We start from the raw sequence: 72,089 nt of genomic DNA on the forward strand, positions 1-72,089 counted from the left end.
CCCCATATATTTAATTAGTCTCCTTTTGATCACTAAATTAAGTCCAAATTAATTCTTGATCAATACTAATTAAATAACATGATTTCATATTAATATATTAGAACTTATAATATATTAATATGTCACAAATGTCCTCTTCTCACAAACGGTCTATCCAAATGTTCCGATGCCATGCAACCCAAATGGACCATGCCGAGTCGGGTCAAGTACATACCAATAATAGTTTTAGAGTTATCCAAGTGGGAGACTGTGGGATTAGTGTCTAAGTCCATAACTATAATTGGTATGTACATGACCCGACTCGACATGGTCCATTTGGGTTGCATGGCATCGGAACATTTGGATAGACCGTTTGTGAGAAGAGGACATTTGTGACATATTAATATATTATAAGTTCTAATATATTAATATGAAATCATGTTATTTAATTAGTATTGATCAAGAATTAATTTGGACTTAATTTAGTGATCAAAAGTAGACTAGTTAAATATATGAGGATTGATTGTGTAAATCATTCATTCTTATATATGTGGGCTTATGATCCAAGATTCCTTATGTTGGGTTTAACCCATGTGGTGACCCATGGATACTCCATGGAGGTTAAAACCCATGGAGCATAAGGAATGGGTAAAGTCATGAGTTACATGGTGTAACCCTAATAGCCACACTATATAAAGACCGCATTGGTTGGTGAAATTGGCACTAGTATATACACAAGAGGGCAAGCCAATTTCTAGAGTTCATGTGTCTTCTTCTCATGGTTATTCCAAATGTTCATGGTATTGTGTGAACCATTTGAGGTGTCACACATGGGGCACTAGGCTCTCGAGCTACATGGAGTCAAGCTACATCAACAAGGTATGTATTTCTATCTAGTTTATTACCCAAGTATCAATGTTTTTGTATGCTAGTTAGGGTAATACCTTGGATATTCATATTTGCATGTTTAATAGAGAAAACATAGATCCAAGGTATTTAGGGTTGCATGTACACCATAGGAGTGTTAGAATGCTCAAAAACCCAACAATGTTCTGATGCCATGCAACCCAAATGGACCATGACGGGTTGGGTCAAGTATATACCAATTATAGTTATGGACTTAGACACTAATCCAGTAGGTCGGGCACCCAGATATGCCTGACAGTATGTATATTTTATGGTATGTGGTATGATGGGGGAACTCACTAAGATTTGTGCTTACGGTTTTCAGTTTTGGTTTCAGGTAGTTCTTCTTCGAAAGGAAAGGAGTTGGCATGATTGCAGCGCATCACACCAAGATTTCCCGCACATGGGATCTTTGAGAGTTGTACTCTGATGTTGTTTTATCATGATATGTTTTGACTATTTATACATTGGTTTTGATATGAGTTGACACTATGAATGTTTTCAGACAATTGGTTTTATAATTATTAAATCAAAAACGAAATTTTTGGTCTTAAATTTTGGGATGTTACATTATAATTAATACAAGAATTAGAAATATTTAACTATAAATAAAATTCAAAAATTTCGATATTATTATTAAATTCAATTCCATTCTCCACGTAAACAAGACTCAAAATATATCATTTTTGAGGTTAGCCAAGTAAAAAATAGCAACACTTTCATTGATTTTTTCTTACATCATTCTTCTTACTAAAGCATTGTACTTTGAAAGTACAATGCATTAGTAAAAAAAAATATTAATACAACTAGAATGACTGTAATAAGCAAATCAATAAAGCTATGCGATTTTGTATTTGACTAAACTCAAAAATGGTTTTCATTTTAAATGCAAGCTATAGCAACTTACTATTGTAAATTTCATATTTTTTTAATCAAGTTGAACCTAAGCCACTTACACACAACCGCTAACACAACACACACAAATAATGATGTTTCAGTTCCACTTCTGCCTCTATCTAAATTCTAGAATGCATCAGATTGTCATAAAAATATTCTTGCCCGTTTTAAAATTTTTAATATTTTTAACTGTGGAAACCATGGTTAACAAATTGAAAACCCTTTTCCAAAATAACACTTTAATAATAAAATAATATTAAAAATAAAAGAATATAAAAATACCCGGTTAAAATTATGATTTGTACGGTATGGTTTTCTTCAAAATAATGTTAAATTATTATTATCAGTTTTTTATTTGTTAAAAGTATCTACCATTCGTATTTATACATACTTGAAAACTAAAAGGTTAATCTAGAGATTGACGTAATAAAAATTTGATGTCATTTATAATATTCATTTTGATCTCAAATACTTCAAGGAATATGACTTGATTTACTATACATGTACATCAATCTAAATAATTTGTTTTCACTGTGTATTTCATCCAGTTTATTTTCAATTTTATTATTTGCTTAAACAATAATAACAAAGTTTTGAAATTATGTAGCTATGATTGGTAGATGGGGATAATTGCTTTTTCCAATAAAATTTGGTGGACACATAATGATTCCATTAGTGTTCCTTTTGGAGGTATGTTTGAAAATATTTGGTTTTAGAAGCTGTCATATGGCAATATAGATGTTACATTGTTGGTGTTTGATTTTTTTTAGATTTGTAATATATTGTGAAATAAACTCATCAAGTTATTCGTCATCAAATTGCGATCTATTTCATGCTATATAAGTTGTGAAAATTCCTCTCATTGGATACTAGGGCTACTAAATCACACGGTAACGGATGATGAAGCTCTTTTTTTGTTAGAACATGTTGGAATATGAAGGTAGACAACAGATAACAAAAGGTGACTTATCTTAATCCTTTTCTGTTATATGGAATTCATTTACATAGTTTCATATCCCTTATTTGGTTCTTAAAACAACTTAAAATGGCCAAGTTTTTGAAATTGTCGTTGATTAGAAAGCTAAGAGGGAGAACCTCCGGTACCTTTCAAGTGGTTACAGGAGTAATATTTTCACTACTCTTTTAATTTAATATTTTCTCAAAACGAGAATTGAAGTTTGTTGTGGCGTGTTCTTAGTTTGGTTATTTTCTTTATTTTGTCAAATTTTCATAAAAGTTTCAACTTACAAAAAAAAATAGTCCGTATAGCACGTTTTGTTGTAGTTTTAGTCCTTAAAATGAACACTACTAACCAAAATTTGTTAAGTCTACTCTAGGTTGGGGAAAAAGTCAGATACATAAACGATTGAGAGGTTACTTTGGTCTAGGTATTTTCAACACAACCGAGTCAAAGGGTTTAATGGTTTATTGAATGTTTTTGTCTGTTGAAGAACGAAGAATCCCTACATGCAATCAAACAAATTTATGATGTTTTTCAACTTTGGTTGGGGTTCAATTGGTATGTTGTGTAAAGATAATAGACGTGTTGATAAGGTTGTTCTAAATACAAGATAAACATTGTTGTATTATCAGATCCATATAATTAGGATCTTCAGTTGTAATTATGTTATATATAATGAAAGCCAACCCTCTGGGTTATATTACGCCAAATATAAGATTCTTTTTTCTTGGTATCAGAGTCACGATCCATCTGATCTCTCTGCACTGAAACCTTATTCCCGACTCTTCTGGTCTCCTTCCAAAGAGTATCTCTTCAATTCCCCATCATGTCTGCACTTGTAAAATCATCAACCATCGCTACTGTCATATCTTGCAAATTGACCCGTACCAACTTTCTGTTATGGAAGGCTCAGGTAATCCCTATTTTACGAGGCGTGCAATTGTTTGGCCATCTCGATGGCACTACACCGGCTCCCCCATAAAAAGTGGTCACCGAACCCATCACCACCGAAAAAGAGGCAACAGAACCCGCTAAAACAGCACCTAACCCTGACTACCAGACATGGGTCATCCAAGATCAGGCTGTGATCGGAGGTCTGTTATCCTCCATGACTGAGGAAGTCCTCCCTCAGCTTATTCGATGTACCATCACTGCCCAACAATTGTGGACATCACTCCACACAATGTTTTCTGCCCAGCATCGCGGTAATTCAATTCAACTCCGCACTTAGCTCTTAACAACAAGGAAGGGGGACATGACTGCTGCTGAGTACTATCAGAAAATGAGCGGATTTGCTGATACAATGGCAAATATTGGTTAGCCAATGAATGATGAAGAAGTGATTGGGTATATGCTGGCAGGACTAGGGCCCGAACATAGTGATTTGTTTACCGCAATTACCGTCCTGAGCAATGAGCGAAAGGTAACATTACCTGAATTTTATTCCTACTTAATAGCGCATGAAGCTCAAGCTGCTGCCATAGGAAACACCGTTGAATTCACATCCTCTGCTAACGCTGCTTCTCGACAAGTATCAACCAACAATAACAATGCACCTCGTCGCAGTTACAGTAACAATAATGGTAATAATAATAATTTCAATCAGCGGGGCAACTATAGAGGAGGAGGTGGCCGTGGAAGAGGCCGTGGTCGTGGTCGGAATGGTGGAGGACCACGCTGCCAGGTTTGTGGCATACCAGGTCATACGGCTCTCACTTGCAGAAACCGATTTAATCATGCTTATCAATCTGAAGACTATCATAGTGGGAACAGTGTGATGACAGGAAGACACAATCAAGATCCAAATTGGTTTTTAGATTGCGGATCAACTGATCATCTGACTAGTGACCTGGATCGGCTTACTGTTTAAGATCGTTATCAAGGGAAAGATCAAGTGCAAGTAGCAAATGGTGCAGGTTTGTCTATTTCACATATTGGTCATTCAATAATTCTCGGTTCAAGTAGACCTCTTGTTCTTAAAAATGTTCTACATGTTCCTCATATTAGTAAACATCTTTTGTCTGCTCAACGACTCGCTTCTGTTAATCGTGTTTTCATTGAACTTTATCCTAATGTTTTTTTTGTTAAGGACATAGCCACGAAGAAAATTCTTCTATTCGGTAGAAGAAAAGGAGGTCTCTATCCCATTCCTGTGAGTCGTTTCAGAAGTCTTCAGCAGCATCACAGTCTGTCAAGTGTCAAGGTCTCCACCCCTCAATGGCATAAGCGTCTGGGTCATCCCACTTCAACAATTGTCAAGACAATTTTGAATTCTAATAAGTTAGGTCGTTCTTTTCATAATGAGTCAGCTGTTTGTGATGCTTGTCAACGTGCTAAAAGTCATCAACTTCCTTATAATAATTTTGTTCGTGTTTCTACTTTTCCTCTTGAACTAGTGCATACTGATGTTTGGGGACCCGCTCAAGTGTCCAATGGAGGTTTTAAATATTATGTTAGTTTTGTGGATGATTATAGCCGATACACTTGGATTTATTTTATCAAACACAAATATGATGTTGAGCAAGTTTTTTACACTTTTCAGAATCATGTAGAACGTCTCTTAAACACAAAAATTCGTTGTGTTCAGTCTGATTGGGGCGGTGAATATCATAAATTACACCAATACTTTCAAAAAATAGGCATAGCTCATCGGGTTTCTTGTCCACATACATCCCCTCAAAACGGAGTGGCCGAATGAAAACACTGACACATAGTCGAAACAGGTCTTGCTCTTTTAGCACATTCATCTCTCCCCCTTCGTTTTTGGAATGAAGCCTTCTTGACGACGTGTTATTTAATAAATCGCATGCCCAGTCGTACTATTGGTAATACCACACCCATTACACGACTTTTAAAAATTCATCCTGATTATTCATTTCTTCGTGTTTTTGGTTGTGCATGTTGGCCCAGCTTAAGAAAATATAATACACGTAAGCTCAGTTTTCAATCAACTCTGTGTGTTTTCTTAGGGTATAGTTATATCCATAAAGGTTACAAGTGTCTGGACAGAACCACTGGTAGGATCTATATATCGCGTGATGTTGTCTTTGATGAGCATCGTTTCCCTTTTGCTTCCACTCCAAATTCCGTTATCTCACCCCCAGAAACTGATCCTGTATCCTTTCCTCAAACTGAACCGGCAATTGTAAATGATCATATGCGAAACTATGACTTGTCTCTTTTGTTATCTAATGATTGTGATGCAGTTACTGTGACACCACCTCAAGACAAGACATCACCAGTGCAGGAATCATCTTTATTGCCATGTATATCTCTGGAGCAGCCACATGTGTCGGTCTCTCCTGCTCAGCCAGCTCAGCCCATGCCGGTTCACTCACCAGCAACACCGTCGATATCAAACTCATCTCCTTCAGATCTGGATTCATCCCTGCTACAGCAGCCAGAAGCTCAGTCACCAGTTGCACCTATTTCTCCTATTCCTATGGCTGCTTTAGATGAGTCTCCTGTTGGTGTTCGCACTAAAGGACAAGCTGGTAAGATGTTTCCAAAGAAATTTATGGATGACACTATTCGATATGACCCCACCAAACGAGCTTTTGCGGCTATTACACCTACCTCTTACCGTGTGGCTATGAAAGACCCTGCCTGGATAACCGCCATGAATTCTGAATTCTCGGCATTACAGCAAAACAAAACATGGTCTCTCGTTCCCAGGCCCAAGGGTGTTAATATTGTTGGGTGTAAATGGGTGTTTAAATTAAAGCAAAATCCAGATGGCTCTATTGATAAGTATAAAGCTCGCTTGGTCGCAAGGGGTTTCACACAACAGTATGGGATTGATTATCAGGACACGTTTAGCCCGGTTTTCAAACCTGCAACAATACGACTAGTCCTTTCTCTGGCTGTCTCACGTGGTTGGCATCTAAGGCAAATAGATGTCAACAATGCTTTCCTTCATGGTTTCTTAGAAGAGGAGGTTTATATGCAACAGCCACCTGGTTTTGAGGATACTTTCACTCCTCATTATGTCTGTAAACTTCACAAGGCCCTTTACGGACTGAAGCAATCGCCACGGGCTTGGTTCTCTCGTCTTCGTGATAAGCTACATCATCTTGGTTTCCACTCTTCTAAAGCTGATATGTCTCTTTTTATACTTATAAATGATGTAGTTTCCATTTATATGCTTGTCTATGTTGATGATATTATCATTTTTGGCTCCTCCCAAGCAGCTATAGATAAGTTAATACGTGCTTTGGCTCTCTCGTTTCCTATCAAGGACCTTGGGCAATTGAAGTATTTCTTGGGAATTGAGGTCCTTCACAATTCAGGGGGAATAACTTTGCTACAACGCAAATATGCTTCTGATTTACTTCATCGAATGAATATGGAGAATTGTAAAGGCGTCTCAACTCCAATGTTACTCACAGATAAGCTAGATCGACACTCTGGAAAATTCTTGAATGAAGAAGATACTTTCAAGTATAGAAGTATGGTAGGTGGTTTACAGTATCTTACCCTAACAAGACCGGACCTTTCTTTTCCTGTTAATAAGGTGTGTCAATATCTTTCTAAGCCTACAGATGTTCATTGGGAAGCTGTAAAACGAATACTGCGATATGTTAAAGACACGATGTCTACAGGGCTTCATATAAAAAGGTCCTATTCCACATTGTTGAGTATTTTTACTGATGCAGATTGGGCTGGATGCCTGGATTCTAGAAGATCTACCGGAGGTTTTGCAGTGTTTTTAGGGCCTAATCTCATTTCATGGAGCTCACGAAAACAACCAACCGTGTCACGATCTAGTACAGAAGCAGAATACAAGGCATTGGCAAATGGAACTGCAGAAGCAACCTGGATACAACATTTACTTAAAGAGTTAAGACTTTGCCAGACACGAGCACCAGTTCTTTGGTGTGACAACTTGGGAGCTACCTATTTGACAGCAAATCCAGTGTTTCATGCTCGAACCAAGCATATAGAAGTTGATTTCCATTTTGTTAGAGAGAAGGTAGCGATGGGGCGTTGGATGTTCGTTTTATATCTTCAAATGATCAAGTTGCTGATGGACTCACAAAGCCTACAACACGGAGCACTCTGGAGAAATTGCGTTACAATCTTAACCTAGTAACAGTCAAGATTGAGGGGGAATGTAAAGATAATAGACGTGTTGATAAGGTTGTTCTAAATACAAGATAAACATTGTTGTATTATCAGATCCATATAATTAGGATCTTCAGTTGTAATTATGTTATATATAATGAAAGCCAACCCTCTGGGTTATATTACGCCAAATATAAGATTCTTTTTTCTGGAACGAAATCTTTGGTTTCAATTGGTCTGTGACGAGATACTTTTACTAATATTAGTATCTCCTTGAAGGCTTGAAGGGCGTTTTGGTCACTGAAAGGCATTATAAGGCTTTAGGTCTACAAGAACATTTGGTAACTCATCTTATTCAAGTTTAACTTTTTTTTTTAATATAAATGGTTTCTTTGTAAACACTTTCGTTGTAAGCATGGTGTTTAACAAAACTCTTGAATGAGTTTTTTCATGGATATGCTCGGGATTGACTTTTTTATTCTGCGTTCTTTCCATTATTATGTAAGTTTGATTATTTATATAGTCAATATGTACTTTTGTTGTTTGCAGATGTTGTTTGTGTGAACTGAAAAACCAAGAATACAATTCAGTAGTATCAGAATGGGATTTATTCTTCTCATTCCAAAAAAAGCCATTCTCACAATGCTAAAATTAGTTGTGTTTATATGCAAACGTTTTATATATTTGTTTTTTTTTCTTTTGATTAGATCCTGCCTACTTCATGGGAAAAATTATAGCCGGTATTTGTAAAGTTTTGTTGTTATTTCCTGTTTTATAATAAAAGACTATGGAATACGCTCCAACCCCACAACTCCAACACACGCAACGTAGGATTCTTTCGTAGTTTTTGTTTAGAGAATACAAAGACTTTCACTTTGACGATTAAATACATTTTGCTGAATTTATGCTGCCCTTTGCTTTTTGAATACTTCGCTCATTGTTGTTTTTTTTCGTTAATCGTTATTCATCAGGCAACCAATCAACTTAGTATATTAATTTTTTTTCCTATTATATTAATTACTTAATTACTTCATTATTGTTTTTTATTTTCATTATATATTAATTTCATCGTAGGCTTCTAATAATTTAGATTATTACTTCTTGTTATAAATTAATTATTTGCATGTTGTATTATATGTATTATTGTTGATAGTCTCGTTCTTCACATATGATATCGCTAAATTGAGTATGTTTTAGATTAGTTTAATGACGTAAGAGAACGTCGTGTGCAACTTAAATAAACAATTTACTTTAGAATGCGTATATTCAAGGTCGGTCCTGAGAAATTAAATATCCTCAAAGGCCCAGGACGAGCCAGAAAAAAGGGTCCTTATCGTTATTATAAGTCTTTTATTTTTAAATAAAAATATATAATAAAAAAATTGAGCCGTGTGCAACTGCCCATTACCCCCCCCCCCCCCCCCCCCCCCCTTTCCTCAACGCCCCTCATGCGTATATTGTCATATTTTTTTTTCTTTTAAAGTAAACTTTTATTCGTTAATATTTTTGTAAATTATTTGGTGTATTCTAAAACAAAATCATAGCTACGTCCACCGACTTCATCTATGTGTGTATGTTGCGTCATCTATGTGTGTATGTTGTTGGGGGCAATTAAATAATATGTATTATTATTATTATTATTATTATTATTATTATTATTATTATTATGTACATATATATTAAAACGTATAAACGTATTTATATATTGAATTTAATGCCAAACACGATCAGAGTATCTTACATTCATGATTTATATACGTATTTCATTAACATAAACGTATCTTAGGCCATCCGTTATACCCACCACTAACCATTATAGTGGTGGGTGCCACATAATCACCACTAGCTACCACTAAAAGATTGGGATATTGACCATTATATCCATCATATTTTTTGATTATTAAAATAAAATATATATATTTTTTAATTAATTAAATTGTAGAGAGAGATGGAAAAAGGTAGAGAGAGAGATAGAGAGGAATAGAGAGAGAATGAAGCTGATTGGGTGTGGTGATTCGTGCTCCTCACCACATATGACCACGAAAGTGTTCCACCACTAGCCACCATTAACACTATGAGATGGTATTCACATTTGTGGTTAGTGGCCACATAGACCACAGAAGCTCTCGTGATGACCATACCAGAAGGCATTAATGTGATGACAATACCAGAAGGAATTAGTATCTTACACTCGTGGTTTGACTTATTTGGTTCATTTCTCGAGTCATATATCACTTTTTTAAAGTCTATAATATCATGTGTCCCACGTCATGGAATTAAACGGTTCTATTCTTCTTGATGCTTACATATCCTATTTTGTATTTAGCCAAATATATAAAGTTTGACTATTTCATTATTTATATTAAAATGTTCTGTGGCCGGATAAAAGAAATTCATAATTAAATTCCACGAGGGTATCATAATCCAAATTTTTAATTATAAAAACTTGTCACTAACTGTTGCCTTTGTTTCAAGTACATAAAAATGATAAAAGATATTTGTTAAGTTTAACATGTGGACTACCCATTTGGTAAATTGAAAGCCTTCGGTTCTAATCTGACGAATTTTTCTAGTTAAGATGTTACACGTTCTTTTTTTTTTTTTTTTTTTTTTTTTTTTTTTTTTTTTTTTAGTATTTGGTTTCTAGAGAGCCATATGTCACATTCACAAATGTCTTAATGGATTTGGTAGTACAACTCCATCTAATTAATATTTAACTATTTATAATTAGGTCAGCAGAATATCCTTTTATCTTTATCACATCCTTTTTATTCCATACAAACACCACTTCATTAAGCTCTAACTTGATTTAATTCCCTACAAATTATATAACTGACCAAGTTAGTTATAATTATGTCCTCCTCGATTCCACAAACCAACAACACTACAGACTCTTCCGAACCTGGCCAAACCGGTTTTGATACAAACACTATTGTAGTTCTAGCAGCCTTGTTATGTGCACTTGTAGCTGCACTTGTACTGAACTCAGTTATACAATATGCTTTGCGAAATAGGCGTGAATCTTTAGAAGCAGCAACTACTACCGATAAACATTCCATAAAGAAGATTCCTGTGGAAGTTTTTAGGTCAGGATCAGAGATTCTAGCAACCGAGTGCTCTATCTGTCTAGGAGACTTTGTAGATGGAGAAAAGGTAAGAGTGTTGCCTGAATGTAACCATGAGTTTCATGTCAAGTGTGTTGATAAGTGGTTGGTTGATCATATGTCGTGCCCGAATTGTAGGCATTTAGTGGCTTTGCCACCCGGAGGCAATCGAGTAGGTGTTAATCAGGGTGAATATGATAGTGTGGTTATTGATTTCATGGTGTGAAAGAACTCCATTGACAATAATGGGTTATGGTAGATGCTTTAGCTTGTAGAGGTGACGTTTTTACATATTTCATTGTCAAAGCTGCTTTTGTAAATCATCGATCTTTAGCTTTTTATCGAACACCTTTTTAGTACATGTATATTGTTTTTATTAATATACTAATTTAGCTAACAAATTCATACTTCCCTTGAGTAAATGGTTTAGAAAAGAAAAAACCTTTCAAATCACAATGATAGTTCCCAATTGATTTTGAATTTCTTAAATCTTAAATAACTAAAACTAATATGTAATTAACGAATTTAATTATAAAAACTATTGCTTGTTCATAAAGATAACTTTGTATAGAATTGATTTCTATGTACGTAATAGTAAAATTACCGAAAATGTCTCCCATTAATGGTAGGAAATAAAAATTATAGAAATGATTCATATTTGATGGTAAACATACACAAATGTCGCTGTGAAATAGTGAAAAACAAAATTACAAAAATTGTCATATAGCGGCAAATCAGAGATGGGTAATAGAGATGGTCATCATGTAATGGTAAAATTACAGAAATTGTCATTGTATAATAGTAAGAAAAGAAAAATTTATATATATATATATATATATATATATATATATATATATATATATATATATATATATATATATATATATATATATATATATATATATATATATATATATATATATATATATATATATATATATATATATATATATATATATATATATATATATATATATATATATATATATATATATATATGGTCCATATGTAGTAGTAATATTACAAAAATAGTAACCGTGTCTTTTTATTTTTTTGTAGGAAATTTCGATAGATAATAACCTTTTAACTTTTTGTATTAATTTGTTCAATCAAAAATAAATTTTTTTACATATAAGATTAATAAACTATCCTTTTTTAAAACTCTCCTTTAAATAAACATGGATCTTTCAAATTATCATTTAGAATTTAACAAAATAAAACCAATAAGCACAATATTAATATCGAACATATTTGTTACACATATAGACCAACAATGCGAATGTTGGTGCCTTGCGGGTTATTGGAACCATTAAACAAAAGCTGAACAAAAGCTGAAGGTAGTAAGGGGTGTTTGAGATTGTTTTTTAGTCTAAAAAATCTTTTTCAACAAAATAACATGTTGATTTATAACTTTTGCTAAAAGGAAGATTTAAAATGTGTTTTGATAAACTTTTGAGGGAGAAAATGTTAAAAAGCCAAAAGTCACAAACCACTTATTTTTCTACTTGCAAAAGGTCATTTTAAAAGGACTTTTAGATTACACATTTTCAAACTTTTAACTTTTAAAAAAACAAAAAAGCAAAAAGTCCAAAAAATCTTTATGAAAAACAATTCCAAACACCCTCTAAGCCTATATAGCATGGGGTTTAGTTTTCATCTTATGGTTTTATTATAATAGATATAGTTAACTTTAATTACTTAGATTTCATTAATATAAAAATAGAAGAAAGTTTTACATAGATATAACGAATAAACGAGCAACAAGCTAAGCCGCAACCCAATATAGATACGGATAGAAAAGGAACTCTAGTTTTCTTTTTGGTCAAAATCACAAATATGAGAGAAAATATAGACGAAGATGTTAATCTTACACCTAGTTCCCGAGTTTTAGTAAATGAAAAAAAAAAAAAAAAAGAGCCGGGGGGGGGGGGGGGGGGGGGGGGGAGAGAGAGAGAGAGAGAGAGAAAATATGGAGAGAAAAAAGAAAGGGAGAAAAAAATTGTAATTTGATGTTCCCAGCTTAGAAAGAAATGAAATAGAAAAAGGTAAACCCTTATTCAAAATCCGTAAACAAACACACCCTTACGTCTACTTCCCCGCCCCCCCCCCCCCCCCCCCCCCCCCCCCCCCCAATCCATCACATTTAGGAGGGAGATTAGGAGAGAAAAGCATCCCTTATATTCTCTTCACTTCTTTACAATTCCTTCAAAAAAAAAAATATGAGGAATAAGATAATTTTTTTTCTTTTTAGTTTTGTTCATTTGCAGTATCTTCTCTCCTTAAGATGGTCTCGAGAACAAGGTGTCGGGATTTCATTAATAGAGTGTGATTGTTGGTGATGGTAAAGACCCATGCCTAGGGATTTTTATAATATAATGAAAATAGGATCGTATATGAGTCCATTAGTAAGATCAAAAACCTAAGAACCATAGTTTCGTGTTATTGATCATTTAAAGGCCATATGTATTGATTTTGTTATATATTGACTTAAAACATTGCTTGAGGACATCATAAATAGCCTCATATGTTGATAAATCATTGTTTCTATTCAAAGGTTGAGTTTGGGGTCGAAATTTGATTTTAATAGGATTCTCTTTGATATTCATCAATCATCCATTATGGTAGTAATCCTTGATTTTAATAGGAAAGTCCATCAGCCGAGAAGTTAGTCGAGATCTACATGAAGTAGGTGGTTTCCCGGCATCGAGTTCCGGTTTCTGTTGTTTCAGACTGTGATGTGCATTTTACTTCCACATTCTGGAGGAAGTCTCATGAGGAGTTGGGTAGTCAGCTACTCTTTGATACTTCTTACCACCCTTAGATCGATGGCCAAAGTGAGCGGACCATTCATACTCTTGAGGATATGTTTTAGGCGTGACTTTTGGATTTTAGTGGGGGCTAGGATACCTACCTTCTTTTAGTTGAATTGTCTTACAACAACAACTATCACGCCAACATTTGTATGCCTCCCGTTGACTTTCTCTATGGGAGGAAATGTCAGAACCTGATTTGCTGGAGTGAGGTTGGTGAGCAAGTGATGAGCACTAAGGTAGTGCTCAACACTACATAAATGATACAACTGGTGCATGATAGATTGTGGACTGCGTAGAGTAGACATAAGAGCTATGCTAATTGGCGTTATTCCATTCTCAAGTTCTAGGTTGGGGATTTCGTACTTCTGAAGGTGTTACCATGGAAGGGTGTCATCCTGTTTCGAAAGCGGGGCAATTTGGGTTCCAGATTCATTGGTCCTTTTAAGGTTATTGCCTAGGTTGGCAAGGTTGCATATCGATTGGATCTTCTTGTGGAGGTTAATTAGATCCACAACACTTTTCATGTTTCTCAGTTGCCGAAGTGTTTAGCTGATGATTCTGCAGTGGTACCCTTGGATGACATCTAGGTTGATGAACGTCTGAATTATATAAAGAGACTGATTGCTATTATCGACATGAAGACGAAAACCTTGCACAACAAGGTGATTGGTTTGGTCAAGGTGCAATGGAAACACCAGAAAGGTTCCGAATAAATGTGGGAAACTGAAGAGGGGATTAAGGAGCATTAAATCGAGTTATTTACAGTAGTGGATTTTGAGAACAAAATCTGATTCAAATGGGGGAGAGTTGTAACATGTCACACCCCCAAACCAGGATGGCGGAAACATCTGGCGGTGGATGACTTCACGAATAATATCAGAACATAATGTACAATAGTGATCAAAGCAAACACAACCATCATAAATATAATTAAAATTGTCACAATGTTACCATGTATTGTATGTTTCAAACCAATTCACTATAACGACAAAAATGAATAATATGACGTCGTAATGTCCCATCCCCAAAAGCCTTGTTGTTACCTATTTAACGGTTTCCTTAGAATACAAGTAGTTTTGAAAAGTGTCAACAATTAAGTTGGTGAGTTCATAAGAATTTTGTATTTGAAAAATCTCTAACTCTTTCCTTGTAAAATGATAGTGTTTACGTCTCGGGAGAACCCCCGGTTGTGCTTTAACGATTCTTCTATGTTGTGTTCATAGAAAAAACTCCAGGACAAACCCATCTACAAGCATCTAATTCCATGCTGAGCATGTCACAACATTTGGCGCCATCCGGATGTATCCTCAGAGTGATACAGCCAATAGACGACATTGGTTCTCTGCAAAAGGGGGATCTAAACCCAACATCATATAGGATGGCAGTAGAATATGTATTCAAAATACCGGTGATGGTAAACAATGACCACCACCGCGAGTATGGAACACATGCCCCAATACAGGTGCTAATGGCACAGGTCCTGCCGATTACAGTAGAAATTGTAGAGCCAGTACTCCAGAGTAGTTTCCGGAAACCGTTGATGGAAGGTTCGCTGCCTCAGATAGTGATACCGCATACCGATCTGCTGCAGGATCCTCCGTATGATGGCAACAAGGTACTCACTATCTCTAAGTCCCATAAGAGAAACACAACTCACCCAAGCAGAGGAAGAGATAGAGGTGCTCTTGAGAAATCTACTCAATATTAGTCCTTCGAGCAGCGATCCTAGGTCATTGAACTGGGATCCGCGAGATCCACTCCTTATATCTAGATTAATTCGTCATACGAAAATCCATCGAATATACACTGACAGGGGTAGTTGCTCCGACATACTCTATGAGAATTGTTTCAGGAAACTACCAGAGGCATGGAAGGAGGGGCTAAGGCACCCAATTGGAGGACCGCTGGTGGGGTTCACCGAACAACTTGTGGCCATTGGGCACTATCTGGCTACCCTTAATGTTGGTTAGTCATGACGAAAGGGACAGAATCACAAGAACAATCGAATTCTCTGTAATCCGGTTTCCAGCAGAACACAATATTCTACTTTGACGGTCACCAATCTCCCTACTATAGTTCGTGCGATCAACGATACACGACATAGTTAAATTTAGCACACGCCAGGGATCAGCAACAATCATCACCACAAACACCAGGACACAGCACTGCCATCAGATTATAGCTACTCCCAAGTTGGTGCGATCACCAAATAAGTCGAAGGAGGGATGTTCCACCTAACAACAACAAATAAACGTGAAATACCCAGAGCAGCTCATGTGAATTGGCACTCACCTATCAGGCAAGACTAAGGCACGACTGGTAGCCCTCCTGAAGCAATATTCCACTGTTTTCTCCTAGAATCCAACAGATTTGAAAGGTGTTGATCGACAGGTTATAGACCATAGTGTCAATATCACGCCGGGAAGCAATCCTATCATACAAAGAAAGAGGGTTCATGCGGAAGACCGGAACAAGGCTATAAATGCAGAAGTAGCCAACCTAGTAAGTGTTGCCATACTCAGGGAAGTAATGTTCCCGACATGGATAGCAAATCCTGTTATGGTAAAGAAAGCCAATGGATCATGGAGAATGTGCATTGATTACTCAGACCTTAATAATGCTTGTCCAAAGGATTGTTATCCCCTTCCGGAGATAGTTAAGAAAGTCCAATCGCTTGAAGGGTTTCAGATCAAATGTTTCCTTGACGCGTACAAAGGCTATCATCAGGTATAGATGAAACAAGAGGACGAGGCGAAAACAACCTTTCATACTGAGAAAAGGCACTTTCTGCTACCAGGAAATGTCGTTCGGACTCAAAAAATCGGGCACTACATATCATAGACTAATGGACAAGATATCCACTGATCAAATCGGCAGAAATATCGAGGTCTATGTTGATTACATAATCAAGAGTCGTAAGGAAGAAACTCTACTCCATGATGTGGAAGAAACTTTTAAAATGCTACCTAAAGCACTAATGAGGTTAAACCCGGCTAAATGTAAATTCAGTGTAGAGGAAGGTCAATTCCTTAGGTATCAAATATCCAAGGAAGGGATTCTGCCCAATCCTACCAAAATCCAAGAGTTCCTGGAGTCGAAAACTCCTTACAACCTCAAGGTTGCACAAGAGATCAATGGTAGGCAAACGACATTGGGAAGATTCATCACCAAATTAACAGAAAATGCACTTCCCCTGTACCAAACCCTCAAAGGGTGCTTAGATAAAAAGCAGTTCAAATGGACAGAAAAAGTAGACGAAGAGTTGCAACGACTGAAAGACGCCTTACACCAACTACCAGCGCTCGCTTGCCTACTACAAAGGGAGACACTATAGATGTATTTAGCCGCTTCGAAAGAAGTTATCTCCTCCGTGTTAGTGGCGGAAAGGGGAGGAAAATAGGTCCCCATCCACTTTGTGAGTAGGGCCTTGCAAGGGCCAGAGGTTAATTACCCGACCTTAGAGAAACGGGTCCTCACCCTGGTATATGCTGTCAGGCGGCTAAAACAATATTTTCAATCCCACAATGTGGATGTCCTAACCAGCTATCCAATAAAACAAGTTCTGCTAAGGCCGAAAAAGTTTGGACGCCTGGCCAAGTGGTCTATAGAATCAGGCGAACACGATATCAATTACCACCCCCTGACAAGCATCAAAGTCCAGGCCCTCACATACTTCCTAGTCGAAATCCCTGATACTATCAAGGGAGTACCGACGACAATCTCTATCGACCCATTGGAACCTGAAGCCGACAAAGAACTTTGGAAGTTATACACACACGGTGTGGCAAGTAAGGAAGGCGCAGACATGGTCCTTCAAAGTGATGGATTTTGAGCACTATAACAATCCTATGGTGCACATAAAACCCTAAATGCTTTGGACCTAAGTCTTCTCAATTTATACATGCATTTTCATTTTTATCCAAAGCATATACCCTAGCTAGCATGCAATTGTAGATATACAACACAACAACTTTTTTGATGAATACCTCTTTGTTGTAGCTTGTAATTCTTGGCCTTTCAAGAGCTTAGTACCTAAAATGATATACCTCTAATAAGTCACCAACACCATAAGAAAATGGAGGATAATAAGAGAGAGGCTAGGAGGCTCTAAAACGGCTAGGGTTTCACCTTGGAAAACAAGTGTCGATTTTAGGGTGCTTAGGGGTTAATTTTATAGTGTGGAATTTAATCTTGTAAACCCTAATTCACCATGGACTCTTCACATTTGATAGGCCCTTTGGACTAACTCTTCATGGATTCTCATGTAGTCTTTAGTCAATCCTAATCAACATGGATCATTAGTCCAAACTATAAGTATTACTGATTTACCTAATCAGTCACTGTAAATTTAATCAGTCTTTTTTTATCACAAAATTAATTCCAAATTAATTCTTGATCAATACTAATTAAATAATATGATTTCTCAATTAATATATTATTCATATAATATATTAATAAATCATACATAGCCTCTTTCTCAAAAATTCATCCTATCAAATTGCTCCGGTGAAGCCAACACAAAAGGACCATGCTACTATTGGGTCAAGTACATACCAATTATAAATATGGGCTTAGACACCTAATCCAATAGTCTCCCACTTGGATAAGTCTAATAACTATAACTCAAAATGCAACTTCAAAATCCTATTAGCAATCGTAGTTCTTAAAAGCCGCTGTCGAACTCTGATGTTATCAGTAACGCGTCCTTTAGATAAGGGATCAAATATTCCTCTGTTCTATAAGATATCCTATAGACATGAGACATGGATTATAATCATTCTCTCTGTCTAAGTTCTGTTTCCTGATTTTCGATTTACGATGACTGACTAACCGGGCAAATAAAATCAGTCAAAGCTTGGCCAAGCGCTTAGGGTGTCATCACTAAATCATCGAGGGGCCCACAGATATTGGTTTGATCCATCTTTGGGTAAAAGGAATGGAGAAACTTCGACTCATATGTCCTCAATTTACACATCAAATCACAAATAATAAATACGTTTTATAACACCAAGTTACTGGTGAGTTTACGTATCATCAATGTGCAACCGACTTGTAAACTACAACTCATATGTCTATGTTTCAAGAATATAAGATATTCTTGTCTCACAATCACTCGTGATAAAATCCATGAAGAGATTCATGTGAGCTTGGGTTTAATCCAATACTCAAATTCCTATTTTAGGAGTACTCGTGAATACTTACAACAAACATTTGCTATGTCTAAGCTTTTAGACAATCTACAGATGGATTCATGACAGTCTTTCCTCATTACTTACTTCCAAAGTATGATCGACTGTGTATGTTTGAATAACCTAGTTATTCGGTAAGTAAAACATGCGAAGTGAAACACAAGAATAATTTAATCCAATATGGTCTCAAAACTTTTGAATATAAATAAAAAAACTTATTATTTAATCACCATAGTGATTACACATGATTCATTGTATAATTGTTTCGACTAATCAACTTAATACTTGAATAAAACAATAGTTATCCCGTGCTCTAAACATTCACACTATGTAAACCTATGGCCCTCTCTTTGTGAAACAGATCAATTGGAAACATTCCCAATGATTCTCATTCCACAATTCCAAATCCATATCATAAGTGTAAGAATACCAAATTCTTCCACTATTAGAATGTATTAGATTCTAAGCTATTATGCAATGATCATTTTGTAATGACTAGGCACCAAAGTCACAGAGACTTTTCCAATTACAAACATTCCATTGTAGATTTTTACAAGACAATTCCATGGATACGAAGTCTCATATTCAAAGTACATTCCTTCGAACATCCTTCTTGCATAAAAGTTTCTACACATAGTTTCTTAACAACCAACTCGACTATGAAAACATTTCCATATTGCCATATGACTATCCATTCTTAATAGAATCCTATATATTCAGAACCATGTCAATATGGTCCATCCATTACTATACTTCCAACTGTCCATAAGCAAACTTCAGATTGTCCTTAATAGCTGCTTAAAATTTTCAGTCATATCTTGTTCTAGTCTTTTTCCCACTTAATACCCTAGGTATTTGGAAATTAGAACAATCGAATATTATAGCATATGTAATCGATCCTATATCCAAAGCACATGTGATATGATTCATAATGTCTTACATAAAGACATGATACTAGACTAGTCCTTTGCTATAACATTTCAATATATATAGAATTTCTAATGTAGAAAACATTTCAACATTACATTCATATATATATATATATATATATATATATATATATATATATATATATATATATATATATCCATGACTAATTCCCTTAATACTTCAATCTAAACTTTTAGATTCAAAATAAAGTATAAGTATCCTCTCCCTTACTATAGCAAAACAACTTTTTAAATTCTGCAACTTTGCAAATCAAAACTTTGTTTCCTATAAATAGTATTGCTAACTCGCAACACCTATCATAATGATTATGCTCCCACTTAGCATAATAATTACATTCTTACGAGCATAACAATTATGCTCCCACTAGCTTTGACATGTACCCAGAAATCAAATGGACTTCTAGAAATCAATACTTATTGACTTTCTTACCGAAGTTCAGATTCTGATACAAGATGCTTCGATAAGACTTTATCTAGGCTTCTCAAACTCATACACCTTTCCTTAGATAACTCATATATGTGTCTAAACTATTTCAGAACTTACATCAGTAAGTCCAGAATGTTCAGACTACTTGGCATTTCTCACAATTCGAACTATGTAGAGGGATGTCGTAATCATAATCGAATTTGAGTATGCAATTAACGTAACTGCTATCTCTTTAAATCTTCTTACTGAAAGCGTCTCCTCATAATCATTTTCGTGAAGGAGAGAAACCTTTTGCAACTTAGATTTCATAGTGTATGTGTTCCTATCCATGTGAATTTGTCATAACCATAATCATAAGACAAGGTTTGTGACAAATCAAAACTCATACGGACCGAACTTGTTCAACCTTAATTTCTTGCCATCAAGTAGCACAAGGGTCCTACCATTGCTTCCATGTTATTTTGCAGCTCACCCCTACATATCAATGTACTTTCCATTGACTAAGGTGCTTTTCCTTATGCATTCAAATGAGAACTCACAAAAATCACATGCATAGTCAACAGGATTGGGCATAGAAACAAGAATGTGTCAACACGACATGTTATAAACCGCAAGTTGTGTGCTAGTGCTGAACAATAGGTTTATTCTTGATTAGTTCTTGAAATCTTTCAAGAACTTTAAGACTCCTACTGACGTCTTGACATATAAGATTCTCTGTCAAGGAACATTTCTTGACAACCATATGTTCAAGAGTTAGTATGAGACCTTATCAAGACAATACTTCATCTAATTGGTCTAAGTTGATCTTTGTTTTATCCAAAACATCACAAATTCCAATTTCAAATGTACGTGAGTAAGAAAACTTTTCTACTCTACATTTCATGATGTGTTTATAAATCTTCTTTAGAACATGTCACTCAAGGTACAACTTGGAGTAACATAGAGTACGATTCTAAAACTTGAATTTGGAACGAAGTATTATTCATCTTATTGATTTAACCATTTCAACAATTCTCTATTCCTCTTCTTAGCCATACAAGTATACTGAGGTTTTCATAGAGGATCAATTGTGACATGGTTCCATAATCACCAGGATGATCATAAAGCACGATACTAAAGAACTCTCCTTTCCATACAGATTGGAAAAAACTTTTATCTTTCTTCCTAATTGATTCTTCTTATTCGTTCTACTATACATTGAAACCTTTAAAGGTATTAGAATTACACTTAACTAGTAAGCATAACCATATTTACTTAACCATTAGTAAATCAAGATAGATAGCCTTTATCATCCTTGGTGGTGGATCTGACCAATGCACATCAATGTGTACTAGATCTTTTCATCTTTCAGTTGACTTACATACATATGTAAACAATGAATTAGTCTCAATTTCCGAAGTACCAAGATTTTCATATATCACATGATTCAAATCATATGATTCGAAGTTTCTTTCCAATTGAAGCTTGGGTGATGAGAATCTTTCCTTACTTAGAAAATCACGACACTACCATAATCGATATAACTAATCATTGCTATTGATAGAAACATATGAATAACAATTTTCACAAATGCCATTTCAAGTAAACATAAAATAAAATAAAATCAAAATTTTCCTTTATTTATAAAATTGCGTAAAACCTTGTCCTTACAATTCAAATTATGCACTACTAGAAAAACAGCCTTTTACGACGCTCATTGCGCGTCGTAAAGGGCTTAGACGACGCGCAAATGCGCGTCAAGGAAGGCCCTGTTATAAAGAGAGACGACGTGCTTTTGTGCGTCGTCTATAGACGACGCGCATTTACGACGCATGTTTACGACACGCAATGCGTATCAAGAAAGGCCCTGTCATAAAGAAAGACGACACGCATTCACGTGTCGTAACCTTACGACGCGCGTGTTAATGACACGCAATGCGTATCAAGAAAGCCCCTGTCAAGAAAGGCCATGTCATAAATGAAGATGACATACATTTTTGCGTATCATAATTTTAAATGTTTAAAAAAATATTATTTATAGATTTACTAATTTTCAAATTAAATTTGTATTTAATGTCTCATAATAGAAAATAAAATATCATATACAAAAAATACATTCCATTGCCTAAAATTTAATGTCATACAAATAATCATTCCATGGAAAGATAAAACAAATCAATAGTTGTAACAAAAATTTACAAACTAATTAGATACAAGAAATATAGAAAAATATACCCTCAAATGCTTTTCAAAGTCTAATCTCCATGTCAGCTCTTCAACTCACTTCTCCAGTTTGTCCTTAGGTTCTCTAAGGGCTCCAACATCTCTTGCAGTTTCAAAGGCACAAAGAAGCTATGAACTTGCTCACAATATCTATTCAACATCTACAAAACAAAAGAAAAGAAGGTTAATTGGTTAAAGGTAAAACAAAGCAGAAGTTATTCAACATCTATAAATAATTAAACACAAATGAAAATTTTACTTGAATCATAAGTTAAAAATTATAAAATAGACTTGACCTCTAGGCTGTGATGAGGAAACATTAGCATTAATTTTTTATCATTTTTTATCTTAGTAAGCTTATTTACACTTTAATGAATAGATCGAAAATGAATTTGTTGCTTTCTTTCATATTGATCAAAAAATACCTCAATAGATCTAGAATTAAATTACCTTGCAATAGAGGAAGTTAACTAATGCCTTCTGTCATATTCATTAGCAAAAATAAACTTCCATCATGATAGAACTAGGGGATACCAACAATTTGAAAAAGAATATGATCATAAGATGTAAAAAAACATCAAAATAAATGGTCATCAAAATACCCGGATCATGATATTTAGCACCCAACAAACCTACATTGACAGAATAGGCAACTGGAAACAAACCAGGATGGACAAGGCTTAATTCGTGTATGAGCTTTCTTAGACCTGTCAGCAAAATAAGAAGACAAAAGATTCTTATTATCAACAAAGGATAGAATACCAATAATGTCGGCTAGAAAAGAAAATGATTCTAAAATTAATAGAAAAACCAGCACAATGATCACAAGGACTGGACCATGGTGTTTGGAACACAACAACAAACCTACATACACAAAACATAATTTTAGTATTTCTAGAACCTATTAAGGATACCATTCATTGTAAGAACTAGAAAAGGATGAAAAGTTTCTAGGAAATCATATGGACTTACAGAGCTGCAAGGGTCATCCATGTGTTGTTCTTTCTGCAAAATACACCACACATTTCTGAATTAAATAAACCTCATCTTTTCGGGAAGTTTCATGTGAAACTGGCATGAGGCTTTTACCTTTTACCATGAAATGATCACTGAATTAAGGATTTGCAAAAGAAGTCACATAGGGAAAAAGGTCCAATCCAGACCTAACAGCAAGAAAAGAAGACAAAAAAGTTTTCATCATGACTCAAACTGATCCAAGATGTCAAGATATAGACAAGAAAAAAAAGCAATTATGCAACTAAAAGCCTCATAGATAATCATTAAGCCTTGCAAACTAGCCTGGACATTGAGGCGATTATACACCAATGAAACACCATAGCTCTAATCTACAGGACTTCCATCACAAAATAACACATAAAGCTGAAACAGGGTTTGTAATTTTCACTTCACAAAAGCTTTACCGAGGGTATCCTCTTCACAATTTTTTTACAAAAGCAAGATTACACAAAGGGATTGACAGAAGAGACCTAGCTGGAAACAAACCATAATGAAGAAGGCCTATTCACATTGGAGCTTTTTTAGACCTATCAACAAGAGAACAAGACAAAGTTTCTTATTATCAACAAAGGATGGATTGCCAATAATCTTAACTTGAAGAGAAATGATCTTAAAAATTATAGCAAGACCAGAAAATGATCACAAGGCACTGGACCATGGTGTTTGGCACACAACAACAAACCTACATACACAAAACATGATTTTAGTATTTTGGAACCTATAAGGAAACTAGAATGTTTAGCATGTATGAATACAGGTGTAACAAACTGTGACCTGAACTACACGAAGCAATCGAATAGATCTTCTTGGTCAACTAGAGGAGCTCCATCATTTTCAACAGGCTTACTTCCACTTGACCTACAGGTAATGATCCCACCACTTCTATCCATGTTGGATCCAACTCCTTCCTCTCTTCTAGAAGACTCACCCCTCCTTCCCCTCATTTTTTATGTACTCAATTTGCATTTTGCAGGCTGCACTTGATGTGTTTCCTGTAGAGACACCACCAAAAGATAACAGGCTGATACAACATGAGAATGTGATTGTTGCTCCTCATTTTGGTGCTAGCACCATGGAAGCCCAGGCTTGTAAATCTTTAAAAACAATAACCCTCAATCCTCAAAGATACAAACTTTTTTGATTAATTTTTAAAGAAAATGATTCATTTTTTTGTATATAATCACTATGCAGGAAGGAGTTGCCATTGAAATTGTTGAAGCTGTTGTTGGAGCTTTAAGGGGTGAACTTGCAGCTACTGTAGTGAATGCTCCCTCTATCTCCATAAATAATGGTATGTACAACATCTAGTGCACGAGGTACAAGTATTGTAATTGTACTTACAGTCCAGTATGTGAATAGTCTATCTCCATAATGATCTGGACTTACCTGAAAATAATTAGAAATTTATTTATTAAAATGGACTTTGAATAATGGAAGAATATTTTCATTTTCATAATCAAGAATCATTAATATTATTTATATTTTTATACCTTCCATCCTACTTCAATGTTGTTAAGACCTTGATCAAAAGAGCCACCTGAAATCCAAATTTGTGACAAATTGAATTCATTTGATTGTTGTATTTTTGGTTCCCAAACATTCATTGTTGCTTTAGCTCCATAGTATTTGTCCCCTTCCACATAATCATTAATATTATTTATATTTGTCTCTTTGGATCGTATAACTCCAGAATATGGGGTCCAGTAAACCACCATGAATTATGCAAATTACTCTGAAAAGTTCTTCTCCCATTATTCCATTATCCCATTGTTCAACTCAACATACATGTTTGAAGTCTTTCATAATAATAATAATAATAATAATAATAATAATAATAATAATAATAATAATAATAATAATAATAATAATAATAATAATAATAATATGTAATTTAACACCTTTGGAATCTGTAAAGGGTATATATGTAATTTTAGTTGTAAGGTGATATCATACTAAATTACTAATTACTACAACATGTTACAACATGGTCAGAGACTCTTGGCGGTGATAACAGAATGTGTGATTGCAATTTAAGAGATGGATGATAACAGAAATTATGATAAAAGAAATTATGAGCTGCTTACCTTTGCTTTTTCTCTGATTTTTAATTCTTTTCTCTTTCTTGCATATAACCTATTTAAGAGACGGATATGTGGATCATTGGTGTTGCTCCTCAAAGGTTCCAACTTTTCTTCCTGCAATAAACAATTTGCTCAAGGAATGTGTGATTGACAATAATAAATAAATAAATAATTTATTGGTGTTACCTCTGTAAGATCATCAGGGAGATGAAAAGTGTGACATATTTCTTCAAGAGATGTTCCTTCTATCATGCGGGCAAGTGCACGGCTTGTGAGGTCAACCAGCGGTCTTCGACGGAGACTATCTGCACTAGATGTCAATTCGCATAACTTGTTTGTATCCAACCGAAATTATGATCTGCTTACCTCGATGTTGAAATGGCGTTCAATGAAATGGTAGAGGAGATGTTGATCCGAGCCCTAGAAATCGCACAAAAGGGGTGGGGGTTATTGATTAACAATGTTATACTGTAAAGGTGAAAGTGAACAAGATTGAGGAGAGGGGGAAAACGATTTTTAGTGTAATATGGAGAAGGTTCCTTCAAGCCCTAGAAGATGGCCAGGGACCCTTGGCGGTGAGAGATCGGAGGCTAGGTGGTGGTACCATAGAAAACGATTTTTAGTGTAATACGTAGCTTATAAGCACGCTTTGTGGTCGCCATGAGAGACTCTCTCAAGAATCTGATGAAAACGCAGAAAACCCTAGAACACAATCATTAACCGTTGCTTTCAAAATACCCAGATCTCCATATCCATACACATTTTCTGGGTATTCCGAACATCCCCTTTTTGAAAAGATAAAAGATCTCAAACCCTAGAATGAAATAATGCCAGTTGGCTCTCGTTTGAACAAAACCCCTACTGACAACTCAAAATTTTGTGGAAGAAGAACAAAAAGCTACAAGATTCCCCTTTCAGGAGAGAAGAAGCGAAGCCATTCCCATTTCCATTAAAATTTGTGAAGAAAGAAAAGAAAATAAGGAGGGAGGGAGCGAAGCCATTCCCATTCCCATTTCCGACCCCACTTGCTTCTTTTTCTTTGGAACCATCGCCGTTGCCTCATAACTTCGGAGATAGCGTGCCTACTGTTGCCTTGATCGACGTCGACGACCGGGAATGGTACCTAACGATGGTCGAAGTGTGAGGGAAGAAGAAGGTGGCAGTCAATGTCGGGAGGGGGAAGGAAGGAGCTGATAATTAGGGCAAAAAGGAAAGAAGAAAAAAGGAAGGCGGGGTTTTTAATTTTTTAGGATTTCATTTCCCCCCTAGTTATTAAAGGATGGAACGCGCCTTGTATTAAAATTTATAAAGCGACACTCTTAGACGACACGCGTTTTATTATAGGTGCCCTCCGTGTTTTTTTGGTTTTTATTTAGACACTAATATAAGGGCACTCAGTAATGCGCAACATAAATCCTTAAATTTTTTGAAGAGATGACACTTTTTTAATGTCACTCTCTTTTGCGTAACATAAATCAATGAGTGTCGTGGTTTGCGCGTCGTAAAAGGGTATTTTTCTTGTAGTGATGTTTCTAAATATTCCTAAGTAATCTATCATAACTCCTAAGTAGTAGCTTCAAGAATCTGATCATTGAACCATGCGATGAAATCCATCTCTTCACGATCAGACTCAGCTAACTTCTTCTAAGCTTCCTTCTTTCTTTTGGATTCTGCAAGACATCAAAATGCAATCTTATCACATCATGTATTAAGAATCTATGAGTAGGAACTTAATAGAGTTTGATAGTGAACTTACCTGAAGTAGAACCATACAATTTGATTCTACCATCTCTTAGATCTCTCAGGTAGTCAGGGCAACTTCAATTCCAATGTCCCTTCAAATAGCAGTTGAAGCAAGTGGACTCTTTGGGATTCGCACATGCAACTATCTCAGAACTAGCTTTTCCCTTATGGTCAAATCTTTTGACCATGAAGAAGTCCCTTCCCATAGGAGAAGGGATTATTTATGGACTATTTATGTCATTGACTATGTCCATGGTAGCTTGGGAAGTAGATCTTCCAATAAAATTTGCTTTACAAGTGCGCCAAATCATATTTGATTCAGCAGCAATTAGCAAATAGGCATGATCGATAAGGGTCACATCGTGATATGTCAGATAGTAATCTTCAACAAACTGACTATATAACTTGGGAAGTAACTAAAGAACCAAGTCAACAGCTAGCTTCCTTGGGAAAATGACACCTAACATTCCTAGTCTATCAATATGTAACCACATCTTCAAGATGTGAACACATACAGACCTTCCATCTTAGTGTTTGTGTGCCAATAGGGCTTGAGTGATCTTGAACTTTGCAAGTCGACAAACATGTGGTTCGGGGAGAATTACTGGAGGAGGTGGATGAAGAGAAGTATGATTTCCAGTTCCACCTTTGCATGAAGATGGGATTGAACTTTCACCTTGATCGATATGTGGAATATCATCTTCATATGGAAGACCATAGTGGTCAAAACTAGACATCTCTAAAAGGGAGAAATTCAAGTTAGTTGATTCAATCCTTAATATAACACCCAAATGAGATATTAAGGGTAGGACCCAACACAATAATTCACAATTCGGAAGAGGGATGCCGTAATCTAATTGTAAACTATTTGTCAGTAAGTAAATGACGATTTACCAATTCCACCACGAAAACGAAATTTTAATAGAATTAGGTTTTAAATGAAATTCCTAGATCTTTTGATATTCATTCAACTTTTCAATGGCATGTTTAATCTCGATTATGCCCTTCAAGTTTGTGACTGGGATACCAAGGATCACAAACAATGTGTGAATAACCATGCAAATTTGATTGGTTCTCTCGAAGTCATTTATCACCTAATCAATGTGTCAGTTAACCACACACACTCCATTGATCAATGATAATTTACGAGAAAACCATTTCCACCCTTCATTAGTCCCATATTAGTGTGTCGGTTAACCACACACGCCCCACTAACAACCAATAAGGTGCAATGTGCAATTTCATGGGTTAGCATCAAATTCACATTTTTCCTAAAGTAACTAAGATTGGAAATTTATAAAAGGTTTATTTACTTTATATTTCATTATACTTTTAATGAGGATTTAAATGTCCTATCAAAACCGTTCGGCTAACGACCACCCACTGGTCAAGAGTGCGGTGGGTAGGAGTATATACCCAATAGCGGTCATTTTAGATGCCGCTTCCTTAAACACCCCTTATAGACCATCTTCGTGAATAAGAAATACTAACGGTAATACTGACTTTTAACTTATACAAATATAATATATTAGACTTTTAATTTTATATAGTATAAGGGTGTATTTTACACATTTAAAATACTAAGTGGTTTAATCTATTAATAAACTAGACTTTTAATTTAATTAAACTTAAACCATGTCATTATGGATTTATTAATTCTCTCTTTTAATTAAACACTTAATTAATTTGATAAAACCATAAGGGTGTAATTTGAACTATTTTAAATATCAAGGTTCTAAATTTAAGATTTCAAAATTAAGGCTATTTAATTATATATATAGTTTAATTTTTAAGCCCCTTAGTGAATAGTTTTCTGTTCTCATTGGTGGCATTTTTCTTTATTGTGTTTACCTTTTTGTCTTTCTTTTATATATATATTTTTTCTTTGCTCGGTGGAAAATACGTGTTATCTTCTCAAAGTCCAAAGTACACCTATTATTCACCCCCTTTGTTAACCAATAGAATATTAACACATAACTCCACAGGATTTTGAATCTATGATACGTGCCTACTCTAATTCCGATTCTTCAAATTTCCCACCTTAGTCAATCCATCTTCTCTCTTCTATTTCACCATGCACTGCTTGCTTCGTCTGAAGAATCCTTCTCCGGCTTCTAAGCGTGTTTTCTCCATCTACTTCTTACTAGGGATAACTATCTCCTACGTCATTGTGTGCCAATTAAAAGCTGCATGTGGTGTCAGAGGTTAATTTGCATCTTCTGTCACAACTAGGAATTCTGATACGTTGTAAGCACTTAACAAAGAGCGACAGTGTAGCTAAAAACTTTAAAACATGTATGGTGTTTGTTCAATGACAACAAAAATTCTATCAAATACCCTATACAAACATGCATTCAAATAGTCAACAAAAGTTGGAAACCTTAAGAATCTCGGTTTAAGTCCATTTTGGATTAGGAATTTTCTTATTGGGCCTAATGGACCAACAAGCTTCCAATTTGACTATTTTGGGCTTAGAACAATTAAATGGGCCCTAATTGGACCCATTTGCATGAAACTTAACATTTTGGGCCTCATAAGCTTAGAATGGATTAGTTATCGTTAATGGAACTTATTGGGCCATAACAAATCTAATTAGCCCTAATGGGCCATAAAACTCATACTTTGATTAATATTGGGCCGTGAACCATCTCCAAAGACCAAATGCGCCGAAAATCATCAAAATGGTCCCATAATATGGACTCAAGAACACAAAGGCCCAAACTATTCTTTTCTTCTCCCTTTCTCGGCCCAGGTGGAAAACAAAAAAAATAGAAATCAAGGAAATAAGGAGGATTAGCCACCTCCGTATTACATTATGGATTTCCATGCACCATCACACACTTCCATGTACTCCATCCTTTAACCTCTCTCTCTCTCTTCTCCTTTCTTCTTCTTAATTGTTGGCCCAAAGGATGAACACAAACACACAAATCACTTAAGTTTTGTCTCAAGAACACCATCATATCTCCTCTTCTTCATAAAAAAATTTCGAGATTTAGGGCAATACAAGGAGGTTATTCCATAAGAATCATCATCATTGGTAAGTTATTGTGTAGATCCATAACCTAGTCTCTTTATTTCATCAAAACTTCTTCTTAACTCACACAATCTTCGTAATCTACTCCTTAGAAGCTTCTTTAGTTTGAAATCAACCCAAGAAAGCTTTCTAGGGCCGAAAAATAGCAGCAAACTCTTCCCTTTCTTCTTCAAATCGAAAACAACAAGCAGAGGTGAGTTCATACCCCTCTCTTTTTGGTTTTCATAAGTTTTATGGGGGAGAATACAAGTAAAATATGTAGATCTATGTGTATGTGTATGTTATGTGTGATTTCATGTGTTTGTGTGGTAAATATGTAACAAAAATGAAAGAAATCTTGACATCTATTGCTCTAGGAGGAAGATAAACATGATATATGATATGTTACACTAAACAAGTCAAGAAAAATTACCCTCTAAGGTGATAATAAACATACTGCAACATAAAACCCATTTTTGGGCTTAGTATTCCAAATAAACAAAAGTTGGGTTCAAAGTTGCCATCCACGGTTTTCTTAAGGACCAAAAGAGTCAAAACTATAAAAATGAATGTTTTTATGAATACTATACTCTTTAAAGGACTAGAAATGAAATTTGTAGCTTAATGGGCCAATTTTTTGGCTTTTCGGCCCATAGAGCCAAAAATTGCGAAAAATATGATTTTCAAGGGATTGAAATGGTAAACTTCTCAAAACAGGGGGTAAAAGCGTAAACAAAACTAATTCAGGGATTAAAATGATATTTTTTCCAAACAAGGATCAGAAATGTAAATTTTTTGGATTTTGGGCCAAAATTGTAAAAATTGCGAAAAGTTTAGACTTTAATTGAAAAACACTTTACTGGGGGCTGAAACTGCCAAAGATTAAATTTTGAGCTAAAAAAATCACTTAAACAAGTCTATGGGTCAAAAATGACAAGAAAATGGTTTAAGGGCCTAAAATGTCTTTTTTATAAGGGACTAAAATTGTCATTTTTATTAAAGAAGGGCTGAAAAGGTCAAAACAATATTTGAGTCAATTATTTTATTATTAAGATATTTGGGTCAAAAATACCAAACTACAACTTATGAAAATAGAAAGATGAATATACATATAATATCAAGTATCGTTATAAACAACCGACCGGCCTCGTGCCGTTACGAATTTAACAATCGTTCAATCAAACTTTCCGACAATTATATTATACCTAAAACAAGTAAATATTCAAATCTTTGGGCTTGAAAGTCTCTAATTAAGCTTATTGGGCCTTCGTGACGCATTAACATAACTTTTGGGCCCAACGATAAAAATAAATGCTTATTAGGCCTCCTGTGACCCAATTACATGCTTAAGGGACCCTTAATGGCTTCCACGTGCTATTGGGCCTCAGTGGCCCATTAGCATTGCTAGTAAGGTCTAAAGAAATCATATGTGAAATAGACCAATGCGTCCTTCGCATACTCGATAGCCTTAAATAACAAACGTGATTAGTAGGATCTCGTGGTCCTCTTATTCTCGTCTATTAGGATCACCTTCAATTCAAGTAAATAAATATAGGTCGTTAGTCAATAGTAATCAAATTCATTTGGATTAAGTGAGTAATAACGGGCGGCACCAACAAGTTTCAATCATAGTCTGTAGTTATAATCAAAGTCTCCTGGAGGGAGAGCGAGAGTTTGTGTATAGATCTATACGGGGGTGACTCCCCCACACCTCTGTTGTTCGCTACAGTTAGACTCGGCCAGTCTAGGGTGACAAATTCTTAAGATCAATTATGGCGTTCGCTAGAATGTCAAGACAAACGAACTAGTCATTATCATGCATGGTTATAACGACTCACATTATTAAATCCAATACTATCCGAGTAATCAAGGCAAATCAAAATCATTCGTTGTGATGGTATAACAATTCGAAAATATTATATTATATTATGTTATCGGAAAAATCAGGTTTTTTAGGAGATCAACACCATTCACTTGTACTTTTCAATAACTATCAAGTAAAACTTCTCGTTTATACACGCTTTGAAGTCATTCACGCATAAACCTACGGATCTTCACACTTTGGTATAAACAATTGTCTTTTTAGAAAATATCGAATTTTCTGGGTTTTATAAACTACACAAAACATTTTTTCAAAACAACCTTGCTTATTAACTCACAAACATTCCATATGTTGATATTTTTCAAAATAACTTGTATTCTCAGGTAACAGGTAAACCGAGGAGTAATACCAAGTATGTTAGGGTGTTATGCTTTTGAAAACTTTCAAACAATTTATGCTATAGATATGTAATATTTAAACAATGTACTTGATGTGAACAATGTCAGTTGTAATGTATCAATGCATGGTGAAGTTTATGTTATGTTTCATGTATATTCATTGTGATGATATTCAATTTGAGTCACGCAAGCCCTCGGACGTTTCCGCCGTCTGGTTCGAGGGTGTGACAGGTTGGTATCAGAGCTCTGTTTATAGAGAACTAGCATATCTAACCACACATTCATATGCAACTATAAACCAAAGAGGGACTAAAACAACTCTGAACAAAACAAATAAAACACAACGATAAAACACCCCTACTTGTACGATATAGGAAAAAGAACATAATACCAAATCAAATAAGATGATACTGGCATCTCGGTTAAGTCAAGACTGTTCAAGGTTGTATTAAAGGGGTGAATGTAGCCTGATTAACTACATTTCCTCCAAGCTACAACTATCACATGCCCCGAGGAAATCATGATGGTCAGTAAACCTAAAAACATACCCCTTTATTACCAAGAAGAGAACATCAACTCAAATTATATAATAATTAAAACATTTTAGGAATAATATTAGTATATTTATACACTCTTGCAAACAGTATGGCCGACTTCCATCACCCTGGAGATCCGTATTTCCCTAATCAGGGGAATAACAGATGGTTGGAGGAAGAACCTGAAGAAGACCCTGAGGAGGAGTCTGAATAGGAACCTGAGGCGGAAGCCGAGGGAGGACCTGCTGAGCCAGTAGTGGACTTGGAAGAAAAGGAAGTCGAAGAAGACCTCGAGGAGGAACCCAAAGATGACAATGACATTGATTCGGATGCGGAGTCTGAAGTCATCAACCCCCTTACCCGATTAGGGTGCCCGCTGATCGGATGAGCCCAACTGGTCCTACACCCCCCCTGGGGTATCGACCTTTGGAGGTGGAGCAGACAGCAGGGACAATGACCCCCGTTCGGCATGTCATGCGAGTTCTACGACTTGAGGGAGGGAGGACCGGCTGATCGCACGCTTCCGGTCATGGTGAGACGATTGCGGAACACTGGCAATCTAGCTCAGAGCACCACCGATCAGATACACCAGATGCAGACTAGGGTTGAACGTGCAGAGCAAGAGACGCGAGGGGTTATCCGAGAGTTCCACATGAGGCAGGTGAGGTGGGAGGCTCGGCTCCGAGTCGTGGAACGACAGGTGGCTCGCCTTCAGGGAGCATCCACTTCCTCAGCACCACCCCCTGGCACATCCCACCATGACTAGGACTAGTCGTACCCGTCTTTAGTATTATACTACTATGATCTATGCTATGTACCATAAACTCTATGTTTAAGTGATTACACTACTGATAGAAGTCGTTACGCTGCCGAACTTGCACTACTTATGTATGCTCTTTTGAGCAAATTTTCATGTATCAAAGTACGGATATTATTAGTGGAAAAATATATGTGATCTGTTGTGATGTTGTTATCTGTTATGTGTTATGTATCCATGATTGTATGTTAACATGTCAAACAGCTTAAGTACATGCAATACACCTAGCTTATAGGACCACAAACTCACAAAAAAAATCATAGGCACTCAACATATTTCTGTTCCATGACAGAAAGACGCCTCAACGACCAACCCATGGAAACCCTGGGCCAACCCCACCAGAAATCAACTCAGTTGCATTTCAAGCGGCTGTATCTGCTGCGGTCACCGCAGCCATAACGCAAATCTATCAAGGGAACAATGGTGGAGGCAATGGACAAGGGGCTGGAAGTTCGAACAACAGAATAAATCAAGGACCTACCAAGACATGCTCATACAAAGATTTCACCAACGCCAAGCGACCAACCTTTAATGGCACAGGTGGAATGATAACCCTAAAGAGATGGATTGAAAAGGTGGAATCGGTATTTGAGATACGCGAGTGCCCCGAGGAGATGAAAGTGTAGTTTTCCGCATGCACATTCGTTGACCAAGATCTCACCTGATGGAATGGACACATAGAAGCCATGACTCTCCCCGTAGCCAACGCCATGCTGTGGGCGAAGTTGAAAGACATACTGATGGCCGAGTACTGCCCGCGAGGTGAAATTCAGAAAATGGAGCAAGAGTTATGGAATCTCACCGTCCGAAACTCCGACATTGATGCATACATATTAAGGTTTAGCGAACTGTCACTGTTGTGCCCTGGCATGATTACTTCATAGGGAAAGAAAATCGAACGATTCATCTGGGGATTAACTTCCCCAATTCAAGGAAATGTGATAGCTGCGAATCCTGAAACCTTCAACAGTGCCAAGAGGTTGGCAAAGAAACCGTATGACCACAACAACAAGAAGGGCGAGAAGCCAGGGGAAACTGAAGGCAAGAAGGAGAGTGACAACAAGAAAGGAAAGAATAACAAGAAAAAGGGGAGACAATGCTCAAAGTCATCAACGAAACAACAAACGGTGACAGTCAATGTTGTTATCACCCAAGTTCCCTCCACACCACATGCTCCAGTCTCAGCTACTCCAAATGCCCTTAGGTAGTATTCCGAGAATCCCCTAAAGTGCAACAAGTGCAGTCTTCATCATAATGGCGAATCCAAGGAGATGCATTGCACTAGTTTCAATCGAAAGGGTCACACAGCGAAATATTGCAGTACCTATCCTCCCCAGAAGAAGGAGCAAGGAAACAAAAACAACAACAACAACAACAACAACCCTGGGAATGGAGGAAAAGGAAGAGTGCTGGCCATGGGTCAGGGAGAAGCCGTTCAGGATCCTGCTGTTGTCACCGATACATTTCTCCTAAACCACACTTATGCATGCATCCTATTTGATATCGGGGCAGAATGAAGCTTTGTGAGCAATAGATTCAAACACTTGTTAAAACAACAACCCCAGAAGCTCAATGAAACATTTACGGTGGAAATGGCCAATGGGAAAATAGAATCTACTGGGAAAATCCACATCGAATGTACCCTAACCTTGAACCAACATGTCTTTCAAATAAACTTAATGCCTATTTCCATTAGGAGTTTTGATGTGATTATCGGCATGGACTGGTTAAGCCCCCACCATGCTGAAATTATGTGTCATGAGAAGGCCGTTCGCCTTCACCTCCCACATCGCGAAACCCTAATTATATACGGAGACAAACCCAACACGAACCTTCGTCTTATCCCGTGCATTAAGGCACAGAAGTATCTACAAAAGAAGGACTTGACGTTTCTGGCTCATATTATGGATAAGTACAAGGAAGAGGTCAATATTCAAGACATCCCAGTGGCTTGCGAGTTCCCGGATGTCTTTCCTGAAGATCTTCCGGGGATACCCCAAGAAAAACAAGTCGAGTTCCAAATTGACCTCGTGCCAGGAGCTACACCCATCGCCAAATCGCCCTACATATTGGCTCTTGCGGAGATGCAAGAGCTGTCCAGCCAACTCAGCGAACTTTTCAACAAAGGATTAATCCGACCCAGTTTCTCACCCTGGGGAGCTCCGGTTCTTTTTGTTAAGAAGAAAGACGGTTCCTTTAGGATGCGTATTGACTACAGGGAACTAAATAAGCTCACTATCAAAAATCTCTATCCACTTCCGCGAATCGACGATCTATTTGACCAACTCCAAGGCACAAACTACTTTTCTAAGATAGATCTGCGATCCGGATACTACCAACTCAAAGTTTGGGAAGAGGATATCCCCAAAACCGCTTTCCGAACTTGTTATGGACATTATGAATTTTTTGTAATTCCCTTCGGTCTAACGAATGCCCCTGCCGCATTCATGGACCTAATGAATCGAATCTGCCGACCATTCCTCGACAAATTTGTCATCGTTTTCATTGACGATATTCTAGTCTATTCTCGGAGCGACGAGGAGCATGGCTGTGACAACTCGAAATTTTCTATTCTGTACAACCCTTCGCTTCAATAGAAGTCAGATCAACTCCAGCTAATTGTTAAGCTTTTAGGAATAAGTTTGAGCATTTTAGTATTTATACTTTAGGAGATATCGGGAGAGAGGATGCCCTAGAGTATAATGTGCATCTTAAAAGTTTCAAAACTCCAAGAGTTTGGAGATTACGACTCAAATGATATTTTTGACCAAAAACCCCATAGGGTATATATATGACCCTTAGCCATTTTTATTCATTTGTTCCATTTTCAACTAGAGAAAAACCCGATTCTCTCTCAAGGATCTTCAGTCTTCGATCCAAAATCATAAGTGCTTCTATCTTAGAGTATAATAGGGCTTTTTATATGTCTATACATCAAGAAATCACAAGGAATAACCAAGATCAAAGAGTTTACGGCCCAAGAACACCTTGGACCGTAAACCCTTCTTTAATGGCCAAAAGTGTGCCCTAGTCCCTTCCTTTCCTTGTGAAGCTAGTCTAGACTCATACCCTAATGTCTGTGGGACTTGAAAACACAAAATACCATGGTCCATATTAGATTACGGCCACAAACACCAAGGGTTTTGGTCTTAGGGCCGTAAACCCCTTTTATGGGTGCACATGACACCCTAGCACCCTAGTGACCCTTGGATTTTAGCATAGAACCTTACCCCTTTAAGTTAAGGACTTCATTTCACGAAATGGTACTCCTTACCATGAGTTTACGACCGTAAAATCATGGGGGAGTGGTCCCAGGGTCGTGAACACCAAGCAAGTTCATTTTAGGACCTTAAACCCACCCAAACACTTGGTTAAAGCTTTGGAACACTTAACCACTTAAGCCCTTAGAGTTTTAAGCCACTTTTGGTGACCAAGTGAGAGTTTACGGCCAGGAGTTTACTCCCCTGGGCCGTAAACTCCAACAAACATGGTCATTGGACCATAAACTCCCGTATGAGGCCTTGCACTCCTTTGTTGCAACTAGATAGCCTCCTAGCACTTGACCAAAGTATTTTCCTCACAATAGGATGTTTATACATGTTTAATTAGTGTTATATTCACTAATTTTTTATATACATATGTCTTCATATGTAATTAGGATCATTGTGTGTGTCTAAGTCTTCACTTGACACCAAGCACTTATCCGAAACTTCCTTCCGATCTGCTCACTGCAGGTGAGTTCATACCCCTTGAATTAACCTTTTAAATGTTTCTAAATGTTTTAAATGCTTTATGGCGGGGGGATACAAGTTGAAACATGCTAGTTATTACATCAATCACATGTGATTAATAACTAACATGCAAATGGATTTACTATACGTTAACCGTTTTACCAAACGGATTTCTTCAAATGATTTCATAAACGTTTTATATGTTTAAAACTCTTCATTAAACTGTTTATCATACGCTGTATGTTTCATTTCAAACTCTTTTACAATTGTGTTTCAAACAAATGTTTCTTTATACTTAAACTGTTTTTATCAAACAAATACTTTCCAAACGTTTTATAAACTGACATCAAGTTGATCTTTTCTTAGATATTCCAATCGTTTTATAAACTGACATCAAGTCGATCTTTTCTTAGATATTAATCTTTTTCAAAGGTTTTACAAAACTTCTTTTATGCTTTTATATTATCAAATGCATGCCCATATATGTATAGTTATATAAGTAATGTTTAAAAGACTTAGGAAGGCTAATTCACTCTGTTTCCTTTTCCTCGTTGGGATGTGGCTATGGGGTATCGGTTATCCGTCCGAATGTTGTCTAAATATTAGTTATATATCATGTATACATATGTAGAGATAACAGTTTTCCTTTCATTTAGTTCAGTACCTTTGGGTAGCAAAGGCATACTTTAGGATATACACGTACATTATTAGTAACTATTATAGGTATAGTTAGGAGATACTACTTACCATTCCAAGTACAGGGAATCACACAAAAGTCAGTTCCTTCATGAGTCTATACTAGTACATTACATGTTACATGAGTATGTTTACATAGATACGCTTACATGAGTATGTTTACATAGATACGCTTACATGAGTACGTTTACACATATACGCTTACATGAGTACGTTTACATATATACGCTTACATGAGTACGTTTACATGAATACTTTTACATGGATACTGTTACGTAGATATTATATGTGTAGATACTATTACATATAATTCTCCTTCTTATCTTTATTTTGTGAAACATTCACTTAATCAACGAGATAGATTGGACTTAATATCCTAGTACCAAAGGATACTTTGCAGGATTAACCATTCCTAGAATCTCTGTTAGCTACAGAGGTAAAATCACATCCACGGATGTCTACGGTTGATACCATTACAGGTATATTTTTAGGGACTAACTATTCCTATACCCAACTGTTAGCTACAGAGGTAAATGTACATCTACGGATGTCTTTAGTTAACACTATTAGTTATCCTAGTACAAAAGGATAATACTTAGGTTATTTATATTATTACCTTTATCTTGTGACACATTCACATAACCGAAGAGGTGGATTATATTTGAGTATCCTAGTACCTAAGGATAGAATTTCTTATATTAATAATAATAGTAAGTACAGTCGGGTCTTGGTAGAAGGCTACTTTCAAAAGAATTAGGTCTTGGTAGAAGACTTCCTTTTATACTAGTAGGAATCATAGGGATTTCTAGGGTTTTTCAAACGTTTACAGTTGTTTTACAAACACTTTCGTACTTAAACAAACGTTTCTTCAAACATTTTCAAGTCTTTACTTTATAGTTTTACAAATCAATGACACTAAAATACTTATGAATTCACCAGCTTTTTGGCTGATACTCGCTTTCAAAATAACTTGTATTCTCAAGTCACACATAGACAGGTACGGCGACCAGGTTTTGTGAAGACGGAGCAGTTCATACTCGTCTTTTATTTTGATTATTCATTATGTTGTTGTATACTATGAAAGAACACACTTGTAATTAAAATTATACTATTAATGCAATGGATGATGTTGTTACTTGTTTACTACTTTGCATTGTTGTGATACTTTACATGACGTCCTCCACCCCAGAACGTTTCCGCCGTTCTTCGTTTTGGGGTGTGACAATGGCCGACATCTCCGGCAAATCTTAGAAACCCTAAGAACCAAAAGGCTATATGTAAAACTCTCTAAGTGTGAGTTCTGGCTCCGCAGTGTGAACTTTTTGGGACATGTTGTTAGTCAAGAAGGGATACATGTGGATCCTTCTAAGGTCAAAGTCATTGAAGGATGGGCGATCCCAACAACACCCACATAAATTCGTCATTTTTTAGGCCTCGCAGGCTATTACAGGAGGTTCATTCAGAACTTCTCCAAAATAGCCAAGCCACTTACCTTGCTTACGCAAAAGGGTGTACCCTTTGAATGGTCAGATAAGCAAGAAGTTGCATTCCGAACTCTGAAGCAAGCACTCTGCAGTGCACCGGTACTATCACTACCAGAGGGAACAAAGGACTTCGTAGTCTACTACGATGCATAGAATCAAGGTTTAGGTTGTGTGCTTATGCAGCGTGGGAAGGTGATAGCATATGCGTCCCGACAACTAAAGACACATGAGGTGAATTATACAACCCATGATCTCGAATTGGGAGCTGTGGTCTTCTCCTTGAAAATTTGGAGGCACTACCTTTATGGTACAAAGTGCACCATTTTCACGGACCACAAGAGTCTACAACACATTTTAAATCAAAAAGAGTTGAACATGAGGAAACGAAGATGAGTTGAACTGCTAAATGACTATGAGTGTGAAATCAAGTACCACCCAGGTAAGGCTAGCATGGTAGCTGATGCTTTGAGTCGGAAAGAATACTCGAACCGTAGTGTGAAGACTCTCTCCATAACCTTTCAATCCCACCTGACTTTGCAAATCAGAGTAGCCCAATTCGATGCCATGAAGACAGAAAACAAAACAAGAGAATCGTTATGTGGAATGGAAAAGAATTTCGAAGTGAAGGAGGACGGAGCATATTATTTCATGAACCGCATTTGGATCCCTAAACTTGGGGGATTCACAGAAGTAGTCATGAATGGAGCCCACAAGACACGATACTCTATCCATCCTGGTTCAGATAAAATGTACTTGGATGTCAATCAACATTATTGGTGGCCTAACATGAAGGCTGAAATTGCCACTTACGTTAGCAAATGCCTCACGTGTGCTAAAGTAAAGGAGGAATATCAGAAGCCCTCAGGATTACTACAACAACCAGTAATTCCCGAGTGCAAATGGGCAAGGATTACTATGGACTTTGTGACCAAACTACCCAAGACGACTGATGGTTTGGATACCATATGGGTAATAGTTGACCGGTTGACAAAATCCGCTCATTTCCTGCCAATAAAAGAGTCATACAAGATGGAACGACTGATGAGGACCTATATCAAGGAAATCGTGAGACTCCATGGAGTGCTAATATCTATCATCTCAGATAGAGATAGTAGGTTTACTTCATGCTTTTGGCAATCACTTCAGAAAGCGATGGGAACACAACTCGACATGAGTACTGCCTACCACCCACAAACGGATGGTCAAAGTGAGTGAACCATTCAAATGCTAGAAGATATGCTTCGCGCATGTGTGATAGACTTTGGAAAGTCATGGGATACCCACTTTCCCTTAATCGAATTCTCTTACAATAACAGTTATCACTTGAGCATCAAAGTTGTTCCCTTCGAGGCGTTGTATGGGCGTAAATGTAGATCACCGTTGTGTTGGGCTGAAGTAGGTGACACCCAGCTAGCAAGAGGACAGACACCAGGAAATGCATTAACAAGACCAAAAATCATATGCAAAATGACTGAGAACATACTTCAGATCAGAGCCTGACTGCAAGCATCACGTGACAGACAAAAGAGCTACGCTGATAAACGGTGAAAGCCCTTGGAATTTCAAGTCGGGGATCGGGTGTTGGTAAAAGTCTCTCCCTGGAAAGGGGTGATTCGTTTTGGGAAACGGGGAAAAATTTAACCCACGATACATTGGATCCTTCAAGATTCTTGCCCGAATCGGTCCAGTGGCTTATAGACTGCAGCCACCTGCCGAGCTCAACAATGTACACCCCGTGTTCCATGTTTCCAATTTAAAGAAGTGCTTATCTGACAAAAATCTTGTCATTCCATTATAAGAAATCGAAATCAACGAGAATCTCCTGTTAATCAGAGAACCAGTCGAAATCATGGACAGGGAAGTGACGCGTACTAACCAAAGTCTCATTCCGATTGTGAAAGTTCGGTAGAATGCGAAACGTGGACCAGAATTCACATGGAAATGCGAAGACCAGATGAAGCAGAAGTACCATCACCTATTCTAGCATTCTTGAATCCAACTTCAAAATGAATTTCGGGACGAAATTCCCTCTAACAGGGGGATGATGTAACAACTAGGAATTCTGATACGTTGTAAGCACTTAACAAAGAGGGACAGTGTAGCTAAAAACTTGAAAACATGTATGGTGTTTGTTCAATGACAAAAAAAATTCTTTCAAATACCCTATACAAACATTCAAATAGTCAACAAAAGTTGGAAACCTTAAAAATCCCGGTTTAAGTCCATTTTGGAGTAGGAATTTTCTTATTGGGCCTAATGGACCAACAAGCTTCCAATTTGACTATTTTGGGCTTTGAACACTTAAATGGGCCCTAATTGGACCCATTTGCATGAAACTTAACATTTTGGGCCCCATAAGCTTAAATGGACTAGTTATCGTTAATGGGACTCATTGGGCCATAACAAATCTAATTAGCCCTAATGGGCTAGAAAACTCATACTTTGATTAATATTGGGCCGTGAACCATCTCCAAAGACCAAATGCGCCGAAAATCATCAAAATGGTCCCATAATATGGACTCAAGAACATAAAGGCCCAAACTATTCTTTTCTTCTCCCTTTCTCGGTCTAGGTGGAAAACAAAAAAAATAGAAATCAAGGAAATAAGGAGGATTAGCCACCTCCGTATTACATGTAAGTCCCTAATTTGCCTGTTATCATTCAGATCCCTTTGATGGTGCGAAATCCCAATCAAACGGATGATGTCAGATCAAATAGAAGAGAAGGAGAAGAATAATAATATGAATCTTGTATGTATTGATATGAATTATGATCCGGATACTAGAGATTCACACACACTAACACACACTCTTCTCTCTAGACCGTGCACTCTCTTCTGTTCATCAATCTGTACTCTTCACCCTAACACCTATATTTATACTTGGAGAACATGGGCCGGATAACATGGGCCGAAAATGGGTTTACGGTCATAAAATCAACCGTAAACATATAAGATATTACATAAAAATACAATTTCCTAGAAAAGCAAAGTATAAACCATAATATTGACCCAACAATCTCCCCCTTGGTTTATAGCTTTCTTTTCTTTTCTTAAATGACCCAACAAGCTCCCCCTAAAAAGTAGCTGGCTTTCTTGATAATCTTCATTGGGAGCTTTGGCTTCAGCTTTAATCTTCAAATTCTTCACGACTTCAAGATGAACTTGATGAATCTTCAATGAATGACTTCATCTTGAGCGGTTGGACATTTCTTCAAAATTTGGCATTGATCGCACATTGGGTGAGGAGGCTTGACGTACTGATTCTTGAAAGATAGCGCTTTCAGCTTGAGAATCTTCAGAGAGAACATCTGAGAGAACAAACCTTCTAGATCACTTCAGCAGGTACAACGATAGCAGCAGACTGATTGAGGAGGCTTTAATGCAATCCATCACATAATATTCAATTTCAGCTTCCCCTTGCTTCTGGGGTTGAAAGATTGAATTTGAAAGAATAATCTTCATTTCTTGCTCCTTCGAATGAGAATTCTTCGATGCTCACGGACGAGGCTTTGGTTCAGAAATCTTCAACACAAACTCCATGATTTTCATCTTCACCTGAAATCACTTTTCAAGACAAAAACAAAACTAAAAGAAAACTTAGAACAAAAATTAAAAAAGAAATAACACTATTTTTGATTTTGATTTTATTTTAATTCTCCCTTTTATTTAAATTAGAAGAACATTGTGAACAAACTTAACAAAAACCAAATTAATAGCTAACTTTAAGAGTGATTTGGGATCAAAGTTGTTGGATAACCTTATTCCACTTGTCGGTACCCTTATCTTCACATCTTCGCCTGATCGATCGCCAGTATTGTGGTCCACTTAAACACGAAAAATTTGTGACAATTTTGGACAATTTTACCAATGACATGATACATGCATATATCTAATTGTAACTTTATTATCATGATTGACCCTAATTCTTAAATACATTTTTCTTAAGACCATTTAACTGACTACAACCAGGGATATTGTTGTCCACCTAAATCGAGCAGTGAGATCTACAGACAACCTGTATGTGTTCAATTTTTAAGTGTACCAAAACATGTTTCCCATTTCCTGATATGCCCCAGCCATCAAGAACTTCCAGAGTACTCCTTACACCGGGTGATCAGACAATCATTCAGAGAGAAGATAGATTCAGAATTCTATAACTAATTACTTTAGAGGGGTTGAGAAGTAGAAAGTTGCATATGCTGTGTACCAGGTCGGATTTGAAGTCACGCAAAGGAGACAACATATGACTAACAGACAAGAGAAATTTCATAAATATACCATGCAGAGAGATAGAGTTACATATGTTGCAATCCAGGTCGGATCTCTTCCAATCACGCAAAGGGTGCAACATATGACTAACAGACGGAAAGAAAGAAAATGATATTCTACAAACCTAATTTATCGGAATTTACCAGTCGCCCCATCCAACCAGAATTAAGGACAAAATCCGCACATCGAGGAAAAGTAAATCCATAGTTCTAGATACGGGTTATTTAATGTGACCGATAGATTCCCATGTATATCTCCCTGCTCAACCTATCCGAGCGTTGTGACATCAGGTTAAACGGATCTAACTAGGTCAAAGTTTGTCCAGTCCTTAAATTCATTAGGTTCAACTCTTCCTAGTCAAGTCCATTTAAAATCTTTCGTGCCTACCAGCACATCGAGTACAGAGCATAGACGATTCAACTTAGGTACGTTACGCCGATTCAGATTGCCCGTTATCACTTGCTGATTTCATTTCCTAAAATATCTCCCTCAAGCACATTTCATAACCAACACACACACACACACACACACACACACACATATATATATATATATATATATATATATATATATATATATATATATATATTGATTTTCTATGTTTTTGGATTTTTAAAATTTTCTAATTTTTGTTTTGTTTTTATTTCTCCCCCTAAATTTTTACATAGGAGAAAAACGAAAGTAAATGCGCAAATTTAAACTATCCTAAAATAAAAATTAGTCTTTAAAGTGAATCAGCTTAAGAAAAACACAGGAGTATAGAGAAGAAAATGCAAACCGTAATTCACGGATTGAATCTGCATTCAGAAGGTCTGATAAAAGCAAGCATAATCTCAGAAAAGATCCATAAATTCTTCACATCGTTAAGTACTAACCCCATTTGTGGTCTCTTCCATTCTTCCTTTCCCGCAAAGGACACATACTCTCAAGCAAAGGTTAAAATGTTGTACATTTGAGAGATGTCTCCTATCATGTGCCTGGAACAGCCACTACCAACAAACCAAAGTCTGATGATCTGCCTCCATAGCTGCTTCGACACAGAGCGGGATCAGTTGGTCTTTGGAACCCAGTCCATTTTGAAACTGGGTCGACCTTTGTCATCAATGCACGATACTCTCTCCCATGACATATCCTGCTTATCACAAACAGAAGATGTAGAAACGTTAGAAGCATTAGGAGATTTTGGAGTTTTCACCTTTGGTACCCATCTATATTCGGGTTTAACCCATCTCTTGTTCGATCCGATGGGTGCCTCGACACTTGCTTTGGAACTTGAAGCCGATCTTCGAGATGACTTTGACTTAGCCGGTCATTGTTTCACTGGAGCGTCTCTTGGATTTGGCTTCTTGGCAGGCATTTCCTTATTTCCATTGGGATTCAGATTCTTTGCCTTGTGGGTTTGATTCTTAGCCTTCTGCGCATTCCAGTCACCATTGTCTGAACGTGACCTGGAAGGGTTTCTTTTGAAGTATCTCCCACTTGGAGCGTTTTTCCATCCTTGTATGTTGTAGGGAATGTAAGCGCGATTTGGACAGTTTCGGGCAATGTGTCTAGGTGTTCTACAGTGAAAACAAATCTTTTTTCGTCACAGTGAAGTTATTTCTTCCTGCCCCTGGTGGCGTATCCTTTCATTGTCTCTTATTTTTCCCACACGCACAGTTGCAACAGGCACTCTGTTTAGCTTGAAATGGTGGCCTGTATTTACCAACGACAGGTTGATTAGAAGAAACAAATTTAGAGTTCAAGGGGTCTTTTGTTTGTTTAGAAGAACTCTCCTTGTTCTCATCCTCTGCTACTTTACCTGCACATGTAACAGAAATATCAGTATTTTCAACATTAATAACTCCTCCTGACACAAATCCAGCTTGTTTGCCATATCGAAGATGTGGCTCCCTGTCAGTTTCGTCCTGTGTCATAGGGATGGATGTGTAGTTATGATTATAAGGAGGAGGTACACTATCATACCCTAGACTGTTGTTTTGATTTTCTTTGAATTTTAATTGGGTTTCATATAAGGACTCGACTTTCTGACTTGACGCAGTATAATTTTTGAAAATGACATCAATTTTTCCACACTTAATTTTTAAAGCGTCAAGTTCTTCAGTTACAGCAGCAAGTTGTCTCTTAACATAATCATAATTTTCACACTTGTTGCTATACTCTTCCTGAAGTTTCCTAAAGTCCTTGGGTTTTGCTTCTAACTCAGCCTTCAGGGGTTTCTGTCGTTTCCTAAGTTGATATCCTTCATATCTTAGGTCCTCAACTTCTCTTTTTAATAAATCAATTTGTTCCCGAAGAAATTTAATCGTAGCTTCACAAGCTGGAGTACATGTAACTTCAGTGACCGGAATGTTTTTAGAACTCATTGTTTCTCTACACTTCAAAGCATCAAGTTCTTGAATTACATCAGCAAGACTAAGATGATTGAGATCTTTTGTCTTCTTGATGATAGCCACGTTCATATCCCACGATTTCGGAAGTGAATTTAGCAGCTTTTTGTTTATCTCGGACTTAGTCAAGAAGATCCCGACTATATTCATCTCAGTAGTGAGTGTAGTAAATCGTTGCAACTGAGTTTCAAGGGTTTCTCTAGGGATATAATCAAAAATGTTGAAATTTTGTCTTAACATATCCTGACGACTCTCTTTCATGTTTCAACTCACTCGTAGACCTTAAAATCAATTAAAAAGCACAACTAGAAACCAAAATCAAACTTAAAAGTCAAACCCTTTGATTATAAACCACAAAAGTCAACCTTAAAAGTCAAATTTAAAAAGTCAAACTTGAAAAGTCAAACTTAAAAGTCAAACCAAAAAACTAAATTTGAAAATTTAAAAGTTAAACGAAAAAGTCAAAATTTAAAATCAAAGATCAAACTTGGAAGTCAGTCAAAATAAAAAATCAAAAATAAAAGTAAAAAAAATTATTTATTTTTTTATTATTATATTATTATTATTATTATTAATTTTAATTTTGGATGAAAAAGGAATTTAAAAATAAAAGAAATTGAGTTTTTGTGTTAAAAGTGTTAAAATTTGAAATTTGGTGCGAAAAGTAGTCTTTATGAATTAAATTCGGAAGGGAAGTAACAAGTGATCATGTAGCCGAGTTGGATAAGGTGCGAGGTTCTTGATCTGGAGGTCGCGTGTTCGAACCTTGGCAGCTGCACCTTAGCTTCCTTTTTATTTGACGCTGCTATGCTGAGAGGCTTGCTGAGTGCGAGGCTGCTGAACGAGCTGCTGAGTGCGAGGCTGCTGAAGTGCGAGGATGCTGAGCAGTAAACTCCGAGTCGCAAGCTCGGGCCGTAAATGTGCGAGGCCTCGGACCATAACCTCTGACCGCGAACTCCTCGGACCGCAAACACTTCGGAAACCCTAGCTGTTGGCCGCCACCCCTCGCTGATTACGACCAAAAACACCGATTTTTGCCCTATTTTGTTCCAAAACTCGATCAAAAACCCTTTTTTATGAAAAACACGAAGAACAAACCCCACTTAATTTTCAGAGATCTACCCAAAAACGCAAGAATATTTCGAAAATAAGATCAAATAATGCCCCAAATCTGACAAAATTGACTGATACAACTTGGCTCTGATATCAATTGTAAGTCCCTAATTTGCCTGTGTATCAATCAGATCCGTCTGATGGTGCGGAATCCCAATCAAACGGATGATATCAGATCAATAGAAGAGAAAGAGAAGAAGAATAATATGAATCGTGTATGTATTGATATGAATTATGATCCGGATACTAGAGAGTCACACACAGTAACACACACTCTTCTCTCTAGATCCGTGCACTATCTTCTGTTCATCAATCTGTACTCCTCACCCTAACATCTATATTTATACTTGGAGAAAATGGGCCGGATAACATGGGCCGAAAATGGGTTTACGCTCGTAAGGTGTTTACGGTCGTAAACTCAACCGTAAACATATAAGATATTACATAAAAATACAATTTCCTAGAAAAGCAAAGTATAAACCATAATATTGACCCAACATTACATTATGGATTTCCATGCACCATCACATACTTCCATGTACTCCATCCTTTCACCTCTCTCTCTCTCTCTCTCTCTCTCTCTCTCTCTCTTCTCCTTTCTTCTTCTTAATTCTCGGCCCAAAGGAAGAACACAAACACACAAATCACTTAAGTTTTCTCTCAAGAACACCATCATATCTCCTCTTCTTCATCAAAAATTTTTGAGATTTAGGGCAATACAAGGAGTTTATTCCATAAGAATCATCATCATTGGTAAGTTATTGTGTAGATCCATAACCTAGTCTCTTTATTTCATCAAAACTTCTTCCTAACTCACACAATTTTCGTAATCTACTCCTTAGAAGCTTCTTTAGTTTGAAATCAACCAAAGAAAGCTTACTAGGGCCGAAAAATAGCAACAAACTCTTCCCTTTCTTCTTCAAATCAAAAACAACAAGAAAAGGTGAGTTCATACCCCTCTCTTTTCGGTTTTCATAAGTTTTATGGGGGAGAATACAAGTAAAATGTGTAGATCTATGTGTATGTGTATGTTATGTGTGATTTCATGTGTTTGTATGGTAAATATGTAACAAAAATGAAAGAAATATCGAGATCTATGGCTTTAGGAGGAAGATAAACATAATCTATGATATGTTACACTAAACAAGTCTTACCCTCCAAGGTGATAATAAACATATTGCAACATAAAACCCATTTTTGGGCTTAGTTTGCCAAATAAACAAAAGTTGGGTTCAAAGTTGCCATCCATGGTTTTCTTAAGGACCAAAAGAGTCAAAACTGTAAAAAAATGAATGTCTTTATGAATATTATACTTTTTAAAGGACTAGAAATGAAATTTGTAGCTTAATGGGCCAATTTTTGGGCTTTTCGGCCCATAGAGCCAAAAATTGCGAAAAATATGATTTTCAAGGGACTGAAATGGTAAACTTCTCGAAAAAGGGGGTAAAAGGGTAAACAAAACTAATTCATGGGTTAAAATGATCTTTTTTTTTCCAAACAAGGATAAAAATGTAAAGTTTTTGGATTTTGGGCCAAAATTGTAAAAGTTACGAAAAGTTTGGACTTTAACTGAAAAACTCTTTACTGGGGGGCTGAAACTGCCAAAGAGTAAATTTTGAGCTAAAAACATCACTTAAACAAGTCTATGGGTCAAAAATGACAAGAAAATGGTTTAAGGGCCTAAAACGTCTTTTTTTTTTTTTTTTTTTTTTATAAGAGACTAAAATTATCATTTTTATTAAAGAAGGGCTGAAAAGGTCAAACCAACATTTGAGTCAATTATTTTATTATTAAGATATTTGGGTCAAAAATACCAAACTACAACTTATGAAAATAGAAGGATGAATATACATATAATTCCAAGTATCGTTATAAACAACCGACCGGCCTCGTGCCCTTACGAATTTAACAATCGTTCAATCAAACTTTCTGACAATTATACTATACCTAAAACAAGTAAATATTCAAATCTTTGGGCTTGAAAGTCTCTAATCATGCTTATTGGGCCTTCGTGACCCATTAACATAACTTTGGGCCCAACGAAAAAAATAAATGTTTATTGGGCCTCTTGTGACCCAATTACATGCTTAAGGGACCCTCAATGGCTTCCACGCGCTATTGGTCCTTAGTGGCCCATTAGCATTGCTAGTAAGGTCCAAATTCATTTGGATTAAGTGAGTAATAACGGGCGGCACCAACGAGTGTCGGTCGTAGTCTGTAGATATAATCAAAGTCTCCTGGAGGGAGAGCAAGAGTTTGTGTATAGATCTATACGGGGGTGACTCCCCCACACCTCTGCTGTTCGCTACAGTTAGACTCGGCTAGTCTAGGGTGACAAAATCTTAAGATCAATTCCGACGTTTGCTAGAATTCCAAGACAGACGAACTAGTCATTATCATGCATGGTTATAATGACTCACATAATTAAATCCAATACTATCCGAGTAATCAAGGTAAATCAAAATCATTCGTTGTGATGGTATAACAATTCGAAAATATTATATTATATTATGTTATCGGAAAACATCGGGTTTTTCGAGGAGATCAACACCATTCACTTGTACTTTTCAATAACTATCATGCAAAACTTCTCGTTTATACACGCTTTGAAATCATTCATACATAAACCTATGGATCTTTACACTTTGGTATAAACAATTGTCTTTTCAGAAAATATCGGATTTTCTGGGTTTTATAAACTACACGAAACATTTTTTTCAAAACAACCATGCTTATGTACTCACCAACATTCCATATGTTGATATTTTTCAAAATAACTTGTATTCTCAGGTAACAAGTAAGCCGATGAGTAATACCAAGTATGTTAGGGTGTTATGCTTTTTAAAACTTTCAAACAATTTATGCTATGGATGTGTAATGTTTAAACAATGTACTTGATGTGAACAATGTCAGTTGTAATGTATTAATGCATGGTGAAGTTTATGTTATGTTTCATGTATATTCATTGTGATGATATTCAATTTGAGTCACGCAAGCCCTCGGATGTTTCCGCCATCCAGTTCGGGGGTGTGACATCTTCCCTCTTCGATTGAAGCTTTATTCCGACAACATAAAAACATTGAATATGGTCGAATTCTTGATTTCGATGGATGCCAACTGGAATCGAGATTGAAACTGTGACGCAGGAAATTTCCAATTGCCTCTCTGTCAATGGGAAAATCGACACTATGGATTCCGACCATTTGGATAGCAAAACATGGAAGGTAATTTGTGTTTCCCCTTTTCTCTCTTTGATCTTTTTTTTACGTATGGAATTCAAAAAATAATACCAATTTTGGAATTTTGCATTCCAGATATGAGAATATTGGATTTACTTTTGAGTTGGTTAGAAGTTTAAATTGCGAAAGAAAGCCTTTTTGATAAATTTTATTTGCTTTGCTATGAATTAGTTGAAGATTTTAGATGTTTATTTTATTAAATCCGTATTGTCTTCCATGTATTTGATGAAATGCTTATGAGAAAATGAATAAATGTTAGGTCCACATGGATCGGGTAAAGGTACTCAATTCCCCATCCTTAAGGATGAACACTGCCTTTGCCACTTAATTAATCTTGCAGGAATATTTTCTATCTGAAAATTTGAACTTGCAGGTACGTTTACATTGTTATCTTTTAGTTTTTTTTTTCCTTTGAAGTTTTTACTTTTTTTCAATGTTTATTGGAAACTAAAAGATTTGGAAGTTCCAAGTAAAACATTTTGGAACCTCTTTAGAAAAGGTCATGAGAACAAGTGTGTTAAGATAAATTATAGTATGTAAATGAAAGTAGTGATTCTATTTTGGTAATATCATAAAACTAATTATAATTTAATTCAAGGTCTATAATAGAAAAGTTGAATTTCATAAATTGAAACTATGTATTTCAAGTATCAATAGATATCAAAAGAAAAGTTGTAGAGATGATTTTCGTACGGTTTGGTTATATTTGATATTATGGATGTGAATATATATATATATATATATATATATATATATATATATATATATATATATATATATATATATATATATATATATATATATATATATATATATATACACATTAATTTAACACCAAGTATCTATAAAATAATTTAAATAAAGAGCAAAAGAGTCTTTTGGAGCCATTATTAAAGTTTTATATCATGAAATAACCTCTTAATTTTGACATTAAGTATTAAATATTATTTTTTACACTTTTTTTTAAGTTTATTGTAATATATACATTATTTATTTGATTAACGGCACTCAACAGTTTTTACCCAAATTGATCCCTAGTGGTTCGGATAATTGATGAAGCAATGAAGAAGCCATCATGCCAAAAAGGGTTCATTCTTGATGGTTTTCCTAGAACAGTTGCCCAGGCCGAGAAGGTAATTACCCATTTACCCTTATCTCCTTCCTTCTGCTTACAAATTTTAGAACTCTTTTACCATTTATTACTCTCTTATTTGTTGTAGCTTGATGACATGCTTCAAAAACAAGGAACTAACGTTGGATCCACGCTTCAAGTGGTATTTTTCTTCATATTGTTTTTATTTTTAATACTTTATTGTGCTTATGACTGCCCAAACTTGTTTGAATTGCAGCTGAAATATTCCATTGATTCTGAAGATTTCAGAAAAGGAGTTGCATCAGCAAGTTAACAATGTTAGCAATAAAATAAAAGTTACAGTTGTCAGGTTGAGTATTCACACCTGGTACCTGACCTGAACATATTTTATGAAGACACTGGAAATGGCATGATAAAATCTCTTCTATATTCTGTTTGCCAACCATGTATAGCTACTTTTGCTTCTGTTATGCTAGCTACAATCCAAGGTATAGTTTCATTTTGACCAGTGTTTTTCCATGCCTGATTTTTCCTACTTTAGTTTTCAATTCATAAGCGTTAATTTAAGTTTTTGTTGCATGATCCTTTTTTCGCAGGGCATAAATGTTCTCTTGATGTGTCCACTATTTGGCAATGGGGGATAAAACATTTAGTGTCTTGATGCTTGCATGGGGGTAATACATAAGTATTTAACTTTGAAAACTTCATTTTGATTCTAAGTGTTGGTTTGGCAAATTCCTTAGGAATTGGATGCAACTAGAATTCAATTTCATTCCATTCCAATTGCAAATTACTATGGAATTGAATTTATTTGAATTCACAAAATCTTATTACCTGTGATTCAATTAAGAATAATGTTATGAAAATAGGTGTTCACGCCTAGACTATAATACTATCTACTACAGGTTATTACAACCTCTTTTTAAATATTAAGTACATCCTTAATATGTTTTTGTGATGTAATCATCATTTTCTTGCGTTTTCTATGTAATCCATATCACTAACGTATTCCACATTTTCACCATGTGAAGAAGGTTTCAAGATGCAACAAATGTTGGTGATGAAGGTGGATTTGCTCATAATAGTTAAGAAGATAAGGAGGGAATTGAGTTGCCTAAAACAACCATTGGTCAAGCTGGAAAAGTTGTGATAAGAATAAATGTTTCTACATCTAAGTGTGGTCATATTTGTATGAAATATCCTAAAAATACAAGCCAATTTTTTTTAAAAAAAAAATCATTTAACAAACGTAATATTACCACCATAAAATAAGTCACCAAACATGTATCTCAAAAACTCATAAATCTATCAATCATATAATAGTCTCATATAAAATATAAGAGCAAGCTCCCAGGCTAATAAACTGTGGTGTGTGTCATGCCATCAACTCGAGTCCTTCCCTTTACTAGCTGAAGTACCTGAAACGAGAACTGAAACTGTAAGCACGAAGCTTATTGAAAGGTCAAAGTATATGGTTTGGGCTAGGCATTACATGTATAGATGAGTTAGGGCATTTGAGATTGTTATTTGGAGTGTTTTTGGTCTTTTTGGTGTTTTCGGTCTAGGAAGGTTTTCGGTTGGGGTGTGACCAAAAAACTGTTTTCGGTCAGTGTTGGTATAAATAGAGTGTCAGATTGTCATTTGTAGGGTTGTTCACAAGTTGTTCACTGTAGTATTTTCGGTCCATTGAGTTGTATCAGACAGTTTATAGTTGAAATCGTATGCAAGCTCAATTTCAATCATTCAGATCCTTCCATCAAGGACCTTACAATTGGTATCAGAGTATCAAACCGGTGTCAATTAAGCTCATTATTCAGTTCCCGGCTTTATAGTTTTTGGAGTAAATTACTGAAATAGTCCCTATGGTTTGGTCAAAATTGCACGTTTGGTCCCTAACTTTGTTTTTGCACTTGGATTGTCCATGTGGTTTGATTTTGTTGCGTTTTCGTCCCTATGGTTTGGTAAAAGTTGCATGTTTGGTCCCTAACTTTATGTATGTAAGGGACGAAAATTGCAACAAAATCAAACCACAGGGATGAAAAACGCAACAAAATAAACCACAGGGATGATCCGAGTGCAAAAAAAGTTATGGACCAAATGTGCAATTTTGACCAAACCACAGGGACGATTTCAGTAATTTACTCTAGTTTTTGTTCATCAAGTTCTCGGTCACTACAAGCTTGTTTTTGCTAAAATTTTGAAGATTCAATTGGAGTTTACATTGTGTGGAATCAAGATCTGTTTGGAATTCACCTTTTTGGTTAAATCCTTATAGTTTTCGGCTTGATCTTCATCAACCGAAAAACTCATACTCAACTTGTAACATCCCAAAATCCAGGTAAAGCTATTAAGTCCTTCCATTTTGTCAAGTTGTCAAAAATGGTCCCTTGAAAGAGTTCTTGTAGCAAATGAGTACGCTGGGCGTACTGGGGTGTATGTTGCACGTACTCATGCGCTTAATTTGGACGTGGACTCACCTGGGTACGCTGGGCGTACCCAGGGTTACGCTGGGCGTAATATGTCCAGATGCAAACCCTAAATGTTGGCTTGTGCACTATTTAAATGATGCTAAGGCTCATTTCTCATCCTCCATATCAGTGAATGAAACCCTAAGAGAGAGCCTTCCATCGTCCTTAGTGAGTGTGTGTGATTTTGGAGCTAAAATCGCCTTGGTGTGTTAGTGAAGAAGAAGGAGAGGAGCTTGTGGAGGCTAGAGCTTGAAGTGCAAGTTTGGATCTGAGATCTACAGAGGAAGAAGCTGCATCTAGAGGTATAAAGTTCAAAACTTTCCTCTTCATTTTGGTTTGTTGTTACATGGGCCATTTCTAGGGTTAAAAGTCCCAAAGGTGGAGACTTTATGAGTGTAAGGTGCTACGTGGTCCGAGATCTGTCCCTTTTCAGTAGTATTTGTGGTTTAGATCCATCAAGTTTCCATCTTGGTCGTTGATATGAGGACATGCTTGAGTTTTGAGCTTTCTAGGGTTAGAAATGGTATACCATGGGTGTTAGTGACTTGTTTAGCCATGCGAAGGCTTAAAGTCATCGACTTTATGGATTAAGAGGCTTAGAAATGGTTAGATCTAGAAGTTGGACGTCAGTCTTAACTATTTAAGACCTCAAGAGCTGAAGGATTGAAACTGGGAGTTACGCGGGGCGTAATCCCAACGCAGCGTAAGGGGTCGCGCACCCCGATTCTGTGAGTGCACCAGGTACGCCCAACATACATGTTTGGTACGCGCAGTATAACCCGGAGGGTTGAGTTTTGTTGACTTTTAGGGTTTGGTCAACTTTAGGGTATTTAAGCCATGAGAGGGGTAAAATGGTCTTTTACCCTCCTGAGAATGCTAAGAGAGGGGATGGTCTAGGCTTGGGAAATGTATTGATGTAGAGTGTTTATTTCATATGATTAGGCGGATGCTAGATCCGATTTCACAGAGTCCGAGATTACCGAGTTACCCGAGGTGAGTCTTCTCACTATACGTTACCTAGAGTGGTATTTATGTGTTGACCGGAGGGTCTTATGTGCTATGTATGAGATTATGTGCTATGTGATATATGTATGTTATATGATTGTATAGACCGGACCGGAGGGTCCAACGATTCAGACCGGACTAGAGGGTCCAACGATACAGACCGGGCAGGAGGGTCAAACAAGCTATGACCGAACCAGAGGGTCCAACGAGCTACGGGACTGGAGGGTCCCGCTGAGACACATCGACCGGAGGGTCGTACTGTAGCCTCGAGTGGTGTATGTGTTGTATGCGGTATTTTGGGGAACTCACTAAGCATTTATGCTACAGTTGTTGTGTTATGTGTTTCAGGAACTAGTGATGACCGTGGGAAGGCGCCGACGTGATCCGTACACACACAGTCAGGAGATTTCATTTGTGATCTTGGGATATGTTTTTATTTGATAACTATTATTGAACATGTGTTTTGAGAATGTTTTAAAGATAATTTTGGTTGTTGAAAAATGAAAAATTGTTTTGAAAATTTACGTTGTTACAAGTTGGTATCAGAGCCTTGGTTTGAGGGACTCAGATGCACCCTCAGGCGTATTTAAACTCAAATTGAGGATTTGAGAAATTTTCAACAATCAAACAATCTTTTTCTAAAAGAGTAAGAGGTTTTGAGACAATCAGAGTGGGGCAGTGTGTACGATCAGCCAGCGCCCGAACGATGAATCCCCAAAATACCCTTACGTTATGTGTTATGAGATATGATATGATATGTTATGCACGCTAGAGTAGGACAGGTATTCATATTAGGACTAGAGTGGCCTGATTTGTGATTCCTTAGCCTAGGAGAATACTGCTGCTATGAGATGCCTTGAGAATGAGTAGGTAGCAGTGAGGAGCCTATGAGAGGTCTACCGGAGGGTATTAAATGTATAGCGAGTGTAGAGTACTTGTGATCTGGGATCCAAGGAGGAGGACTTGGGGTGAATACTGATGCGGTGTGGTCGGTAGTATAGGGCCCATACTACTGAAGACACCGGATCAGTGAGCAGTCCAAGTAAGAATCCTTAGGATACTAGGGGACGAGTAGGGTTGCGTTATCGAGTGCGAGTATGCTCGAACGAGTCTCTGATGTTTTTATGTTGTATTTCAGAGACACCATGGTTGGGACACGACACACACCTGAGAGCAGCGTTCTCAGCAACGAGGAGATCCGTCGGTTGATTCATGAGGAGGTGGCTGTGGCCATACGAGCTGAGATACCAACTGAGATGTTCGGGTCTATCAAGACCACGTTGATTGAGACTTTTGATGAGCGGTATGCCGCGCTTACTAATGCTGCTGTTGTTGCAGCCACCGCAGCCGTCGCTGCTGCCAGGCCGCAGGGAGGCGATTCGTTGCTGTACTGAGAGTTCAGCAACACGAAGCCACCAAAGTTTGATGGGACGCAGGACCCAATCGCAGCGATGAGATGGATTGTGGATGTTGAGGGATGTTTCTACACTTGCTCGTGTCTGGAGCATTTGAGGGTGCAGTTCGCGCTGAACCAGCTTCGCCTGGGGGCGAAGGACTGGTGGAAGTTTGTATCGGCAGATTTCACCCCAGCTGAGCTTACTGCGGTGACCTGGGAAAGGTTCACCACCATGTTTCGTGATGAGTACGTTCCCCCTGTGGAAAGGGAACCACTGGCTCAGGAGTTTTTGACCCTTAAGCAGGGTACTGATTCAGTTACTGTGATTACCCGGAAGTTTCATCAGAGGGCGATGTTTTTCCCTGAGCAGGTGTCTACCGAGCAGGCACGCATGAACCGATATCTGAGTGTTCTGAGGAGAGATATTCGTGAGTTCGTGGTGAACTCGACTTACCGGACATTTTCCAAACTCCAGTAAAATGCCCAGAAGAAGGAGATCGAGCTGGAGACTCAGGCCAAGGAGGAGGCGAAGTCTCATGGAAAGGATCGGCGGCAGGCACAGTCTCAGCCGGCAGCCAAGTGGGCGAAGCCCGCTGATTCGAGATCTGGGGGTATGAAGGGCCGCACTTGTGGGAAGTGCGTCAAGAGTCACGAGGGGACGTGCAGAGTTGGGGTATGTTACATGTGTGGGAAGGAGGGGCATATTGCGAGGGATTGCCCCAAGGGATTCTCAGTTTGCTTTCATTGCAACCAGACCGGCCATCGGAAGGCCGAGTGCCCTCAGCTACATCAGGGATCAGTGCAGGGATTAGCGCAGGGATCTGCGCCTACTGCAAGAGCTACCGAGGTTCGGCCAGCAAAGGCCGAGGCACCGAAGGCTCGCGGGAGAGCCTTCTAGTTGATAGCGGAGGAGGTCCGCGCAGCACCCGACGTTATGGCTGGTATGTATTCTTCCCTCTATTTATTTTAAGTATGAGATATTATGTTTATATTATGATATGCGTAGGTACTTTTCTTGAGAATTTTGTACCTGCCTTGGTGCTATTTGACTCGGGTGTGAGTCGATCTTTTGTGTCGTTAGCTTTTAGTCGCCATATTAGTATTTATGGAGAGGCATTGTGTCGACCTCTTCGGGTTTCCATAGCTGAAGAGAGAGCGGTTTATGCTACTGAGGTGATTCGGCGATGTGTACTCGAGATCTTCGGTGTCGGATTCCCGATTGATTTGGTCCCGATTGCGATGGGGGACGTTTGTGTCATAGTGGGTATGGATTGGTTGAGCCGCTTTGGGGCTGTTATAGACTGCGAGCGACAGTTGGTGACGATACGAGACCCTAGTGGGGGAGTGATTACGGGGTACGGTGAGGGTACCCGTCCTGAGTCAGCATTTTGTTCGGCTGCTAGGGCGAGGCAGAGTCTACAGCAGGGCTGTAGTGGGTTTATGGCCTACGTGATGGACACACGGGCGACAGTGGAGAGGCCGAAATCGGTTGATAAGGCACTGATAGTGCGAGAGTTCCCTGACTTTTTCCCCGAGGAGCTACCGGGTGTGTCTCCCGAGAGACAGGTGGAGTTTCGCATCGATTTAGTTCCGGGGGTGGCGCCTATTGCTAAGGCACCTTATTGCCTTACGCCGCCAGAGATGCAAGAGTTATCCTTGCAGCTCCAGGAGCTGCTGGGAAAGGGATTTATCAGACCAAGTAGCTCACCTTAAGGAGCGTCGATCCCTTTTTGTCAAAAAGAAGGGTGGTTCACACCGGATGTGCATTGATTACCGGGAGTTGAACAAGTTGACGGTCAAGAACCATTATCCCTTACCAAGGATCAATGATTTTTTCGATCAATTGCAGGGAGCATCTTGGTGTGGAAGAAGAAGCAGAGAAGGATCCTGAAGAGGAAATGATGAATCTTCAATTTGCATTCATAGTGCAAACCACTCCAGAGCATGCCAAACCCGAGCCAGTGAAAATAGTTGCTCTCAATCTTGTATAAAAACTATTAAATTCTTACGTGACCAAATTGAATTAATTAAGAGAGAGAATGAGGACCTTAAGTATGAAGGCTATACACTTAGGAAAAATCAAAAGCCTTTGAAAACTCAATTAGAGAACAAAACAAAAGATTTTAAGAAATTGCAAGACGATTACAACAACAAGTGTCAGAATTATGATCATCTCAAAAGAAAACTTGTTGTTGTAACCGCTGAACTTGATGCATTGAAAAACCATTTTGAAAATGCTGAATTTAATTTTAAAAAATTTGATGGGTCAAGTGAAGTAGTTGCAAAAATGATTGCGGAACAAATGCAGTGGAAGGACATTACTTGTGGTAACCAGATAAAAGTAGGATTAGGATTTGAGAGTGTCCCTCCTCCCTTTAATCATAATTACACTGCTATTCCTCTGTCTCAAGAAGAAATGGACAGAGAACCTTTCTTGGTTTATGGGAAGCCAGCTTCTGAACAAGCAACACGGTTTAATGATAAAATTCTGGATACTAACATTTCTACCTTAAGTGCAGATATGTCAGTAGCTCAGGGGGAGAAAGAAGCTGAAAAGTCTGAGTCGAATAATTCTGTGTCTAAATTTGGTGTTGAATTTTGTGACGAGTCTGTGTTAAACCCAAAAACTAATATCTTTGTTTCTGGTGGTGTGCTGTTTCAGACTGATAATTTCGAAAATAATGATGTTGTTTCTGTTACAGTTGCTAAATTTGATTCGAGTGCTTCTACATCTTTTACATTTGCTACACAATCTAGTACTTGTTCTGGAAAATGTGAAAATGCTAGAAAAGATAATAAAAGCCAGAAATCTGACAAAAGCTGTACCAAGTCCAATGATAATAAAAAAATTTGCTTCAATTGTGGTACTGCTGGTCATATTGCCCGAAACTGTCTTAATCGGATGTGTGTGCATTACTTGTCACAAAGAGGAGAGAGAATGAGTCTAGAGGACGGTCTTTAATTAGAAAGTCCTCAAGAACTCGCTCTCGAGATGATGACTGGAAAGCAAATCAAAACAAGAAAATGGCAGTTTTTCATAAGAACAAACAGGTTTTTAATAAAATCACAAACAGTTTTGTAACAGCCCGGAATCCCAGGTATTATTAAAATTATGTTTTTGGGGTGATTTAAGAGGGGACTCGGCGAGTTGGAGCCTAGACTCGCCGAGTAGGATCGCGGACTTGGTCGCGGGTCCGCGACTGGACTCGACGAGTCCAGATATGGACTCGGCGAGTCGACGCTGTTCAGCAGAAACCCTAACCGTTCAGTTTGGATCGTATTTAACGCCTCTTAGGCCGTCATTTTCAGTCTTTTGATCAATTGAGAGGAACCCTAATCGCTGTGGACGCCTAGAGCAAGGGAGAAAGCTTTGGAACTTGGAAGAATTGGTTAGGCAAGAAGAAGAGGGATTTGGCTAAAGGAATATCAAGGAGGATTGAGTCCTGAGATTTGGGGGACACAGAGAGTGCGTTTCCAGGTAATACTCGGATCAAATCTGTTATTTTGATGTATTTATGAAATTAGGGTTTATAGAACCCATTTAGTGATTTGATGAAGTAATGCTTTGTTATCCCACGATTATAGTCTTGTATTAGGACCTTTAGAGGTCCAGAAGGTCCCATGCATGTGTACTTTGGGACGAGACCTATCTCAGGAAGCAGTTACTCGTCTGCATGGCATGGACTCGCCGAGTTGTTCTTCAGACTCGGCGAGTAGCTTGAAGATTTGCTGGGACTCGCCGAGTTGTTCATCAGACTCGGCGAGTGGAGTCGGGGTGGCCCCGCGATTCTTCCACGAGGACCTCGTCGAGTCATGAGGGATACTCGACGAGTAGAAAGGGAATATTCAGAATTTTGTGAGGACGACTAGACTCGTCGAGTCGCCATGGTACTCGCCGAGTCCAGTCGAGTTGACCGTTGACCGTTGACCAGAGTTGACCTAAGTCTGACTTCTTAGGGATAGTCACACTTAGATGATATGAGTGTTAATGAGTTATATAATGTTATAGGAGGGTTGTAGCTCGTTGGTTTGTGCGCGAGTGATTTCAGGAGTTGCTAGCTTTCAGCACTTACGAGGTGAGTCTTCTCACTATACTGTACCCGGAAGGGTTTGACTGTGTGACCGGAAGGTCGGATATGATATGTGTTATGTATGCTATATGTGGTATGTTATATGTTATATGTGCTATGTATTATGGGCCGGAAGGCGATATGATGTGTGATGGACCGGAAGGTCGGCGTGGGTAAGGCCGGAAGGTTTACCCAGCAGGGACGGAAGTCCCCTGAGACACATGGACCGGAGGATGTGTGATGGACCGGAAGGTCGGCGTGGGTAAGGCCGGAAGGTTTACCCAGCAGGGACGGAAGTCCCCTGAGACACATGGACCGGAAGGTCGGGCCTGGAAAGGCGTATGTGCGTAAGTTGTATATTGGGGAACTCACTAAGCATTTATGCTTACAGTTGTTATGTATGTATGTGTTTCAGGTACTAGCGAGGACCGTGGGAAGGCGCCGGCATGATCGATACACACTGAAGAATGTTTCATGATCTTGGGAGTTTGAATAATTGTATTAACCGAATGATTAAACTGTTTATGTCTTGTTTTAATGGAAAATAATTATGTTTTTAAAATGAAAAATTTGGTTGAAAATTTGAGTTGTTACAATTGGTATCAGAGCCTTGGTTTGAGGGATTCGGGTGCACCTTCGGGGGTAACTGAACTCAAACCGAGGATTTGAGGAAACTTTTCAAATAAAGGCATAAACTTTTGTAAATGGTTTTGTGGTAAGCAAGAAAGAAGCAGTGTGTACGATCAGTCAGCGCCCGAACGGTAAAGATCCCCAAAATACCTTACAATATTATATGATATGAATTGTTATGCATGCTAGAAGACTAGGTATTCATGATAGGACTAGAGTGGCCTGATTTGTGATGCCTTAGTCTAGGGAAGTTGCCTATATGAGATGCTTTGCTAGTATGCGGGTAGATAGAGCGTATCAGAAGTAGAGTACTCACTATCTGGAGTTTGGGGAGGAGGACTTGGGATGAACATTGATGCGGTGTGGTCGGTAGTATTGGGCCCGTACTACCGAGGACACCGGGTCAGTGGGAGGCCCAAGTAAGAATCCCTGGATATCTGGGACTGAGTAGGGTTGCGTGTCGAGTACGATTATACTCGGTAGAATCTCTGATAGTTTTTTTGTTGTATTTCAGAGATATCATGGTTAGACCGCGGCACGGGGCAAGTTCGAGCGGTATGAGTGACGAAGATATTCGTCAGATGATCCACGAGGAGGTGGCGGCGGCGATCCGGGCTGAGATCCCGGAGATGTTTGGGTCTATCAAGACCACCCTGATGGAGACGTTCGACGAGCGGTACGCCGCATTGACTGAGGCTGCAACCGCTGCAGCTACCGCAGCTGTGGCCGCTGCTAGGCCACAGGGGGGTGATTCATTGCTGTTCCGAGAGTTCAGCAACACGAAGCCACCAGAGTTCGATGGGACGCAGGATCCGATTGCTGCGATGAGGTGGATCGCAGATATAGAGGGGTGCTTCTATACTTGTTCATGCCCGGAGCACCTGAGGGTACGGTTCGCTTTGAACCAGCTCCGTCTGGGAGCGAAAGACTGGTGGAAGTTCGTGACAGCGAATTTCACTTTGGCAGAGACTACAGCGGTGACATGGGAGGGATTTACTGCCATGTTCAGGGATGAGTACGTTACCCCGGTGGAGAGGGAACGATTGGTGCAGGAGTTCTTAACCCTCAAGCAGGGTACCGATTCTGTTGCGGTGATTACACGGAAGTTTCATGAGAGGGCGATGTTTTGCCCTGAGCTGGTGTCCTCAGAGCAGGCTCGGATGAGCCGATACTTGGGTGTCTTGAGGAGGGATATTCGGGAGTTTGTGTCAAACTCCACTTACCACACTTTTGCTGAGCTTCAGGCGAATGCCAGGAAGCGCGAGATCGAGTTGGAGACTCAGGCTAGGGAGGAGGCCGAGTCTCAGCGGGTGGATCGGCGACCGGCTCAGTTCCAGCCGGCAGCCAAGCGGACCAAGTCCGCTGATTCGAGGACAGGAGGTTCGAAGGGTCGCACTTGCGGGAAGTGCGGCAAGAGTCATGATGGAGCATGTCGATCTGGTGCTTGCTACAAGTGTGGCAAGGAGGGGCACATTGCTAGGGAGTGCCCCAAGGGATTTTCGGTTTGCTTTCATTGCAACCAGACTGGCCATAGGAAGGCCGAGTGCCCTCAGCTTCTTCAGGGATCTGCACCTGCTGCCGGAGTTACTGCGACTCGACCGGTGAAGGCCGAGGCCCCGAGGGCTCGGGGAAGAGCCTTTCAGCTGACAGCGGAAGAGGTCCGCGCTGCGCCCGATGTTGTGGCAGGTATGTCGTAATTCATGTAATTATTTTAATGTCGATATGTTATGCTTATGTTGTTATGCGCGTAGGTACTTTCCTTGTGAACTCTGTGCCTGCCTTAGTGTTATTTGACTCGGGTGCGAGTAGGTCCTTTGTGTCCTTGGCCTTTAGTCAGCATATTGGCGTTAGTCGTGAGTCGTTGAGTCGACCTTTGAGAGTCTCTATAGCTGACGAGAAGGTGATTTGTGCTACGGAGGTTCTTCGGGGATGTGTACTAGAGATTTTCGGGGTTGGATTCCAGATTGACCTGATTCCTATCGCGATGGGGGATGTCTGTGTCATCGTGGGCATGGACTGGTTGAGCCGGTTCGGCGCTGTCATCGACTGTGAGCGTCAGTTGGTGACTATACGAGACCCAAGTGGGGGAGTTCTTTCGGTATACGGCGAGGGTACCCGTTCGGGATCAGCTTTTTGTTCGGCCGCTAGGGCGAGGCAGTGTCTACGTCAGGGCTGTAAGGGTTTCGTGGCGTATGTGATGGATACGCGGGAGGTTTCTGAGAAACCGAAGTCAGTTGAGGAAGTTCCGGTGGTGCGCGAGTTTTCAGATGTCTTTCCCGAGGAGTTGCCGGGAGTACCGCCTGTGAGGCAAGTAGAGTTTAGTATCGATCTGGTTCCGGGGGCAGCGCCTATTGCCATGGTGCCCTATCGTCTTGCACCTCCAGAGATGCAAGAGTTGTCCTCGCAACTCCAGGAGTTGCTGGGAAAGGGATTCATTCGGCCGAGCAGCTCGCCATGGGGAGCACCTATTCTGTTCGTCAAAAAGAAGGATGGTTCACACCGGATGTGCATTGATTACCGGGAGTTGAACAAGCTAACGGTCAAGAACCGTTACCCGTTGCCGAGGATCGATGATTTATTCGATCAGTTGCAGGGAGCATCTTGGTTTTCCAAGATCGATCTGAGGTCAGGATACCATCAGGTGAGAGTACGGGATGAAGACGTCCAGAAGACAGCGTTTAGGACGCGATATGGACATTATGAGTTTGTGGTGATGCCTTTTGGACTCACCAATGCCCCGGCTGTGTTCATGGATCTCATGAACAGGGTATGCAGGCCGATGTTGGATCGGTCGGTGATCGTATTTATCGACGACATTCTGGTGTATTCGAGATCGAGAGAGCAGCATGAGGAGCATTTGAGGGAGGTCCTTGAGGTATTGAGGTCGGAGAAACTTTATGCAAAGTTCTCCAAATGTGACTTCTGGTTGCGGGAGGTCCAGTTTCTGGGACATGTGGTTAATCAGAAAGGGATATTGGTCGATCCGGCCAAGGTTGAGGCGGTGATGAGTTGGGAGGTGCCGAAGTCACCCTCTGAGATCAGAAGTTTCCTTGGGTTGGCAGGGTATTATCGGAGATTTATCAAGGATTTCTCCAAGATCGCAGTGCCACTCACCAGATTGACCCGGAAGGGTGTTACGTTCTCATGGGGGCCCGAACAGCAGACCTCCTTTGAGACACTTCGCCAAAGATTGTGCGAAGCCCCGGTATTAGCTCTTCCAGAAGGGATGGAAGATTTCGTGGTTTATTGCGACGCATCGATTTCGGGATTGGGTGCAGTGTTAATGCAGAGGGGTCATGTGATAGCTTATGCGTCGAGGCAGCTGAAGCCTCATGAGGCGAGATATCCCACGCATGATTTAGAGTTGGGGGCAGTGGTGTTCGCTCTCAAGATTTGGCGTCACTACTTGTATGGGGTTCGATGTACGATATACACGGACCATAAGAGTTTGAAGTACTTGATGGATCAACCCAACCTAAATATGCGTCAGAGGAGGTGGTTGGATGTGGTCAAGGATTATGATTGTGAGATCCTGTACCACCCAGGCAAGGCTAATGTGGTAGCCGATGCATTGAGTCGCAGGGCGGAGAGCACTCAATTGCGAGACGTATGCTTGAGACTGACTGTGATGACTCCAGTATTGGACGCCATTCGTGGGGCCCAGGCGGAGGCCGTGCGACCAGAAATGCAGAAGAAAGAGCGGGTTGTGGGGTTGATCTCAGAGTTTGTCAAGGATAGTCGAGGCCTTATGACGTTTCAGGGTCGGATTTGGGTACCGTTCGTAGGCGGTACGCGTACTACCTTGATGGAAGAGGCTCATAGATCGAAATTCTCGATCCATCCTGGTGCTACAAAGATGTATTTGGATTTAAAGAAGGAATATTGGTGGCCCTGTATGAAGAGGGACGTGGCATGGTTCGTTGAGAGGTGCTTGACCTGCCGTAGGGTTAAGGCTGAGCACCAGAGACCGCATGGCAAGTTACAGCCATTGGAGATCCCCGAGTGGAAGTGGGAACAGATTACTATGGATTTTATCACCAAATTGCCGAGGACTGCTAGGGGAGTTGACGCAATTTGGGTGATCGTGGATAGGTTGACAAAGAGTGCACACTTCCTTGCCATCAGTGAGAGTTCTTCGGCGGAGAAATTGGCGGAGATATACGTGAGAGAGGTGGTATCTCGGCACGGGGTGCCGATCTCGATTGTGTCAGACCATGATGTGCGCTTTACTTCCAGATTCTGGAAGAAATTTCATGAGGAGCTGGGTACTAAATTGCATTTTAGTACCGCATACCATCCCCAGACAGACGGTCAGAGCGAGCGGACAATTCAGACACTGGAGGACATGCTCCGAGCGTGTGTGTTAGACTTCGGGGGTAGTTGGGATGCGTATTTACCATTGGCAGAGTTTTCCTACAACAACAGCCATCATTCGAGCATTGGTGTGCCGCCTTTCGAGCTGTTGTATGGTAGGAGGTGTCGGACTCCCATCTGCTGGGGAGAGGTGGGACAGAGAGTGATGGGCAGCACGGAGATCATACTCCAGACGACAGAGCAGATTTAACAAGTGAGACAAAGATTATTGACTGCCCAGAGCCGACAGAAGAGCTATGCAGACAGGCGCCGATCCGAGCTTGAATTTCAAGTCGGCGACTTCGTTCTCCTGAAGGTCTCTCCTTGGAAAGGAGTGATTCGGTTCAGGAAGAGAGGCAAGTTGGGGCCCCGGTATATTGGGCCATTTCGTGTGATTGCAAGGATAGGTCGGGTAGCCTATCGGTTGGAGTTGCCAGCGGAGTTGGGTCAGATCCATGACACTTTTCATATGTCGCAGTTGAGAAAGTGCATAGCCGATGAGTCGGCAGTGGTTCCATTGGAGGATATTCAGGTGGATGCGAGCCTGAATTACGCGGAGAGACCAGTGGCTATCAGGGATCAGAAGATCAAGGTTCTGAGGAACAAGGAGGTACCTCTGGTGTTGGTTCAATGGCAACACCGTAAGGGATCAGAAATGACTTGGGAACCGGAGCGCGAAATGCGGGAGCAGCATCCGGAACTATTTGCAGAATGAGACTTCGAGGGCGAAGTCTAATCCAAGTGGGGGAGAATTGTAACAGCCCGGAATCCCAGGTATTATTAAAATTATGTTTTTGGGGTGATTTAAGAGGGGACTCGGCGAGTTGGAGCCTAGACTCGCCGAGTAGGATCGCGGACTTGGTCGCGGGTCCGCGACTGGACTCGACGAGTCCAGATATGGACTCGGCGAGTCGACGCTGTTCAGCAGAAACCCTAACCGTTCAGTTTGGATCGTATTTAACGCCTCTTAGGCCGTCATTTTCAGTCTTTTGATCAATTGAGAGGAACCCTAATCGCTGTGGACGCCTAGAGCAAGGGAGAAAGCTTTGGAACTTGGAAGAATTGGTTAGGCAAGAAGAAGAGGGATTTGGCTAAAGGAATATCAAGGAGGATTGAGTCCTGAGATTTGGGGGACACAGAGAGTGAGTTTCTAGGTAATACTCGGATCAAATCTGTTATTTTGATGTATTTATGAAATTAGGGTTTATAGAACCCATTTAGTGATTTGATGAAGTAATGCTTTGTTATCCCACGATTATAGTCTTGTATTAGGACCTTTAGAGGTCCAGAAGGTCCCATGCATGTGTACTTTGGGACGAGACCTATCTCAGGAAGCAGTTACTCGTCTGCATGGCATGGACTCGCCGAGTTGTTCTTCAGACTCGGCGAGTAGCTTGAAGATTTGCTGGGACTCGCCGAGTTGTTCATCAGACTCGGCGAGTGGAGTCGGGGTGGCCCCGCGATTCTTCCACGAGGACCTCGTCGAGTCATGAGGGATACTCGACGAGTAGAAAGGGAATATTCAGAATTTTGTGAGGACGACTAGACTCGTCGAGTCGCCATGGTACTCGCCGAGTCCAGTCGAGTTGACCGTTGACCGTTGACCAGAGTTGACCTAAGTCTGACTTCTTAGGGATAGTCACACTTAGATGATATGCGTGTTAATGAGTTATATAATGTTATAGGAGGGTTGTAGCTCGTTGGTTTGTGCGCGAGTGATTTCAGGAGTTGCTAGCTTTCAGCACTTACGAGGTGAGTCTTCTCACTATACTGTACCCGGAAGGGTTTGACTGTGTGACCGGAAGGTCGGATATGATATGTGTTATGTATGCTATATGTGGTATGTTATATGTTATATGTGCTATGTATTATGGGCCGGAAGGCGATATGATGTGTGATGGACCGGAAGGTCGGCGTGGGTAAGGCCGGAAGGTTTACCCAGCAGGGACGGAAGTCCCCTGAGACACATGGACCGGAGGATGTGTGATGGACCGGAAGGTCGGCGTGGGTAAGGCCGGAAGGTTTACCCAGCAGGGACGGAAGTCCCCTGAGACACATGGACCGGAAGGTCGGGCCTGGAAAGGCGTATGTGCGTAAGTTGTATATTGGGGAACTCACTAAGCATTTATGCTTACAGTTGTTATGTATGTATGTGTTTCAGGTACTAGCGAGGACCGTGGGAAGGCGCCGGCATGATCGATACACACTGAAGAATGTTTCATGATCTTGGGAGTTTGAATAATTGTATTAACCGAATGATTAAACTGTTTATGTCTTGTTTTAATGGAAAATAATTATGTTTTTAAAATGAAAAATTTGGTTGAAAATTTGAGTTGTTACAAGTTTGCCAAAATCGACCAAAGCTAAGCCAAAGTCAATTTCGTCAAAATTCAGGTCTGGTTCTTCAACTTCTTCAAGTAGAAAATCCACCTGCTTAAAGCAAACTGAATAGAAAATTGTTTCAAAACCTAAATATCAATGGGTGCCAAAATTAAAGTCTAATCAGTCATCATCATCCTCTGTATCTGCTGTAAATGCGAGTTCAAATTCAGGAAAATCAAAAGATAAATCTGTGAACATTAAGGGTCAACCCAGGACTGTAATGATCTGGGTCCCCAAATCTAAATGATTCTGCTCATCGTGTAGGGACAGTTACGGAGGAATGTCGTCAGACCCTGCTATGTCGACAGCGGCTGCTCCTGACACATGACAGGAGATATCTCCCAATTGCACGACATTCAGACCTTTAATGGGGGATATGTCTCCTTCGTGGGCGGAGAGGGTGGAAAATCACTCAAAAAGGAACGGTGACAAATGGAGTGCTTAGTTTTGAGAACATCAACTATGCTCCTGAGTTGAAGCACAGTTTATTAAGTGTTTCTCAAATCTACGACAAGGGTTATTCGACACACTTCACCGGTAAGGAATGTCTAATGTTAAAGCTTGAAATTGTCATCCTAGAGGAATGGATTCTTGTCAAATAAAAGCGTGACAGAAATGCCTACATTATTGACATGAACAGCAACATACCCGATGAAGTCACTTGTCTCTTTTCAAAGGTCTCAGAACAAAACGCTATGCTGTGGCATCATCGACTTGGCCATGAAAATGCAAAGAATCTGAACCGTCTTGCCAAAAACAAAATGATCTATGGTCTACCCGTTAGAGACTTCATCAGTTTTGAAAAATGTGTGTCATGTGCTCAAGGCAAACATCATCGAAAGCCATATCTGCCAAAGCAGGTCAACTCCATCAGTCAAGTGCTCCAATTGTTGCACATGGACTTGTTTGGTCCGGTCAACGACCTCAATGTCAATCGAAATTCGTATTGTCTCGTTGTGATAGATGACTTCCCTCACTTCACATGGGTCTTCTTTCTATCCAACAAAGTTGGGATTGCTGACCATATCAAGAAATTCATTGTAATGATCGAGAACCAAATCAACCACCGAGTGAAAGCGCTACGCACAGATAATGGAACAGAATTCAAGAATGTTGTTCTTGATCATTTTTGCGCTGAGAAGGGTATTGTGCGTCAGTTTAGTTATGTTTGGACACCACAACAAAATGGTGTTGCTGAGCGGAGGAAACGAATGTTACAAGATGCAACAAGGACGATGCTATGTGATTCTAAACTTCTAGTTTTCTTTTGGGCAGAGGCGATCAACACTGCTTGCTATGTTCAAAATCGTGTCCTGTTCACCAAAGCCCAGATGAAAACTTCGTATGAGATTCTATATGGACACAAGCCATCTGTCAGCCATTTCAGAGTATTTGGTTGCCCTTACACCCTTCTTCACTTGGAGTCCAACCCAAAGTTCAATTCAAAAGCTGATGACTGCTATTTCTTCGGATACGCTGCTCGTACTGCTTACAGGGTATACAATTAGAAGACGAAGCAAATCGTGGAATATTTTGATGTACGGTGGATAGAAGAGAATTAAACGGATGCTAAGGTGGGTCCTGATTGGCTGTTTGACTATACATCGTTATTCAAATCTTTTAGTGTGTCGTCTGATAACCACATTGGGTCTACCTCTGGCTCGAAGAATATCATTGAAGACGGTGAGGAAGAGGTTGTTTACAGACCGCCATCGGTTTCTGCTACTGATCCCCCGGTGGAGTCATCTATTCCAATCACTTATCCAGAGTCCTCAACACTACAATCTGCTCCAGATGCTAATGCTACTCCTTTAACTCCAGTTGAAAGAGAGTTCATGAACCAAGATGCTTCTGCTGTCACTCAAAATCTAATGGATCTTCTCTTTCCCAAACAAATAGTTGATGAGTTTGTGGCAAATCCAACAAACAAAACTGTTTCATCTACCGTGGATTCTTCAACAAATGAAGGATCTATGAATATTCATAGTCTTCCTGTTTCACTCAATAACATCAATCAAGATATACCCTCTCGTATACAACACAATCATCTGATCGAGAATGTCATTGGCCAGCTGGGCGATGGCGTTAGAACTAGAAGCCAGAGTGGAGACATCAACACATGTCTCTATTCTTGTTTTATCTCCCAAATAGAGCCCAAGAATGTAGAAATGGCTTTGAATGAGCCCAAATCGGTGGATGCAATGCATGACGAGATGAATCAGTTCGAAAAGCTTGGGGTTTGGAAGTTGGTGGAATTGCCTAAAGGCAAGAAGTCTCTTGACACAAGATGGGTATTTCGGAATAAATAGGACGATTCAGGTGTAATTGTTCAAAATAAGGTGAGATGGGTTGTTTGTGGGTTCAGACAAATAGAGGGTCTTGATTATACAGAAGTATATGCTCCGGTGGCTCGCTTGGAGACTATTCATATCTTTCTAGCTTATGCCTCATATATGAACTTCACTGTCTATGAAACGGACGTCAAGACGGCTTTCTTATACTGCAAGGTGAAGGAAGAGATTTATGTTGATCAACCTCCTGGGTTTGTCAGCTCTAAATTTCCCAACCATGTCTACAACATAGACAAGGCTCTATATGGGCTGTATCAAGCTCCTAGAGCCTGGTATGCTACTCTCACACAACACTTGCTCAATCATGGCTACTCACGCGGCACTATCGATCAGACCCTATTCATAAAGCATGTCGGTGCGGATCAGATTCTTGTACAAATCTATGTAGACGACATCATTTTCGGGTCAACGAGTCTATTACTATGCAAGGAGTTCGAGGACGTTATGAAAAAGAGGTTCGAGATGAGTTCGTTGGGCGAGATGACCATGTTTTTGGGGTTTCAGGTCCAACAACGTTCAGCCGGAATCCTGCTCCATCAAGCCTAGGCGTAGCTCACTTATAGCGGGTTTTATAGAAAATCGGGTTTTGCTTGGAGCAGCATTCCCGTGTGGAAAAGCTCTTCTTCTCGGAGCCATCGAGCACTCTTGGGCTTCCGCCTCGTGCTAGGGAGGTTCCCGAGGCTTTTCGGGGGGTTTCGGGGCTAGAGAGAGGTTCTAGAGAGAGAGAGAGAGAGTAAAAAGAAGAAAGAATGGGAAAGGTGTGAAGAAAATGAGGGTGGGAGAGGTTCTATTTATAGGGTGAAAATGGCTGAACTTGGTGTCACATGTCACCATCTAGTGGCAAGACTTGGGGAGAAAGCAATGGCGAAGATTGTGACACATCACCCATTTTCGCACAACACACTTCTGACTTCTAAAATCCGTAACTTTCACATACGACCTTCGTTTTTGACGTTCTTTATATCCATGTGTACGTAAAAATAAGATATATAACTTTCATTTTGACTCCGTTGGCTAATTCTCGACCGACCTTAAATTTAACAGTACGAGGAGATTATACTGTTAAATGTCCGCGTAAAATTCATAACTTCTACATACGAACTCTGTTTTCATCCGTATTTTTACCGTTGAGTTCCTATTAATGAGATCTTCAATTCTCGTTTAGGTCGTGTAGGCCAAAAACCGCTCGATCTAAAATTCGAGTTTCGGGTTGTGCATTGCTAAGCCAAATCTTAGAAAATTCATAACTTCCTCATACGAAATCAGATTTGGACATTCTTTTTATTTTATGTTCTCGGTTTAACGTATAATACAACTTTTGTTTAGATTTCTAAGGCTAAAAAGTTCTCCATCGTAAATTCACTATTTACGTCTCTCGGTGTCGTGCCGATTTTGCCGTAAAACTTCGACGGACCGTAACTTCTTCGTTATAACTCGGATTTCAACGTTATTTATATGTACGGAACCCTTAAGACGTATTCTACAACTTGGTTAAG

General features: G+C 38.8%; 1 protein-coding gene across 1 annotated transcript; it reads left to right on the forward strand.

Annotated features, from left to right (window-relative positions):
* Positions 1-10,433: 10,433 nt before the first annotated feature.
* LOC111912106 (RING-H2 finger protein ATL72) lies at positions 10,434-11,310 on the forward strand. The gene is made up of 2 exons (XM_042897488.2): positions 10,434-10,960; positions 11,050-11,310. Exons 1-2 carry the CDS (start codon positions 10,661-10,663, stop codon positions 11,092-11,094), a joined length of 345 nt encoding a protein of 114 aa, XP_042753422.1. The 5' UTR covers positions 10,434-10,660; the 3' UTR covers positions 11,095-11,310.
* The last annotated feature ends 60,779 nt before the right edge of the window (positions 11,311-72,089 follow it).

The sequence above is a fragment of the Lactuca sativa genome, chromosome 8 (genome assembly GCF_002870075.4).
Source record: "Lactuca sativa cultivar Salinas chromosome 8, Lsat_Salinas_v11, whole genome shotgun sequence".
NCBI lineage: Eukaryota > Viridiplantae > Streptophyta > Magnoliopsida > Asterales > Asteraceae > Lactuca > Lactuca sativa.

Bases quoted from the DNA above. Each gene is read 5' to 3' on its own strand.
- LOC111912106 (XM_042897488.2), top strand. From the start codon at position 10,661: ATGTCCTCCTCGATTCCACAAACCAACAACACTACAGACTCTTCCGAA. The intron at 10,961-11,049 runs GTAAGAGTGTTG...CCCGAATTGTAG, and splicing joins ACTTTGTAGATGGAGAAAAG to GCATTTAGTGGCTTTGCCAC.